Raw genomic sequence first — 61,811 nt, 5'->3', positions numbered from 1 at the left:
GTGGAGCTTCAGAAGTGAAAATAAATGTTGGATATACTTAACAGGTCAGGCAACATCTGTGCACAGAGAGAAAGAGTTAACATTTCAGGGTGATGACCTTTCATCAGTTCTGAAACGTTAACTGTTTCTTTCTCCATACGTGCTTCATGACTTGCTGAGTATTTCCAGCAATTTGTTTATATTTCAGATTTCCACTGTCCACAGTACTTTACCTTAGAGGTGGAGTTTTTGATTGCTTTAGAGCAAGGATTAAATTGTATATGGTCATACGAAAAAAAACTGATACTGGCATTAATTTAGAGTCTATTGTGTTGAAACATCTGAAATCATTTTTTGAATGCAATAGGTAAACATAGAATGGAGTCTTGGGAGGCTGCATTCTGCTTTTATCTGTCAACAAGCTGTTCTTATATAGCACTTTTAGTGTAACAACACATCCCCAAGGCACTTCACAGAAAGGTTATATAAAGTAACATTTGACACCAAGCCAAATAAGGCAATATTAAGACGTATGATCAAAAGCTTTGCCAAAGAGAGCATGTTAAAATGGGAAGAGAAAGGCAGAGAGGTGGCGATGTTTTAGGGAGGAATTGCAGAGCCTAGGGCACAGCCACCAATGGCTGAAAAGGCCAGAATTAGATTAGCGCAGATATCTCAGAGGGTTGTGGAGCTAGAAGAAATGACAGAGATAGTGGGGGATCAAGGACATGAAGAGATTTGAAAACAAGGATGAAAATTTTCAAATTGAGGTATTGCTTAACTGGGAGCCATCTAGATCTGCAAGCAGAGGGATGATAGGTGAACAGGACTTGGTGAGAGTAAGGACATGAATAGCAGAGTTTTAAATGATCTCAGGTTTACTGAAGGTAGAATTTGGGAGGCCAGTGAAGAATGTGCTGAAATAGTCAAGTTCAGAGGTAACAGAGATGGATAACAGTTTCTACAGCAGATGAGCTGAGGCAGGGACAGTTCAGGTGATGTTAAGGAGATGGACATAGGCTTTGTGATGGTACAAATATGTGGTCAGTATCTTATCCTGAGTCAAATGTAATGCACTACATTTACTAACTTTGCCAGTCATTTTAATCCTCTCCTGTGGTAAACTGTTGTATCTTTTTCCTCTGAAAACTCATTAAGATCAACAGCTGATTTAAAAAAAACAATTCTCACCACCTGCACACCCTTTGTTGGGATGGGCACGGAAAACAAAGCAACGCAGGAAAGCTGCTCGCTGTTTCTGCTTATCTCTCACTTTTCTGCTAAGTTTTAACATGCGTCTCTGCCATCATCATCATTGAACAATGGAAACCCTCTCCCTAACGGTCTACTATTTGGCAGACTAGCCAATGAGTTACAGTTACAGCTACTCAACAGTTTATAGTCAAATTGTGAATTTTAGAAATGGTTTTCTAAACATGTCACTTATTCAAAATTCCTCACATTTTTATTTCATCAGTTTCCAAGATAATTAAAATGAGCGTATCACGCGTTTGCTGCTGAATTTGTCACACCTTTTATTGCCTGGAATAGAAGCATTATATTTTTTGCAAGCTTGAAATTATCAATAGAAAGTAACTTCAGCATGTAAATAATATTGCAACCTGATACTGATGTCTTGATCATAGCAAGATAAAGTGGCACTGCATAATGTATTACATTGCATGTTATTTTTGTAATAAAGTACATTTAAAACAGTTTTTATTAACGCTGTAAATCATTTTAATCCTTTTTAACTCGGCCCCTGAAGTTTTCCATGATATCGAAAACACCGAAATAGTGTCCAAGAAGAATTCCAAGTTTCGTAGGAAGCAAACTATTAAGAGAAAAAGAAGACTGGTGACTATAATCAGATTTTGTTAGAGCAACAACTAACAAAGAAAAAGTAAAAAGGTTCATGACTAACTTGCTATATATATTTACCAAAACTGTAATTAAAGCAGTACATAAATGATTGGATAGATTAATTTAGCAACAGCTGTCATGAAAACATAGAAATTAGGAGGAGTAGGTCATTTGGCCCTTCGAGCTTGCTCCACTATTTAATATGGCCATGGCTGATCCTCTATTTTCAATGCCATACTCCCACTCTCTCCTCATACCCCTTGATGCCTTTAGAGTCCAGAAATCTGCTTCCTTCTTAAATATATTCAGTGACTTGGCTTCCACAGCTTCTGTGGTAGAGAATTCCACAGGTTCACCACCCTCTGAGTGAAAAAGCTTCTCCTCATCTCAGTCCTAAATGGTCTATCCCTTATCCTGAGACCCCTTGTTCTAGACCACCCAGCCAAAGGAAATATCATTCCTGCATCTAGTCTGTCCATCCTTGTCAGAATTTTATATGTTTCAAAGAGATCCCCTCTCACTCATCCAAACTCCAGTGAATACAGGCCTAGTCGGCCCAATCTCTCCTCATATGACCATCCTGCCATCCCAGGTATCAGTCTGATGAACCTTTGCTGCACTCTCTCTGTGGCAAATATATCTTTTCTTAGGTAAGGAGGCCAAAATTGCACACAATACTCCAGCTGTAGTCTCAACAAGGCCCTGTACAGCTGCAGTATCCATAGCTGCAGGAGCATCCTTGCTCCTGTACTCAAGCCCTCTCGCAATGAAGGCCAACACACCGTTTGTCTACTTAACTGCTTGCTGCACCTGCCATGCTTGCTTTCAGTGATTAGTGTACAAGGGCACCCAGGTCCCTCTGTACATCAACATTTCCCAATCTATCACTATTTAAATACTACTCTGCCATTCTGTTTTTCCTACCAGTGGATAACTTCACACTTTCCAATGTTTTATTGTAGCTGCCATGTATTTGCTGACTCACTCAACCTGTCTAAATCACCTTGAAGCCTCTTACACTCCTCACATTCCCACCAAGTTTCATGTTGTCAGCAAACTTGGGAATATTACGTTTGGTTCCCTCTTCCAAATCATTGATATATGTTGTGAATAGCTGGGGCTCAAGCACTGGTCCCTGCAGTACCCCACTAGTCACCACCTATCACTCTGAAAAATATCCGTTTATTCTTACTCTGTTTCCTATCTGTTAACCAATTCTCAAACCATGCCAATATATTACTCCCAATCCCATGTGCTTTAATTTTACACAATAAACTCTTACACAGAACTTTATCAGAAGTTTTCTGAGAATCCAAATACACCACATTCACCAGTTCTCCCTTACCTACTCTGCTAGTAACATCCTCACAGAACTCCAGTAGGTTTGTGAAACATGATTTTCCTTTCATAAATCCATGCTGACTTTGTCTAATCCCGTTGATGTTTTCTAAGTGTCCTGTTATCACATCCTTGATAATAGATTTGAGCATTTTCCCTACTACTGATGTTTGGCTAACTGGTCTGAAATTCTTTGTTTTCTCCCTCCCTCCTTTTTTAAATAGTAGGGTTACATTTGATACCCTCCAATCTACCGGGACTGTTCCAGAATCCACATATTTTAATAGCAGTCAGTCTTTAATTTAACCTTGACTTTGATTACTAACTATTTTGGAGTTGGGGCCTAACGATATTGGATTCTACTAGCTCTGGCTAGAGAGACACGTTTTTAATGGTTTTGGCGAAATATCAATGTTAGTTTCGTTAGTATGTGGCACTCTTTACAATCAAAAGGTTGCAACCCAATTTTGAATCTCTCCAGATTTCTGACCCTGTCACAGTGCTGGAAAGACACTAATCAAGGTCACAAACGGCATCTTCTGTGACCACAGTACATTATTGTTCCCTGTCCGCTCTGTAGCCTTTGACATGGACAACCACATTATTATACTTCAACATCTCTCCTTCCTTGTATAGCTTGGTCGGTTCCACTCTTACCTATTCATTCCGGAGCATCATGAATATCTATCTTTAAACCCCTCCTCCTCTCCCTCTGTGACCTCTCCACCACCATTCTGAATACCTCCATTGCCTCTGTTATCACATTGCTTGCTTCATATCCATTCCTTAATGAGCTGTAATTTCCTCTAGTTGGAAGATCATGCCATCATCTTTAGACATTGCTGCAAACTCCATACACTTGCTAACAATTTTATTGCCCTCCCTAGTGAAACAGACCATTCACAATTGTGACGTTGGATTCAAACCAGAGCTGAACTTCTGACTCCACACCCTCTCCATCACAAGGATTTTCTGCTTCCACCATAATAAGATAACCAGATCCTGCTCCAATTTCCACTTAACGGTTTGTGAAACCTCATTCATGCCTTATTCATCTCTAGATTCAACTTTGTGAACACTGTCCATCATGACCTCCTGCCCTCCAGCCTCTGTAGACTTTAGCTGATCCAAAACTCTACTACCCGTATCTTCCCCATACCAAGGGCTGAATTTTATTTGAATGGAGCAAGTTGTGGTTGAGCACTGGAAGCAGGTGGCACTTCCACATATGTGACGTATGATGGGCTGGCCAATTAGCAGCCTGGAGAAACAGGGCCCTTCCACTTGTTGAGTGGGGGTGGGCAACAAGGCACCAATGGCAGCATCACCTGACTAAAAGGCAGGTGCTGGTGGCATTTTTAAAGGGCTGCCAGCCCTGTATACATTGCTGCCTTGTTGCCAAGAATTAACTCAGCAGTGCTAAAGGCCCCTGTAGCTCAACTGTGGAATCTTCCACTCCTATTGCTCAAATGAAGACCAACAAAGCAGACTAGGAGACTGCTGCCACCAAGGCAGAGGGAAGTGACCCCGAGCTTTAGCGATGTCTCCCTGCAGTTTCTCCTCCAGGCTGCAATGGCAAGGCAGGAGGCCCTCTTACCAAGAGATAGCTAGAAGAGAACCTCCCACCTGAACAAGCAACCCTGGATGGGGATTGCAGAGGAGGTCAGCAGCTGTGGGGTCACTCCCTGAACCTGGGTGCAGTGTCACAAACAGGCATAAACTATCTCTGCTAATTTTCATGGGAAAACTAACAATGTTCCTCCTTTTGCTTGCAAGAGAAATAGTCCCACAATAATAAAAAAATAGTGGGTGAGGGTGGAGGCAACCAGACATTTGTGCTTTGACCCCAACAGAGGTGTTAGCCCTGGAGCTGGCTCACAGTCAGGGGCGTGGCAGCGCAATTGCCAATAGCAAAACAGGAGTGTCATCACAGAAAAATGATTTGCTTGAGAGCAAGACAAAAGAGTGAAACTGGACAACATGTGATGGATACTAAAATAGGTGGGAGGGCATGTTGCGATGAGAACCTAAGGAATCTGCAAGGGGATATAGATAGGTTGAGTGAGTGGGCAAAAACTTGACAGATGGAGTTTAATGTAGGAAAGGTCATGCACTTTAGTAGGAAAAATCAAAAGGTACACTATTATTTACATGGACAGAGGCTCCAAAAAAGTGCAGCAAGTAATTAAGAAAGCAAATGGAATTTTGGCCCATGTTGCCAGGGGGTTGGGAGTTTAAAAATAGGGAAGCCTTGTTACAACTGTACAGGGTGTTGGTGAGGCTGTACCTGGAGTACTGCGTACAGTTTTAGTCCCCGTATTTAAGAAATGATATACTGGCATTGGAGGCAGTTCAAAAGAGATTCACTAGGGTGATTGCTGGGATGAAGGGGTTGACTTATCAAGAACGGCTAAACGGGTTAGGCCTTTACTCATTAAAGTTTAGAAGAATGAGGGTGATCTTATCGAAACATACAAGATTCTGAGGGGGCTTGACAGGGTAGACACTGAGAAGATGTTTCCACTAGTGGGGGATTCTTGAACTAGAGGACATTGTTACAGAATAAGGGGACACTCATTTAAAACTGAGATGCGAAGGTATTTCTTCTCAGATGGTCTGAAATTCTCTACTCCAGAGAGAGTTGTGAAGGCTAGATCACTAAAAGTATTTAAAGAGGAGGTAGATAGATTTTTAAAATATCAGGGAATTGAGGGTTATAAGGAGCTGGCACGAAAGAGGAGTTGTGGACTGCGGCAGATCAGCCATGACCTTATTGAATGACAGGGCAGGTTCGAGGGGCCGAATGGCCTACCCCTGTTTCTATTTCTTATGTTCTTATGACACATGAACATTGCATCTATATTATTGGATACGTGGAGTTCTAAATCAAGCGTGGTTGGGATGAGGAGATGTGAAGCCCTTAACTCCTAAATGTTTGTATTCTCTCATGGTCTTAGTATTCCCGAAGGACACTCAACTGCAGAGAACAAGGGCCTGCAGCCCACCTCTGAGGTGGAGGAGGGATCCTCGGAGAGTGCAGTGTCATTGCCCCATACCCTCTCAGTGTCTTGCATCAATGGGTATTGCTTGTGATTAGATTCAGGGTCACGACCTGGTGAGCACAGTAGACACGCCCGAGCAGCTGATGAACAGTGTGACAGTCAAGGTCACAGACAGTTGGAGAACTATAAGAGGTCAAGCCTAAACTGAGCCTCAGGATGATGAACTGCCTCTGTACTCAGGAACACAGCACTTGCTGGACATGAAGTGAGGTGAGGGAACACCTGGCAAGCTTCCAGAGGCTACTCACACCAATGCACTAACAAAGTCGTCCATCCAGGCCATGTGTATGGCCATGTCTCAGGTGTGAGAGTGCATGGCTTCCTCCATTGTGGGGTTGGCAACCTTTACGAGAACCCGATCCAACAGACCAGTCAGTGGATGCTGGAAATGTGTACAAAACTGCAAGCTATTGTCTCGTCCATGAGTTCTCTGCAGCCATGGCATGGCGAGAGGTGGATGATCCACCTGGAGTTTACACCAACCTTTCGTCTTTCTCAAGTCAGCAAGGAGGTACAAAGAGGTCTTTCAAGGGTGGAGGGGCAGCTGCTCCCTCTCAGGGCACTACAAATATGTGCAGCAGTTTCTCAGCCACTTCAGTCAGTGACCCCAGCTCCAGTAGCCATGACAACAGAGGAGGGTCCTGAACCTGCACAGGAGACCCTCAGCATGCTAGAGCACTCCAGGCATCAAGCAGCCAGAAGGCGGCTAAAGTCATCCCAGGACATGGGCAACAGGATCCGCCTGCCTCCCCCTCAGCTGTAAGTTCAGGGGTTGTACCTCGTAGAAGCACATGTAAGTACTTAGACACACATGGGGCTCAGAGGTGTTTAAATTTTGCATATGTTAAGCCTTCTTACACTAGTGCCATTCAATAAATGTCACACTTACTATAGTTAGCTATTCATGTATTTCTTGTTGCCTTGTTAGATGTTAAAACAACCTTTCACCCTCAATAGGCTGCTTGTATTAAGGTAGGTTGTTTTGGGTCAGCTCCTCAGCTTTATTAGTGCGCTGTGAACCCGAGCACTGGGCAATGGGGTGCAGGATGAATGAGGTGACAGCATTAAAGTAGGGCTATATTGCACTGATAGTAAAAGGTTGAAAGGCTCACAAGAAATTGGGTATATGAGATTGTCCGAGCCTCCCATGCGCACCTCTCAATTCCCTTCCCCTCTGATGCAAGGGCTTCCTCTTCATCCTTTACTGCATGTTCAGCAGCCTCCTCCTTATGGATGAGGAGAGGCAATCAATGATGTCCTAATTATTCAAGGCCTCCCCATTTGTGGTGGTCCACTGTTCTCTGTACAAGCTGAGACCCCCTGTCTAGGGCATAGTGAAGGGCTCCACCAGGTCAGTTGAAGCATTCGATTCGCAACTTTAGCATCCTAATGGCCTGCTCGTTGATCATTCCCCTGGCAGGTATTGTACCTCTTCCGTGCGAGTGTTCTTCACAGGCCTGAGTAACCATGTCTTCAATAGATAGACCTAGTCCCAGAGGATCTCTCTGTGAAAACATGTTGGGGGAGGAGCAGGAAAGCTGTTGCACCTGGGACTGCCTTACTATGTAGGCTTTGTAGCTGCTTCCTGCGAATACAGCACACCCCTGAAGCATCTACTTTCAGTGGTTGCGGATCAGTTTGACATCGATGGAGAGGCAGCCCTTCCTGCTGAAGGCCACTGGCTGGTCCATGGAAGTTTTGATGGCCACAGGAGCAGTTGATGACACCCTGCACCTGAGGGAATCCAGTGATGGCCCTGAAGCCAATGGACCGTTCCAACTGGCTACCTGAATCGGTGCTATAGCAAACATAGGGTCAAATTTTTCGCTTGGAGGGCGGGTGCATGCCCGACCCGACCAAACGTTAAATGACGCGCGATGACGTCAGACAATCGTCTTGACATTATGGCGTACTCGCACAATATTTCAGTCGGTGGTGAGCCCGCCGACAATTAAAAGGCCTATTAAGGCCATTACAAAGTTAATTAAAACAAAATTTCTACTGCCCGTCCAACCTTACAGTTGGCAGGCAGGTGAAAATGCCAAGTAGCCTTTGCGCTTTTTTGGAAACCTCACCTATGGGCGAGATGAGGTTTCAAAAAGCAAATAAAAATTAAATAAAAACTTTAATTTTTTTTTAATAACATGCCCCTGTTCATGTGACAGAGTCACATGAGGGGACATGTTTCATTACTATTTTTTCATATATCTTAATCTCCCTGAGGCAGTTCTCTTCCTCGGGGAGATTACGTAACGTGTGCTCGCCCAGCTCGCCCGCCTCCTGCCCCCCCCCAACACAGGCTGCACTGAGTGCTGCCGCTTGTGTTTCATGCTGGGGGTGCAGGCCTTAATTGGCTTGCCAGCGTGAAACTGCTTTCTAGCTTCCCAACTGCCCCCAGCACAGCACTGACGAGCCCGCAAGCCAAGGGAAAAATTCTGCCCATATTCTCCAGCCGTCTTTAACACGGCATTGGTCACCTCCTTGATGGGCCACAGCCTTGGAGGTGTCACATACATTGCCAGTGGATCTCTGAAAAAATTTGGATGGGTAGAATTTGAGAGCCATGGTGATTTTCAGGGTCACCGGCACTGGGGGTCCCCCGAACACCATGGGTCTCAATTTGTCCTGAAGCATGTTGCATAGATCAATGACCGCCTCCCTGTAGAGCCTCAGTCTGCACTGACCCTGCAGCTCTGACATTTGCAGTTAGCTGAGCAGTGAACAATAGAATCTCTCCTGCTGCCAGGCCCTTTTGTACCTGGCCAGCTGCTGTCACTCCCCTGCCATGCGCAACCAGAGGCTGACCTTCAGTTGCTGCTGTGGAGCCACCAGTGCCTGGCCCTCTCTCCATCTTCACTGCTCCTTCTTCTTACAAGGTGGTCTCGAAGACTGAGTGGATCGGTTCCATGTCAGGTGGTCTCTTCCTTCCCTTACACTATCTTTGCAGCCCATCTCCACCCAGAACCTTCCCCTTGCTACTCCTTTGGGAATAAGTGTCATCGACCCTTTGTGCCCATTGTAGAACAACACCCACCTGGTCCTGCTGGCATGACCCTGATCCATTGGTAATGGCACTCTTAGAGGCCCTTCACTGTTGTCTGGCAAAAGCCTCCGGAGTTTAGGACTAAGCAGCTGATGGCATAGTCATCAGCAATGGATGGTGTACAAGTGGCCAGAAGTGGAGGAGCACTGATATCTCGGAGGCTAGGACTGTAGAGCTAGAAGTTACAGAAATAGGGAGGGGTAAGGCCACATAGGGATTTGAAAATAAGGATATGAATTTTAAATATCGCAGTCGGACCCCAGGATGTAGGTTAGCAAACATAGGATTGATAGGTGAACAGTTTTGATGCGAGTTAGGTCAAAAAGAATAAATCAGTTAACTTCTGATCATTCAGCCTAATATTGATAATGGGTAAGCTTCACAAAATTATAATAACATAAATACATAATAACATTAAAATCAGTTGTTTGGTAGTACAAAACTTGAGTATTGTTGAAAAGAGAGACATGTCTAAGCTTTTCATCTTGCACTCATCAGGGCACTTGTAAGAATACCAATATAAGGGGAAGACAACAATTTATACTGTATGTGAGGAGAATGCTGGATTGGCTGGCAAATGTTGTTGTGATGGAGAATGCACCACTGATGGTGACAGACAGTTAACTGCCAAACATTGTTTGAAATTTAAACCAGGTAGCTTAACCCCAGTTGGCCAAGGCATCGCCCTGAGGCATTGTTGAACATTAGAAACCATTTCTGACTGTGTCGAGCCAAGCTCCACAGTGATTCTTCTGCGCCTGGCATAGATACTAGCACATTAGAACATATAATGACAGTTTAAGAGAAGTACACAACTAGAAGTTGTAGCAGGGGCTGAATAAAGAGGGTGGAAGGCTGGGAGCAACAAGGTATGTCTAGTCTTTATACAAAACACTGATGTCCTACTAAACTGGCTTCAGACAGGAATTAATGTAAAAGCAAAATATACTTTTCACATTTTTAAAATCTACTGCAAACAACCTGCAGCAGCTGGCAGAGAATGCACAATGATGCCCCTCCTACCTGCGCAATTCATGGGAATTCAAAGAAGCAGAGTGAATGCAAACATCAGTCAACTGAAGAGTGCAACAAAATGAAATAGGTGTTGAACAACTTGCTCAAGAAGTAAAAACAAAAACAGAATTACCTGGAAACACTCAGCAGGTCTGGCAGCATCGGCGGAGTAGAAAAGAGTTGACGTTTCGAGTCCTCGTGACCCTTCAACAGAACTGATTTTCAGTTCACTGAGACTATGGGTTCTCACTTACATAAACGTCACTGGAGTATTTGACAGGCTGGATATCAGTTGGAAAGTGCGTTAATGAGAAAAGCTATACTGACAGCTCCTTTACAGATCATTAGTCAGCCAGCTGGGGTGAGTAGTGCCAGCAGGCGTCTCAAAGGAGTTGCTGGAGATGGCTCCAGCTGCTGCAGAAACATCTCATATGCCTTCCAGCCAGATGTCCAAGGCGACCATTATCCCAATAGCATCACACCACCCAGCACTACTTGCCCCTCATCACAGTTGTTCCTCCCACTCAAGGGCACTTTGACACAGCGTTAGATTACAGAGTAAAACAAGCATTCTTCACCAGAGGAAACACTGGTTTAGAGCTGAGCGCACAAAACAAATATTGTTAACATTTCCAGTCCGTGCAACCTTTCTTCAGAACTGAAGAGAAGTGGAAATGTGATGAAATTTATGCTGTATAAGGGGAGTGGGGTAGGTGGAGCTGGATAGAAGGCCAGCAATAGGTGGTGACAAATGAGGGATTGATGAAGATACCATGAAGCAAAGGACAAAGGGAGTGTTAATGGTAGTGGTTAGTGCTAAAAAAGATGCTGATAGCGGCATATAGGTAAGAAAGCAGTTTGTGATAATAGCAGAACAAGAGTAGCCTTGTGTGAGAGAACAACATGGAACAAGTAACAGATGGCCCTGTACGGGATGGGGTGAGGGGAGGGGGTGGTGGTGGGGGGAAAAAAAGGATAGAAAATGGGATAGAAGTGGGGATAAAAAAGGGATGAAACCACTGGCCAAATGAATAAAGATAAAAATAAGTGGATAAAAAATAAAATGAATGTAGAAAAAAGGAGATTAAACAAAGGGGGTGAGGATGGAGGAGAGTATTCATCGTCTGAAGTTGTTGAATTCAATGTTAAGTCCAGAAGGCTGTAAAGTGCCTAATTGGAAGATGAGGTGCTGTTCCTCCAGTTTGCGTTGAGCTTCACTGGAACAATGCAGCAGGCCAAGGACGGACATGTGGGCATGAGAGCAGGGTGGGGTGTTGAAATGGCAAGTGACAGGAAGGTCTGGGTCATGCTTGCAGATAGACTGGAGGTGTTCAGCAAAGCGGTCACCCAGTCTGCATTCAGTCTCCCTGGTTAGAGGGGACCACATTGATAGCAGCGGATGCAGTAGGCTAAATTGAAGGAGGTGCAAGTGAAGTGCTGCTTCATCTGAAAGGAGTGTTTGGGCCCTTGGATGGTGAGGATAGCAGGTGTTGCATCTTCTGTGATTACATGGGAAGGTGCTGTGGGAAGGAGATGAGTTGTTGGGGGTGATGGAGGAGTGGGTGTCCTGGAGGGAACAGCCCCTGTGGAACGCTGACAGTTGAGGGGGGGAGGGGGGGTGTGTGTGCAAGGGAAGATGTGGTTGGTGATGGCATCATGCTGGAGTTGGTGGAAATGGTGGAGGGTGATCCTTTGAATGCAAAGGCTGGTGGGGTGAAAGGCAAGGACAAGGGGGACGCTAACATGGTCTGGGAGGAAGGGGAAGGGGTAGACAGAAGTAGAGGTGGTGACAGGTCAGAAGGGGGGAGGCTTTTGTAGAGTTGGACAGTGTTCTGTTCCATTCACAACTTCTCAGATAATGAAGCCGTCCATGCCCGCATACAGCAGGATCTGGGCAACGTTCAGGCTTGGGCTGACAAATGAAAGTAACATGCGTCATGCCACAGAAATACCAGACAGCGTCTTTCTACAACAAGAGTGTAACCACCTCCTCTCAATAGCATTAACATCACTGAATTTCCCCCACCATCAACATCCATTCCACTTCATTCCATCTTCATGTTAGCAACTACAACATTGAGCTGTATCATATAATTGGTCATGTTTTGATTGTATTCAGTAGTGCACAAAGACAATATTCAATCATTAGTTCTTTACCATACAGGAATTTTCATGGAGAAAAATAATGTCATAAAAGAAAGCTGTTGTAAGAGACATTTCTCATATTGAAAAAGCAAGACTGCTTAAAAGACAATATAAAATGAATTGTAGAACATCGTAGACCGAGATAAATTGTACTCACTTTTTCAGAGCAAACAGAAAATACAGGCTTCGTGGCATTATAAGAAGAATTTGTTCCCGTAAAATGGCATCCATAATCTTTTTGGCAACATAATTTGGATCTAAAATGGGAAGAAGATGTGGCCACCTGTATAGAAATTGAGTATAAATTATAGGGTAAAAGCCTTAGTTTGATTGTTCACAATTTGTCAACAAAAAATTATGCAGGTTTTCACGAGTAAAATAAAGGTGGTTAACTACCCAAAAAATATATTTGAGAAATCCTGCTTAAAAAAACACACATTTTTCATTAGGATCTCCCTGCAGTTAGAAGATTTTTTTGCCATCAGCTAAGCTACAGAATAGCAATAAATCTGTGACACTTGCTGATCGAAGAGTCTTATTCAATGTAATAAAGGCATCTGAGTATTTGATGGGGCTCGGTGCTGGACATGGCTCAGTTGGTAGCACACACCTCTGAATCACAAGGTTTGGGTTCATGTCACATTCCAGGACTTGAGCACCAAAACAAAACAAGGTTGACATTACACTGCAGCACTGCACTCTCGTGGAAGGTGCCATCTTTTGATGAGTACTTTAAACCAAGGCCCTATCTGCCTGCTTGGGTGATGTGAAAGATCACATGTTACTATTTTCAAGAAGGACAGGGGAGTTATCCCCAGTGTTCTGGCCATCCCTCAATCAACATTTTTATGAAAAATAATTATCTGGTTATTATCATGTTGTGGGAGGTTGCTCAGAGGAGATTAGTTGCCACGTTTCCTACATTACAACAGGGACTTCTAAACAGAAGTGAGAAATTTGGCAAAACTAGCATGCCACCAGCAGAGGAAAGGAAGGCTCTTTCTGCAAGTCTTCAAGGGGAAGCTGGACTGGTTCTTGACTGATGCATAGATTGAAACACGATAAAGGTAAGTGGATTTACAGGAAACAAATACATTGTTGGTGAGATCTCCTGGACCACCTTGATCACTTGAGGGAGTAGAGGGGGAATTTTACAGATTTTCTTTCCCTTATTGCTCCTGAGTTTTTCTGCCTTTTTTGCCTCTTCAGGGGTTAAGTGGGATCTAGTCATGCTGCCTCAGGCATTATACGTGAGAAACAGTCTTGATGGATCAGCTGATCTTTTCCTGTCTGTAATTTTCATATGTTAACCTTGCATTCACATTTTAAAGTTTTGAATGCATTTAATGCTGAAAAGTTTTAGAATATAATTTATCTGCTGCCTTTAGAGTCTTAAATAACTTAAGCTCACCTCAATGCCACACCTCGCCTACCACCACCCGCCCCAACTTAACCAAGCATCCTACTGACCTGAAGCCCATTCACTAACACAGCTGATTTTCTTTGTGTCCCCTCAAAAGGTCAAAATGTCTTTTTGTGACACAGCATGCACAACTGTACACTCATGCTGGCAGAGGGTCAATACTTTGTACAGAGCATCATTGTGTACTATATTCCTCAAGTTAGACATTTGAAGATGCTACTTTCACCACAAAACATGGGGCCACTTTGCGATGGTGGGTTAGGTGTGCTTACCAAAAAAAACTTCCATATCTTTTCCTGTATTCCCACTGTTTCTTTTTATTCCCCAGCCTCATGATTTTTTATTTTTGTACATGAAAAGATATCTTCCACTTTTTGGCTGAAAGGATCCAGGGGATTTTAAAAAATTCTTTCACAGGGTGTGGGCATTGCTGGCTAGGGAGGCATTTATTGCCCATTTTCAACTCCCCTTCAGGGGGCCTCATGTGGGATACCCCAGGGTTCTAAAAGAGATAGCTGCAGAGATAGTGGATATGCTAGCTATGATTTTCCAAAATGCCTTAGATTTGGGAATGGTCCCATTAGATTGGAAGTTGGCAAATGTTACACTGCCTTTTAAAAAAGGAAGGAGAGAGAAAACTGTGTATCACAGGCCAGCTAACCTAATGTAGTTATTGGGAAAATACTGGAATCTATTAAGGAAGTCTTAAGGAAAATCCTGTTTGACAAATTTATTTGAGTTTTTTGAGGATGTAACTAGTGGGCTAGATAAAGGAGAAACCATTGGATGTAGTATATCTGGATTTCCAAAAGGCATTCAATAAGGTGCCACATTAAAAGTTGATAGGCAAGATAAAGGCTCATGGAGTTGGGGGTGATATATTGGCATGGATAGAGGATTGGTTAGTGGATAGATTAACAGATAGACAGCAGAGAATGGGTATAAATGGGGCTTTTTCAAGTTGGCAAGCAGTGAACAGTGGAGTGCTGCATGGAACAGTGCTGCAGTTCAGCTATTGACAATCTATATTAATGACTTAGATGAAGAGGCAGGGAATAATGTATCTAAGTTTGCTGATGATACCAAGCTAGGTGGTAAAGTAAGCTGTGGGGAGGATACAGAGAAGCTACAAAGAAATAGAGACAGGTTAAGTGAATGGGCAACAAGATGGCAGATGAAGCATAATGTAGAGAAGTGTGAAGTTATTCACTTTGGTTGTAAGAATTGAAAAACAGAATTTAAAAAAAAACTAAGTATTGATGTTCAAAAGAGACTAGCTTGTGCTCATACAGAGAACAAAGTTAACATACAGGTGCAGCAAGCAATTAGGAAGGCAAATGGCATGTTGGCCTTTATTGCAAGGGGATTAAAGTACAAGTATAAAGAAATTTCACTGCAATTCAGTACAATTGACCTGCACATTTAAGAAAGTATACACTTACATTGGAAACAGTACAGCGAAGGTTCACTAAATGGGTCCCTGGGATGAGGGAGTTGTCCTGTGATGAGAGGGTGAGTAAATTGAGCTTGTATTCTCTGAGTTTAGAAAAATGACAGGCAAGCTTATTGAAAAAATTCTGAATGGGCTCAATGGAGTAGATTCTGAGAGATTGTTTCCAGTGGTCAGGGAATCTAAATCACAAGGGCACAGTCTCAGGATAAGGATCTGAGATGAGGAGACATCGCTTCACTCAAAGGGTTGTGAATTTTTGGAATTTTTCACCGCAGACGTTTGTGGATACTCTATTGTTGAATACATTTAAGGCTGGGTAGGCATATTTTTGCCTCTCAAGGAATTAAGAGATATGGGGAGCGGGTGGGAAAATGGAGTTGAAGCCCAAGATCAGCCATAGTCGTATTGAATGGTGGAACAGGCTCAATGGGCTGTGTGGTCTACTCCTGCTCCTATTTCTTATGTTCACCTGAAAAGAAGATCCATCATAAGTCTAACAGCTACCAGTATAGCCCTTTATTCATGGGTATATTTGTAGAACCCTCATTTAAAAAAAACAATTACTGCCAATCTTATCTCATGATCTTCTCCCTCAATCTATTTATTTTCTTCATTTTTTGCTGTACTCATTTAAGTGTTTTAATCATATGTGTAATTTTAAACAATGCAACCTTTTTTTATCATCCCTTATCACCTGTTTACTCCTTTTATTGCTGGCATTGGTTTTCCTACCTCTGCCACACTTTCCACTTAATGGAATGTTGTTATTTTGCCAACCCCTGGTTATGCCTGTTGCCTTGAGCATTTAGAATTACCCCATACATTGCCTGCCAGTATACTTTCACTTAACACAATTCAGATTCATTAGTTGGACTCATAAATATTCTTTTTTCTTTATTCGTTCATAAAAGGTGGGCATCGCTGGCTAGGCCAGCATTTATTGCCCATCCCTAACTGCTCTTGTTCAGAGGGCATTTAAGAATCAACCACATTGCTGTGGGTCTGGAGTCACATGCAGGCCAGATGAGGTAAGGATGGCAGATTTCCTTCCCTAAAGGACATTAGTGAACCAGATGGGTTTTTACGACAATCGACAATGGTTTCATGGTCATCAGGCTTTTAATTCCAGATTTTTATTGAATTCAATTTTCAGCATCTGCGTGTTGGCATTTGAACTTGTGTCCTCAGAGCATTACCCTGGGTCTCTGGAATACTAGTCCAGTGACGACACCACTAAGCCACCGCCTCCCCCTAATTGTGTAATTCATTCCAAAATTGCTAGAAATTAATCAGAATGCCACAATACTACCATTTCAAGATTGTAAGTTTTAAGTAACACATTCTAGCAATACATTTTAAGCTTGAGTCAATAAAGTTGAAAGTAAAGATGACAAACTTAATGAATCAACATGTCTACCTACTTGGTTTTACAGCCATCAAACATGCCGGTGCATATAAAGAATGGGCAAACGATGGTAGTCTTGACACCATTTTTCCCTGCAACAAGCAATTCTAGTGCAACAGACTCAGCAAAGCCAACTGCTGCAAACTTGCTTGAACAATAATCTGTAAAAGATGAAAGACACCCGTTGCTCACCAAAAACATGTGGGAATCAGATCCACTAGGACAGAAGTCAGTTGTATGAGAATAAAAAGACAGTTTAAAAAAATTATCATGGTTCTAATTATTGATAACACATATAGCGGTGATATTCAATATTAGAACTATTAGATGCCAGATTATAGGAAATCTCCACTGACAAGCCTAAAGATCAATGGGCAGCTATCAATGAGGTTTTTTTTTTATTCATTTAGGGGCTGTGGGTGTCACTGGCTAGGCCAGCATTTGTTGCCCATCTCCAATTGCCCTCGAGAAGGTGGTGATGAGCTGCCTTCTTGAACTGCTGCAGTTACTGTGGTGTAATATACCCACAATACTCTTAGGAAGGGAATTTCAGGATTTTGACACAGTGACAGTGAAGGAACTGCGATATATTTCCAAGTCATGATGGCAAGTGACTTGGAGGGGAACTTCCAGGTTGTGGTGTTCCCATGTTTCCCCTGCCGTTGTTCTTCCAGATGGTAGTGGCAGTGGGTTTGGAAGGTGTTGTCTAAGGAGCCTTGGTGAGTTTCTGCAGTGCATCTTGTAGATGGTACACACTGCTGCCTCTGTTCATTGGTGGTGGAGGAAGTGAATGTTTGTGGAAGGGGTGCTAGTCAAGCGAGCTGCTTTGTCCTGGATGGTGTGAAGCTTCTTGAGTGTTGTTGGAGCTGTATTCAACCAGGCTCGTGGAGGGTATTCCATCACACTCCCAACTTGCGCCTTGTAGATGGTGGGCAGGTTTTGGGGAGTCAGGAGGCGAGTTACTCGCCACAGGATTTCTAGCCTCTGATCTGTTCTTGTAGCCATGGTATTTATATGGCTAGTCCAGTTCAGTTTCTGGACAATGGTAATCTCCAGAATGTTGATAGTGGGGGATTCACCGATGGTGATGCCATTGAATGTCAAGGGGCGATGGTTAGATTCCCTCTTGTCGGAGATGGTCATTACCTGGTACTTGTGTGGCACGAATGCTACTTCCCACTTGTTGGCCCAAGCCTGGATATTGTACAGGTCTTGCTGCATTTGGACATGGATTCCTACAGTATCTGAGTCATCATGAATGGTGCTGTACATTGTGCAATCATCAGCGAACATCCCCATTTCTGACATTACGATGAAAGGAAGGTCATTAATGAAGCAGCTGGAGATGGTCACACCTAAGACACTGCCCTGAGGATCTCCTGCAGTGATGTCTTGGAACTGAGATGATTGACCTCCAACAACCGCAACCATCTTTCTTTATGCTAGGTATGACATTAACTAATGGGGAGTTTTTCCTGATTCCCATTGACTCCAGTTTTGCTATGGATCCTTGATGCTATACTTGGTCAAATGCTGCCTTGATGTCAAGGGCAGTCACTTTCACCTCACCTCTGGAGTTCAGCTCTTTTGTCCATGTTTGAACCAAGACTGTAATGAGGTCAGGAGCTGAGTGGCCTTGAATGTCAGTGAGCAGGTTATTGCTAAGCAAGTGCTGCTTGATAGCACTGTTGATGACCACTTCCACCAATCTGATGAATACTGAATGTCGATCTTTCCCTGTTGAGAGCAAAATCTGTGCCTTGTAAATTATATTGTATAATGCTTCTATAATGATAAAAGTGTAATACCCACACATCTTTTAAGAAAAGTAATAGTTTAACTCTGATATTAAACACTTGAAATATATGCACAAACTGAAATGTAGAAAACAACAGCAATTTAAAGCTGCATATATTCTGCCATCTTGTACAACATTCTCAGTCTAAATATTATGACCATAAAATCTCCAGAAGCCATAGAACCTATTCTTACCTGCCAATCCATTGACTGGAAAAAGTCCTGCTGAACTGGCAATACTAACCAGATGGCCATGGTTGCTGGCAATCATTGCAGGCAGGAACGCTTTATAGGTCTAAAAACAGTTAACCATCAGAATTACTAAGTGGACTGTAACCGATAGCTTATTGTTTTTACTTAAAACTATAAGGATTACTAAATGAGGAAGAGAACACAAAGACATATTTAAAAACTGCATTGACAATTCATTTTTCCCCTAGTAAAGCAAACTTAGCCAGATTATTTACATTAATCACCGTTAAATGAAATAAACCAAAATCAGTAAATAAGACAGGAGAAAAAACAGTGAGAAGCAGAAAGTAGATCAGTATATTACAGAAAGCCACTAAAAACATGTACAAAACTGAAAATCAGCAATTATAACACAAGGATATCTTGTCTGAGTTTTTAATTGAACAAAACAAGTATCCAAAATGTACATGCTTTTATCCTTTAATGTACTGCGGGCAAAACAATTTAATATAAAATTATTCATGTGCTAGTTTTATTGCCATTTTTGCACTGTCGCAAAGCAATTTAAGATGCATGATATTGTAGAATTAATAGCATTACTCAGAATTCAGTCAATAATCTGAATGTTCAGAAGGCATTCGATAAAGTGGTACAAAAGATGTTGTTGAACATGGTTAGGGCTCACAGGATTGCAGGTAATATATTAGCATGGATTGAAGATTGGTTAACAAACAGAAAACAGAGAATTGGAGTAAATGCATCATTTTCGGGTTGCACGTTGTAACCTAATGGGGTGTTGCAAGGACAAGTGCTTGGGGCTCAGCTGTTTAAACCTATGACCTAGATACGGGGATTGGGTAATTATTTCCAATCTAGTTTTGTCTAAACTTTGATATAAACTGTGAGGTAGACGTTAAGAGGCTGCAAAGGAATAGAGACAGGTTAAGTGATTGGGAAGATGGTAGCAGATGGAGTATAATATTGAGAAATGTAAAATTATCCACTTTGGTAAGAACAGAAAAGCAGAACATTTTTAAAAAGGCGAGACTCAAAAATTTATTGGTATTCAGAGAGAATTGGGTGTTCTTGTACACGTATCACAGAAAGTTATTGTACAGACATAGCAAGTAATTAGGCAGACAAATGGCTCGTTGGCTTTCATTGCAAGGGGTTTAGAATGTAGGAGCAATGAAGCCCCAACAATTATATAGGGCTTTGGAGAAACCACATTTGGAGTACTGTGTATGGTTTTGGTTTCCTTTCCTAAGGAAGGAATTACTTGCTTTGCAGTGAGTGCAACAATGGTTCGCTAGGCTGTTTCTTGGGAAGAAAAGGCTGTCTTATGAGGATATATTGAATGGAATGGGCCTATATCATCTGGAGTTCAGAAGAATGAGAGGTGATCTCATTGCAACATGTAAAATTCTTAGAGGGATTGACAGAACAGATGTTGAGAGACTGTTTCTCCTGGCTGGAGTGATTAGAACTGGGGATCATAATCTCGGCATGAAGTATTAGCCTTTTAAGACTGAGGTGACAAGAAATTTCTTCATTCAGAGGGCTGGAAACCTTTGGAATTCTCTACCCTAGAAGACTGCAGATTCTTTGTTTATAATATTTAAGGCGAAAATCAATGAATCTTTGGGAATTAACTGAATCAACGGATGTGAGGACAAAATGGGAAAGTGGAATTAATGGATCAACTGTGATTTTATTGAATGGCAGAGCAGGCTGAAGGGGCCATATTACCTTCTCTTGCTCCTATTATCTTCTTACTTGGAAGAACTTATGTTCTTACTTTGCTAAAAGCAAAGCCACCTCCACAATGCTTTGAGCATTGCATCTTCTGCACAAGTCTACACGGAACCATTTTCAGAAACAAGGATGGATTTTCCTCTTTATTGTGTCTGGGGAATATTCTGGAGGTGCAATCAGAAAATCTACCAACAGCTGAAATTTGTGTGTCAGAAGGTCAGAGGTTTAAGGACCATTTTAGTACCTCTGCACATAATCTAGAGCGGGGCCAAAATATAAGCATTGTTGTTGCTTGAGTCTGCCACTTCTATTAACAGAAACCTACTAATGCATGATGGGGACTCCTACACAAATTCAGACTGCATCTAAAGCTGTCAGCAATCGTTCTGAGCCAAAATATGAACCTCAAGCCCAGGCTACGGAGAGGCTGAAAACTTCAAGAAAAATATTAATGAAGTTACATGGGTGCAAACAAAAAAATTAAAGGCAATCATTTTATTGTGAAATACTTAATTCTATATTGCTAAACTTATTTTGCATATTAGAAATTGAGAAAATAGGAGCTGAAAGGGTTTTGAAAAAGTAGCCTTTAAAAAAAAGAGCCACTGAGTTTGTGCCTCAAGCAGGCAGCAAGCCATCCTAGATTCCCACCCACCAAAGCCTCTCATCGCTGGTACTTTCTCCACTGGTTTCCCATATTCTTATGCACATTTTATCATCATCATTGTGGTGGGGGAGAAATAAGCAAGGTTGAGGTGACTATAAATATAAATAATTGTAACCTGGTGATACATCCTCCATGCTCAGAAGCTTCTAAGAATTAATACAAAGAAGCCAGCAGTCTGTGGCTTGAAACATGAAAGGCTTACACAGGCTGCAGAAGTCACTGAGCTGTAAATGGCAGACTTTGATTTAATCCATCAGGGTGTTGTGGGGGAGGGGTGGGTTACTTTCTACAATTACTGCACATTTAAAAAAATTTAAAACAATTGCCAAAAAAGTTAGCATGTTAATTGAAGAATTTAACTCTGATCAATTCATTGCCATTAAAGTTATGAAAAGTTTAGACAAATTGGAACCAAGTATGCCTTTCTGCTGTGTATAGTATTTAAGCATGTGGAACAGATTACTGGTTGTGGAACAAAAAACCTTAATGGATTTTAAAGCGGCACTTGACAGGATTGTCAAAAAACAGAAGTTGGAAATGTAGCAAGGAAATAAGTCATTTGCTGTTCTAATTGTGCTATGACACTTCCTTACATATTACTAATTCTTTATTTGCTATTTAAAAATACAAACAGGAACTGATTTAGATATATTTGTGGACATATTTATTCTGCTGAGTTTCTGCACTCAACCATTCTGTGCAAAGAGAACAGAATGAAAACCAGACACCTCTCATAAAAAGAGGAAGGAGGAAGAAAACTAAACAGAGCTTTTCCATGGAGTTATTTTAGGATAATACATTCTAAGAAAATACATTTAAACTAAAGGAACACAGAAACACAGAATTTCATTATCATTAAAAGTTATTTCATATTAAAGAAGTGATCCAAGTTAATCACATTTCTGAATTTTAAACTTACTATCAATCACATTCTAAGGTTAAATATATTTTTTATAATATGCTGTCTCTCCCCAGGCTGTACTTTTATACTTTTCACACGTTGAAGGTGGAATCAGCAACCAGCACAACCCATCTGGAAGATTGAACAAGGTTCAACAGACGCCGGTGTTGTTTTTAAATTCGGTTCCAGGACACAACCTATAAAACATGCTAGTAATACGAAAGAAGAATACTGAGGATGCTGGAAATTGGAGATAAAAACAGAAAATGCTGGAAATACTCAACAGGTCTGGAAGCATCAGTGAAGAGAGAAACAGTTACCATCTCACAGATGCTGCCAAATATGAGAATAAGGTGACTACATATGTTACAACATCCACGTTTCTCAAGTAATGTTTTTGATGTATTATCCTGCATATGGCAATTTTGTCATGTCAAATTCTAAGGAAATCATAGGTCACTCGTGTTAAATGTTAAAAATTATAGAAATTACAGTAAGGACCATGAACACCCATGGGTCATATTTTATGATAACTGAAGTGCCTTTTGCCACATTTCTGTACAAATATAAAGAAGCATTTGTATTGTGGATTATATTGGTTCCCACAATTGGGCTGTTTTCGTAGAATCAAAAGGCTATGGAATTTACTAACAGCTACAGCCTACAGACGTTAATACATTGATGAGGGTGTTTGCATTCTGTTGTGCAGTGGCTATTACACTGGGATCTTGAGAAGTGGGCGAAGAATCTTTACATTGTTGCTTTCAATCTTTGTATGGGGTTTGAAGGCAACTTTGGGACACTCAGGCTCAGCAGTCCAACCTGAGTTTAAAAGCAGTTTGAAATGAGGTCAAAATCAGCAGCATGCAGGAGCCCAGAGGTACATACTCTTTAGAGATTGGGCAGACTGCTGAGGGAAAAGGCTTTTGTAGGAAGTGTTGCTAATATCTGGTTCAGAATTCATAAATTTTAAAATACAATTTATAGTTTTAGGAGGTTAAAGTGTTAAACGTAAGATAAATGGAAAAAAACAAAAAAACTGCGGATGCTGGAAATCCAAAACAAAAACAGAATTACCTGGAAAAACTCAGCAGGTCTGGCAGCATCGGCGGAGAAGAAAAGAGTTGACGTTTCGAGTCCTCATGACCCTTCGACAGAACTTGAGTTCGAGTCCAGGAAAGAGCTGAAATATAAGCTGGTTCCAACCAGCTTATATTTCAGCTCTTTCCTGGACTCGAACTCAAGTTCTGTCGAAGGGTCATGAGGACTCGAAACGTCAACTCTTTTCTTCTCCGCCGATGCTGCCAGACCTGCTGAGTTTTTCCAGGTAATTCTGATAAATGGAAAATCCTGACTGAGAAGTGAATGCAATTCAAACAAGCTGGCAATTAATTAGTTAAAAGCTGCCAATGTTTATTTTTCAAGGTCAGAGGGAGAGCTATATACTTGAACAATGAATGATACATTTCCTGAATTCTTGGCCAGGTTGCCTATTGTTATCTCTGTAAAAAAAGCTAAAAGCTGGCAATTTTGGGAGAGAGGTCATAAAACTCTATTAGAGATATAAACTATTCATATGGTTTCCTAGAATCAATGAAAACTTTGGAATTTAAAGATAGTTAATTTACATTTCTACCTGGGAACAGGCCGGTCAAATTGTCATGCAGATAGTGGTTTCTGGAGCCATGGTTATAAGGACCTTTGTTTGTGTGCATTTGCTAACAGAAGCAGGCAGCTTAGCTTGGGAACACACAGAAGCAGTTGCAGCTGTGTTTTGGTGAAGACTGCATCTTATCAGGTGAGTACAATAGGATGTGATAATCTGTTAGGCCTGCATTTCATGCAGAGAAAATACTAGCTTCATCATTCGCTGCATGGAAGGTGGGTAGGGCTCTAACTCCGTTTGGATTTTGTGAGGGAAAAGCTGCTGGAAGATTTACTAGCTTTAAGCTAGAGGAAGAAATCTATAGTGGCCCTCACAGAGCCTTGTGGCAGAAAGCAGCCAGCAGAGTTAGCTTGGAAAGCTGTGGGAAGGCACTGGATATCTGCTGGCAACCAGAACAAGGAGCTGAGGCATCCATCATGTAAAGGGTCGTGATAGCTAAAAGGTTAAGGGAAGGACTCTCATCAAATTTAAACCCAGAAGTAGCTGGAATATGAAGGAGAATTAAAGTAAATTCTGGAGGCTGTGGCATAAAATCTGGTGATCCCAGGAAAAGTGAATGCACCTTCAAGGTTTCATAAGATAAGGGAATTCTTGGGGGGGGGGGAAGTCCAGGGAGTAAGAAGTAAAACTGAGTTCATAATAACACTAGTTTGCAACCATGTATAAGGTAATAGTGGTTACTTTGTTTAATTATTTTTAATATATAATGTTTGTTTTTTTGTTGAAAACCATGAAATCTTGTGGTATAATCCAGTCAGTTAATTGATGCATTTTCAGATTTCTTTAAAACTTTAACAGTCCCTAACAGGATCATAACAGAAATGGGAAATACATGCCCACAATGTCCAATTCTACAGAGAGTCAGAGCTACATGTATTGTTTAATTATTTTCCAGCAGATAAACTGTTTTGGTTCGTAGTTTTTTTTTGAGGAATTGAATTTAGACAGCCTTCAGCTCAGTCATCTGTGGTTCTGTGCTGGTACTGAAAGGGAAGGCTACTGTAGGATTTGGCAGTTCCAGATCTGAAAGCAGAGTGCAGGGGGAAGGTGAAATAAAAGGACCTCAAACTACTATAAAAAAGATAATGTCTTGGCTGTGCCCCATTTAAGGGAGACATAAGAGATACAAAAATTAACCTTTCTTTCAAACAAACCTGCATATACTTTGGTGCAGCTACTGCTGTCTATTACTGTAACAGTACCAGGGTGGTCTTGTTAATACTAACAGGGGTAAAGGCAAAGCTGTGTGTTATGGTCCTTTTGTCTGACAAAATGATAGGAAGTTCAGAGATGATATTACCAGTATTGTATTTCTTCCTGAAAATTTATACACTGGTAGATAAGGAGAATAAAATTAATTGGAAATGAGTGTTTAGTAAGAAAAATATAAAATTGCCAGTAATAGTTACTAAGACATTTTTGTTTAACTGACATCTTTTGAAGTTGATCAATGTTACTAAATATATCACTATGATTGGTCAGGTCTGATGAAATGGGATTTTCTCATATTGCAAGATATTTAATGTCAGAGATTGATGACATAAATTCAGAAGCTTCTCAAAGGAGGCTAGAGAGCTGAATATGTAAAGAATGTAAAGAGAAAGTTCTGGAAGTTAGAATGAAGTTTTCAGAAAGATTAAAGTTGGTTTAGATCCAAGTAGAGATCCAATTGTTCCAACATGGTATCAACTCAGATTTTAGTGCTTAGGGAGTATGGTGGCAGTGGAAACATGGATTTTCATACATAAACAACTAGCAACATAACTCAGATTTGAAGTGCAACATAACCAGAGCCTCAGCTGACATAGTCAGATGTGAAAAGGGCTGGTGCAAACTCAGAGTTCTTTGTGGCTTTCAATGATGTTCCCCTCCGATTCAACATCAATAAACTGAAAATCATGTGCAGGTGGTGGACATATCCTTCCTCTTTAAAACTTAAGTTAGGTCATGTTAGGAAAATTAAAAAACATTTTAAAAATCTTTATTATCAAGCCAAAGGTAAAATAAAATGCAAAGAATGCTTGTTTTGTAGCTTACATTTTATTGAAACTCATTAATAACAAGCTATACAAGATTGTCAACTTCCGATTCAAATCATCAATTAATTAACAGTACTGAATTGCTTACCCAAAAATGTGCAAGACTGTTCACTTCCATGGTTTTCTCCAGCATGGTATCTGGTGAATCAATGAAGTTCTTTCCTGTGACAATACCTGCGTTGTTTATCAGAATGCTGACATCTCCAACCTCTCTTTTCACCTGTCAAAAAAATTTGTATAAACAGCAACACATACACCACTAAATAGCAACACATAATCCAAACCCTTTGCCTTAAGTCCATTTTCCTATATTTACTAGAGTTATTCCATTGTTTCTTTAACTCATTTGTACTCTAGTTAATGAAGTGTTAAGTGTATTAATCATATTTCTAATTACTTTATGTTATATACTAGAAATCAGAAACATAACATAAAATCAAAACAAAGAACCCTTCCTCAACAGCTTATCTTGGATCCAGGGTATTGAACATATCATTAGAAGTCAGCAATGAGCTAAGCATTTGAATTAGGCAAAATGAAACCTTTGGTTGCTAAAGTATGATTTATAAACAAAGTAACGTAGGAATAGGAGAAGGTCATTCAACTCAAGACTGTTCTGCCGTTCAATGAAATCATGGCTTATCAGAGACCTAATTCCATATTACTCCTTAATACTTTTGGGTAATAAATATATAAATATCTTTCATAGATTTAAAGCTTCCAATTGACCTAGTATCAATTGCCATTTGCGGAAGAGAATTCTGAAGTTATATTACTACATGTGTATGTGTTTCCTAATTTGATTCCTGTAAATTCTGGCTCTAATTTTTAGATTTTTAAAAATATTAGTTCATGGGGTATGCTGCTTCTGGAACACCCTCCTGGACTCTTCATTGAACCAGGGTTGATCCCCTGGCTTGATGGTAAGGGTAGAGCGGGGGATATGCCAGGCCATGAGGTTACAGATTGTGATCGAGTACAATACTGCTGCTGCTGATGGCCCACAGTGTCTCATGGGTGCCCAGTCTTCAATTGCTAGATCTGTTTGAAACCTATCCCACTTAGCATGGTGGTAGTGCCACACAGCACAATGGAGGGTATCCTCAATGTGAAGATGGGGCTTCATCTCCACAAAGACTGTGCAGTGATCACTCCTACTGATGCTGTCAAGGACAGATGTTTCTGGTGCTGAGTGGTCTGTCTGCTTTTATTCTTTACAGAGTTCGTAGTGGTTTGATATAACTGAAATTGCCTAGTAAGCCACTCATAGGGCATTCAAGATTGAACCACATTACTGTGGATCTGGAGTCACATGTAGGCCTGACCAGATAAGGACAGCAGACTTCCCTCCCTAAAGGATATTAGTGGCAAGTTATATTCACACCATCTAAGTGCTGGACAATGACCATATCCAACAAGAGAAAATCATTCTACGGCATTACCATCACTGAATCCCCCACTATCAACATCCTGGGGGGTTACCATTGACTAGAAACTGAACTGGACCAGCCATTTAAATGCTGTGGCTACAAGAGCAGGTGAGAGGCTGCGAATTTTGCGGCAAGTAACTCACCTGCTGACTCCCCAAAGCCTGTCCACCATCTACAAGGTAGAAGTCTGGAATGTGATGGAATTCTCCCCACTTGCCTGGATGAGTGCAGCTTTGACAATACAGGAACTTCAACACCATCCAGGACAAAGCAGCCCACTGACTGGCACCCCATCCACAAATGTTCACTCCCTCCATCACTAATGCACAGTGGCAGCAGTGAGTGCCATCTACAAGATGAACTGAAGCAACTCGCCAAGGCTCCTTTGACAGCACCTTCCAAACCCAAAATCTTTACCATCAAAAAGGTTAAGGGCAACAGATTCGCGGAAACACCACCACCTGCAAATTCTCCTCCAAGCCACACACCATACTGATTTGGAACTATATTGATCTTCCTTCACTGACCCTGGGTCAAATTCCTGGAACAGTGGTTCAAGATGGTTCAACATCACCTTCTCAAGGGAAATTAGGGATGGGCAATAAACACTTGCCTAGCCAGTGACACCTGCATCCTGTGAAAAAACAAAAAATAAAACAAAAATTCCAGGAACTTCAATTTTAGTTAACAATCTCTTATGAGGGACTTCATCAAAGTTGATATAAATAACATTCATAGCTGTTCCCCTGTCCACTACTTTAATCACCTCTTCAAAAAGTTCAATCAGGTTCATCAGGCATGACCCACCCTTTACAAATGCCTGCTGGTTTCCTTTCAATGAACACCTTGAAAGTTTTTAGCTGACCACTCACCTTATCCTTAATTATGGACTCTAGCAATTTCCCAGCAACAAATGTTAGGTTCACTGGTCAATAATTTCCTAGTTTCCTCTGTCACTCTTTTTTAACTCCGCAATGACATGAGCAATTTTCCAATCTAAAAGAATGACTCCCAAGTCAAGAGAACTTTGGAGTCTAATAGCTAGGGCATGTCCCATCCATGCTGATCAAAACGGTGATAGGAGAGAGGTTACAGCAAAGAGGCTCACAATATTTAAAGTTGCCATTAATTTACCAATCTTTGAGACAATGTTTCTCTCCAATTGAATGAAGTGCTCAGAATCAGAGGCTCTGACAGGAGTGAGAGGTCAGAAAAATGTACAGCAACATCTGATAAACCACCAATGGTTCAATTTGAAACTAAAAGCAGGATTTGGAATGTTAGAACAGTGTGGCAGAAGTTCACTATTCACACATAAAGATCCACTTAACATACAGAACATAATTACATATACCAGGATCTGATAACAAAAACATAAATTAATATGAATGCAGGTATAATTTGTGATTTGATGAAGGTTGCCAGATTTTAAGTATTCTTACTGTTGTGGATAGAGTGAAACGTTCCTTCCTCAAAAGACAAACCTGGACTGCATCAAAAGTAATACAATCAACACATTTTGCACCATCAACAACAGATACCAACAACATAGACTGTGGTTGACTAACATTTTTTTACTCCACTACAACATGAGTGCTCACCTATTATAAAAAGGACAGGAAAGGGAATTATACTAACTTGCTTTCGCACAGAATTTACTGAAGCTCTGCCTATGGAGAAGCAGCTAGGTTAGGTACAAGTGCTATAGCGTCATTTACAGCACAGGAGACAGCCATTTGGACCGAGTCCATGCCAGATCCCTGCAGAGCAATCCAGTAAATCCCACTCCCCTGCTCAATCCCCATAACCCTGCAAATTTGTTTTCTACAAGTGGTCATCCAGTTTCCTTTGAACTCATTGATTGTTTCCGCTTCCACCAGTCTCATAGACAAAGAGTTCCTAGTCATTACCACTCTCCGCATAAAAAAGTTCTTCTTCACAGTTCCCCCGTAACTCTTGCTCAAAATCTTAAATCAATGGCCCCTAGTCCATATACCATTAGCTAATGGGAACAGTTTTTCCTTTTCTACCTTATCTAAGCTCGTCATAATCTTGTACACCTCCAATAAAATCTCTCCTCAATCTCCTTTGCTCCAAGGAGAGCAACCCCTGCCTTTTCAACCTAACCTCGTAACTAATGCCCTCCGATTCCCCAGAACCATTCTGATAAATCTCCTCTGTATCCTCTCAAAGACCGTCACATCTTTCCTAAAGTGTGGTGATCAGAGCTGGATGGAATACTCTCGTTGGGGCCTAATCAGAGCTTTATAAAGATTTAGCATTATAAAGGTCATGGAGAACCACTTAGCTACAACCAGGAGCATAGTAAAGGTCTTAGTTCAGCCACAGATTGTATCAACTTTATGAACTTTGATTTTGTAGGAATCTGAGCTAATGAGGACTTTTTTTTTGGTTGATTATATCCCTAATTTGTTAATTCCTTTGCAATTTTTTTGTATGTAACATAGAATTACTCAAAAATAGTATTCATTATTTATCTAACACAGGGCAAACTAGAAAATTAGCAAAAGCTGACCAACAGCTTTAAATGAAACTGGCACAGCTCCAAAAACTGACAATTTAAGTTTGGGCCTGGCATGTGAAAACAATAGTTAAATGTGATCTGGTGCACTATTCCTTCACTTGGAGAAATAAAAAGCTTAAAAGAAACCAGAATCAAATATAGAAGGCAGAAAATTGCTGGTGCATTTTTGGAAAGGGTGGGGATGAGGGGGTGGGTGGCAGTGGTAAACATCTGGGAGTGTGCTCCTAGTAGGATTTGAATTGTTACAATGATAATTACGATTAATTTAAGCACATTTATACATTTTTCTTAAAAAATAAAATTTAAAATATAAAGTGAAATTTAGATTTACCTCAACTGTCCTTCCATCTCCCACCACTACACCTATTGCTCCAGGCCCATTCACCAAAGCAGTGCAACCCATCCAAATCATTACCCTTCCATCGAGCCTAGTTTTTCTTCAAGCTGCCCAGATACTGGAACTTTTCTCCCTCTCTAACCCAATTAAACCGGTACCTGCTCTGCTTGAGAGTTCAGACATCAATTTTCTGATATTCGATCCTTACCATCATGCTGGTATCAAAGGTAGGCACTGTGGCAAATTTAAAATACCACCTCAATATAATAATTCAAAACTTTATTGTACAAATAACTGATTTTGTTTAGAAAACTTACCATTTTAAACTTTTAAGAACAATTTACTATGCCCAGATTCTGCACCTGCATGCACTGCTCACCTGCTTTCCACAAAAGCTGCTATTTTACACCTTGTTGTCTCACTTGACTCATTATAGCCTGAGGAGACAGCTAGCTGTCACATGGCAACTAGCTAAACTGGGGGGGCTTTTCATTTAAAGCACCCAGGGCTAAAAGTCCATAGTTCTGTGTTAAGTTCACTCAAGTGAGGTAGGATTCAGCATCTGGAAACATAGTGTCCCAAATTTTCCCACCAGCTTCTGTCCACTACAAACATAGTTCGCTGCATCAGAAGGGGCGTGGCCAAACAGGGTACAGCCAGTGCAGGAGTTTCCTTGTCCTCAGTCTGAGAATAGAATTGTGGGCCAGAATGATGAATGAGAGCAAGTGACCAGCTGGCTGCAAAGCATTTTAGTGTCATGGCCTGGACCTTTGAAAGCCTTAAGTATTTGAGCCCAATTTTTCTTTAGAACATGGGAAATAGGAGGTGCAGGCCATTTAACTCCTTGAGCCTGCTCCTCCATTCAAGTAGAACATGGCTGATCTTCTACCTCAATGTCATTTCCCTACACTACCTCATATCGCTTGATATCTTTCAATAGCTAAAAATCTGATCTCTAACTTGAACATAGTGAATGAGACCCCAAAGATTTACCACCATCTGGGTGAAGAAATTCCTCATCTCAGTCCTAGACAGCCTACTCCTTTATCCTTAGACTGTATCCCTGGTTCTAGTACTGCTCCTTGCAGTGCCCCACTAGCACACCCTGCGGACCTGAGAAGGACCCGTTTATTCCTACTCCCTGTTTTTTGTCAGTTAACTAATTCTCAATCCACGTTAGTATGTTAGCCCCTATCCCATGTGCTCCAATTTTGCTTACTAACCGCTTGTGTGGGGCTTTACTGAAAGCATTCTGAAAATCCAAAGACAACACATCCACTGGTTCCCTCTTATCTATTCTACTAGTTACATCCTCAAAAAACTCCAACTGGTTTGTCAAACATGATTTCCTTTTCAGAAATCCCGGCTGACTCTGCCTAATCCTACCAGTATTTTCTAAGTGTTCAGCTATCACATCATTTAGAATACTTTCTAGCATTTTCCCTACTACAGATGCAAAGCTAACAGGTCTATGGGTCCCAGTTTTCTCTCCTTTTTAAAATAGTGGGGTTATATTTGCTATCTTCTAATCTGCAGGAACCATTCCAGAATCTATAAAATTTTGATGACCACTAATTCATCCACTGTCTCTATAGCTGCCACTATCAACACTCTGGGATACAGATCATCAGTTCCAGGGAATTTATTAACTTTCAGTCCTAATAATTTCTCCAGTACAACTTATTTACTAACCTCTTTCAAACAGTTGTTTAATAGTACAGAACTTGAGTACTGCTGATTAAATGAGGCATGCTAGCTAACCATTACGTTTTGCACTCATCAGGATAGCTTGCAAGAAATTACCAAGAGTAACAGGAATTTTTTTTGCAAGCTATCCTGATTGGTGCAATACGAAAAGCTTAGTTAGCATGTCTCTTTTTTCAGCAATAATCTCTTAGTTCCTCATGCTCACTAGTCCCTTGGCTCTAGTATTTTTGGGACAACTTCTATATGTTCCTCTAAAAAGACAGTCAACATTTTTGTTTAGATTCTCTGCCACGTCCTTATTCCCCTTTATATATTCTCCTGTTTCTGTCTGTGTGAGCCCACATTTTCTTTTGCTAATCTATTCCTTTTTACACAGCTATAGAAGGTTTTACAGTCATTTTTTATGTTTCTCACTAGTTTACTCTCATTCTATTTTCTATTTCTTTATTAGTTTCTTGATCCTTTGTTTAATTCTTAAAAAGCTCCTAATTCTCAGGCTCACTACATTTTTTGACAACTTTATAAGCCTTTGATATGCAATCATTAACTTCTCATTAGCCACTTCACTTTTCCTGTGGATTTTTATTCCTTATTAAATGAATGTATATCTGTTATAAATCCTGTATTAATTCTTTAAATTCTAGCCATTGCCGTCAAACATTTTATGGCGGTCAAAAACAGAATTAACTGGAAAAACTCAGGTCTGGCAGCATTGGCGGAGAAGAAAAGAGTTGACGTTTCGAGTCCTCATGACCCTTCCACAGAACTGACATTAGTTGTCTCAATTTCTCTGCTCCTCTCACCCATTCTAATCTGTCTCTCTCTGAACTTACTGCACTCCGTTCTCTCAGGTCCAACCCCAACATTATCATCAAGCCTGCTGACAAGGGTGGTGCTGTTGTTGTCTGGCGCACTGAATTCTACCTTGCGGAGGCTGAGCGTCAACTCGCAGACACTTCCTCCTACCTCTCCCTGGACCATGAACCCACCAATGAACATCAAGCCATTGGTTCCAGGACTGTCACTGACCTCATCTCCTCTGGAGATCTTCCTCCCACAGCTTCCAACCTGATAGACGCCCAACCTCGGACGGCCCGCTTCTACCTCCTACCCAAAATCCACAAACAGAACTGTCCTGGTAGACCGATCATGTCAGCCTGCTCCTGTCCCACGGAACTCATTTCTCGTTATCTTGACTGCCTTCTCTCTTCCCTTGTCCAGTCCCTTCCCACCTACATCCGTGATTCTTCTGACACCTTATGTCACATCAACAATTTCCAGTTCCCTGGCCCCAACCGCTTCCTCTTCACCATGGACGTCCAATCCCTCTACACCTCCATCCCCCACCAGGATGGTCTGAGGGCCCTTAGCTTCTTCCTCGAACAGAGACCCGAACAATTCCCATCCGCCACTACTCTCCTCCGTCTGGCTGAACTTATTCTCACGCTGATCAATTTCTCCTTTAACTCCTCTCACTTTCTCCAAATAAAAGGTGTGGCTATGGGTACCCGCATGGGCCCCAGCTATGCCTGTCTCTTTACGGGGTATGCGGAACATTCCTTGTTCCAGTCCTACTCTGGCCCCCTTCCACAACTCTTTCTCCGGCACATCGATGATTACTTTGGTGCTGCTTCATGCTCTCGTCGGGACTTGGAAAAATTTATTAATTTTGCTTCCAATCTCCAACCCTCCATCATTTTCACATGGTCCATCTCTGACACTTCCCTTCCCTTCCTTGACCTCTCTGTCTCAATCTCTGGTGATAGACAGTCCACCAATATCCATTACAAGCCTACCGGCTCCCACAGCTACCTCGACTGCAGCTCCTCATACCCCGCTTCCTGTAAGGACTCCATCCCATTCTCTCAGTTCCTTCGCCTCTGTCGCATCTGTTCTGATGATGCTACCTTCAAAAACAGTTCCTCTGACATGTCCTCCTTCTTCCTTAACCGAGGTTTACCACCCACGGTCGTTGACAGGGCCCTCAACCGTGTCCGACCCACCTCTCGCGCATCCGCCCTCACGCCTTCTCCTCCCTCTCAGAAACATGATAGGGTCCCCCTTGTCCTCACTTACCACCCCATCAACCTCCGCATTCAAAGGATCATCCTCCGCCATTTTCGCCAACTCCAGCATGATGCCACCGCCAAACACATCTTCCCTTCACCCCCCGACAGCATTCCGTAGGGATCGTTCCCTCTGGGACACCCTGGTCCACTCCTCCATCACCCCCTACTCCTCAACCCCCACCTTTGGCACCTCCCCATGCCCACGCAAAAGATGCAAAACCTGCCCCTTCACTTCCTCTCTCCTCACCGTCCAAGGGCCCAAACACTCCTTTCAAGTAAAGCAGCGTTTTACTTGCATTTCCCCGAACTTAGTCTATTGCATTGGTTGCTCCCAATGCGGTCTCCTCTACATTGGAAAGACCAAACGTAAACTGGGCGACCGCTTTGCAGAACACCTGCGATCTGTCCGCAAGAATGATCCAAACCTCCCTGTCGCTTGCCATTTTAACACTCCACCCTGCTCTCTTGCCCACATGTCTGTCCTTGGCTTGCTGAATTGTTCCAGTGAAGCCCAAAGCAAACTGGAGGAACAGCACCTCACCTTCCGACTAGGCACTTTACAGCCTTCCGGACTGAATATTGAATTCAACAACTTTAGATCTTGAACTCCCTCCTCCATCCCCACCCCCTTTCTGTTTCTTCCCCCTTCCTTTTGTTCTTTCCAATAATTTATATAGATTTTTCTTTTCCCACCTATTTCCATTATTTTTAAATCTTTTATGCCCCGCTAGTCTTTCCACCCCACTCCCCACTAGAGCTGTACCTTGAGTGCCCTACCATCCATTCTTAATTAGCACATTCGTTTAGATAATATCACTACCTTCAACACCTCTGTGTTCTTTTGTCTGTGACATCTTTTGATTACCTGCTCCTATCACTGCTTGCTTGTCCCTACAACCACCCCCCCAATTTCTACCCCCCTACCCCCCCACCTTAAACCAGCTTATGTTTCACCCCTCTCCTTATATTTAAAAAAAGCAGTTCTGTGGAAGGGTTATGAGGACTTGAAACGTCAACTCTTTTCTTCTCCGCCAATGCTCCCAGACCGGCTGAGTTTTTCCAGATAATTCTGTTTTTGTTTTGGATTTCCAACATCCGCAGTTTTTTGTTTTTATCTTTTATTGTGGTTTCCCAATCTAGCACAGCCAACATGCCACTCAAACCTTTATCATTTCCTTTGTTTAGATTTAAGATTCCAGTTTCAGATTGAACATCATCTCCTTCAAACTTAATGCCAATTTCCATCATATTGTGGTCAATCTTCCCTAAAGGCTCCTTTACAAAAAGGCTATTGATCAACCCTTTCTCATTGCACAATACTAGATCTAAGATAGCCTGTTCCCTAGTTACAAAAACAGAATTACCTGGAAAAACTCAGCAGGTCTGGCAGCATCGGCGGAGAAGAAAAGAGTTGACGTTTCGAGTCCTCATGACCCTTCGACAGAACTTGCGTTCGAGTCCAAGAAAGAGTTGAAATATAAGCTGGTTTAAGGTGTGTGTGTGGGGTCGGAGAGATAGAGAGACAAAGAGGTGGAGGTGGGGGGGGTGGTGTGGTTGTAGGGACAAACAAGCAGTGATAGAAGCAGATCATCAAAAGATGTCAACGACAATAGTACAATAGAACACATAGGTGTTAAAATTAAAGTTGGTGATATTATCTAAACGAATGTGCTAATTAAGAATGGATGGTAGGGCACTCAAGGTATAGCTGTAGTGGGGTTTTTTTTTATATAATGGAAATAGGTGGGAAAAGGAAAATCTTTATAATTTATTGGAAAAAAAAGGGAAGGGGGAAACAGAAAGGGGGTGGGGATGGGGGAGGGAGCTTACGACCTAAAGTTGTTGAATTCAACATTCAGTCCGGAAGGCTGTAAAGTCCCTAGTCGGAAGATGAGGTGGTGTTCCTCCAGTTTGCGTTGGGCTTCACTGGAACAATGCAGCAAGCCAAGGACAGACATGTGGGCAAGAGAGCAGGGTGGAGTGTTGAAATGGCAAGCGACAGGGAGGTTTGGGTCATTCTTGCGGACAGACCGCAGGTGTTCTGCAAAGCGGTTGTCCAGTTTATGTTTGGTCTCTCCAATGTAGAGGAGACCATATTGGGAGCAACGAATGCAGTAGACTAAGTTGGGGGAAATGCAAGTGAAATGCTGCTTCACTTGAAAGGAGTGTTTGGGTCCTTGGACGGTGAGGAGAGAGGAAGTGAAGGGGCAGGTGTTGCATCTTTTGCGTGGGCATGGGGTGGTGCCATAGGAGGGGGTTGAGGAGTAGGGGGTGATGGAGGAGTGGACCAGGGTGTCCCGGAGGGAGCGATCCCAACGGAATGCCGATAAGGGGGGTGAAGGGAAGAAGTGTTTGGTGGTGGCATCATGCTGGAGTTGGTGGAAATGGCGGAGGATGATCCTTTGAATGCGGAGGCTGGTGGGGTGATAAGTGAGGACAAGGGGGACCCTACCATGTTTCTGGGAGGGAGGAGAAGGCGTGAGGGCGGATGCGCGGGAGATGGGCCGGACACGGTTGAGGGCCCTGTCAACGACCGTGGGTGGAAAACCTCGGTTAAGGAAGAAGGAGGACATGTCAGAGGAACTGTTTTTGAATGTAGCATCATCGGAACAGATGCGACGGAGGCGAAGGAACTGAGAGAATGGGATGGAGTCCTTACAGGAAGCGGGGTGTGAGGAGCTGTAGTCGAGATAGCTGTGGGAGTCGAGGGGTTTGTAATGGATATTGGTGGACAGTCTATCACCAGAGATTGAGACAGAGAGGTCAAGGAAGGGAAGGGAAGTGTCAGAGATGGACCACGTGAAAATGATGGAGGGGTGGAGATTGGAAGCAAAATTAATAAATTTTTCCAAGTCCTGACGAGAGCATGAAGCGGCACCGAAGTAATCATCGATGTGCCGGAGAAAGAGTTGTGGAAGGGGGCCGGAGTAGGAGTGCAACAAGGAATGTTCCACATACCCCATAAAGAGACAGGCATAGCTGGGGCCCATGCGGGTACCCATAGCCACACCTTTTATTTGGAGGAAGTGAGAGGAGTTGAAGGAGAAATTATTCAGTGTGAGAACAAGTTCAGCCAGACGGAGGAGAGTAGTGGTGGATGGGGATTGTTCGGGCCTCTGTTCGAGGAAGAAGCTAAGGGCCCTCAGACCATCCTGGTGGGGGATGGAGGTGTAGAGGGATTGGACGTCCATGGTGAAGAGGAAGCGGTTGGGGCCAGGGAACTGGAAATTGTTGATGTGACATAAGGTGTCAGAGGAATCATGGATGTAGGTGGGAAGGGACTGGACAAGGGGAGAGAGAAGGGAGTCAAGATAACGAGAAATGAGTTCTGTGGGGCAGGAGCAAGCTGAGACCATCGGTCTACCGGGGCAGTTCTGTTTGTGGATTTTGGGTAGGAGATAGAAGCGGGCCGTCCGAGGTTGGGCGACTATCAGGTTGGAAGCTGTGGGAGGGAGATCCCCAGAGGAGATGAGGTCACTGACAGTCCTGGAAACAATGGCTTGATGTTCAGTGGTGGGGTCATGGTCCAGGGAGAGGTAGGAGGAAGTGTCTGCGAGTTGACGCTCAGCCTCCGCGAGGTAGAGGTCAGTGCGCCAGGCAACAACAGCACCACCCTTGTCAGCGGGTTTGATGACAATGTCAGGGTTGGACCTGAGAGAATGGAGTGCAGTAAGTTCATATAGAGACAGATTAGAATGGGTGAAAGGAGCAGAGAAATTGAGACGACTAATGTCGCGCCGACAGTTCTTAATGAAAAGATCGAGAGAAGGTAAGAATCCAGAGGGAGGGGTCCAGGTGGAGGGAGAATATTGGAGATGGGTAAAAGGATCCATTGAACTGGGAGAGGACTCCTGCCCAAAGAAGTGAGCCCGGAGACGAAGACGGCGGAAGAAGAGTTCAGTATCATGCCGAGCCCGAAATTCATTGAGGTGAGGGCGTAAGGGTATGAAACTAAGTCCTTTGCTGAGCACTGAACGTTCAGCATCGGAGAGGGGAAGGTCAGGGGGTATAGTGAATACACGGCTGGGGTTGGGATTGGAAGAAAGGGTGGGGACGGAGGAACAGGCAGGGGTAGAGGGTCCTAGATGGGTGTTGGTGTCAATGAGTTGTTGCAGCTTGCGTTCCTTAGCACTTGAGAGAAAGAGAAAAAGTTTCTTGTTGAGGCGTCGGATGAGCCGAAGGATAAAATGAAACTGGGGGCACGCGCAGCTTTGAAAAAGGGTACGGCGGTGCTGCTGGAGGGAGAGGTCGAGTGTGTTCATATGGCAGCGCATGGCACTGAGTGTGGATTTCAGAATGTGACGGGAACAGCAGTCCGAGAAACGTTTTATGTCCCGGAGATACCTGTAATCCTGGGTGGGTTCGAAACATGAGGGGTGGAATTTCAGTTGAAATCCACGTGGGGTAAGTCGAAGACGGAGACAGTCACTGTTTTAGTAAACACCTTGTCAAACACTAGGAGGGAAATGGAAAGCAAGGAAGGTGAGCAAGACAACAGAGAGATACGGAAATCTTGTCGCAGAGAGGAACAGAACTTCTTCAAGGAGGTAGGCATTTGTTGAAGAGCAGTGGCAGTCAATTATGTTCCCTAGTTAGTTCCTCAACATATTGTTCTAGAAAACCATCTTGTATACATACTAGGAATTCATTCTCCACAGCATTAGTGGACTCATCCCACTTGTGTGTGCCCATTGCCAGCATTTACAGGTTCTTTTTCTCTGGCTATTGGGGCAGGAACCCTTGTAGGTCTTGGAATTTCATAAATTAGCTTTGGTATCCTGGATTAAGGATTGGAAAATTGACGAGGGTTCCTGCCACACGAGTCAAACAGGCCATGTTTGTGTACAGGGGCAGGGGTGGGTTGGTGGATTCTAAACACCAATTTACCAAACAGTTCACTTGCACTCAAGTGCAATGTCTCACATGACCAGGTATTTGGGCGTTGACCAAAATAATTGGTGAGGATGGTTCAGATTTACCATTGCCTTTAAGAATATTTTTTTCCTGGGGCGAGGGGGTGTGATAGTGGGAAGATTTCCAAACTAAAATCATAGAATGACACAAAAAAACCTGTGCTAGTGGGATTTATTTACTTGACAAAAAGAAAGTGATGATACAGCCTCTGCGTGTATTGTATTTAACCCCTCCTGCCCCTCCGGGAAGTAATGCAAATCTTCGCTCGCAGTTTTTAGAATGTATTTTCTTTACCTTGTCGGCTACTTCGTAGACAGAAGTCCTCTTGCTGCAATCACACGTGTAGGTGTAGACCCGGGAAGCTCCGCGCTCTCGGGCCTGCCGGGCAGTCTCCTTGTTGCCTTCCTCATTGATGTCCCAGAGCACGAGCGTGGCGTGTCGGCGGGCGAACTCGAGCGCCACGAGCCGCCCGACGCCGCTGCCAGCCCCGGTCACCAGCACTATCTCCCCGCTCACATTCTTCCTCCGTACCGGCACGACCAGCAGCACCAGAGCTTCCAGAATGTAATACAGCGACAGGAACAGTGTGAGAAGCGACTCCAGAAGGAAATTCATTTCTTCTTCCTTGTTTGCTGCCAACCTGTTGCGTTTGCGCGCAACCGCAGCAGAAAACCGACGACCTTTGCTCCAAACCGCTCCAGTCCAAAGCGGACTTTGCAAATCAGCCTTTTCCGTGTTGCAATTCTCCGATTTTGGGCGTATAAACTAAAGTTCGCATTTTTGTTTTGCTTGTAATTTCATTGATTATCAGTGTCCCAATATTGCCATCTACTGGTTTAGGAGCACTGAAATCACACATTGGCTGCTTCGTGCTGCTGTGGTGATAAGCGTAAAAGCTTAACAGCTCCATTGGTTGGTGATATTTGTAACTCTTTCGAGTACAAACCCGTTTCCATCTGTTCCTATTCAGATGAAGTTACATTGTTTCATAGTTTGCCATTGTGAGATTTGAATTCTTGATCTTGGGGTTACAAGCCCAGTACCATAACCATTTGGCTATTTAGGCCAAGCGTGGTATTTGTAATAGAGCAGTCTGTCACATACAGGGTTAATGTGGCTGAGTACAGTACCACCCACGCAATGATGTAAAAGAACACTTGACCTGCGCGCAGAGTCCGTCTAGTGCCGAACAGAGCTGTGCAGACAGCCCTAGTTTATACCCTTTATGTTATATTTGTAAATAGTTATGAGTCAATAAAGATTTTTAGTTCTGATGAAGATTCATTCAGACTCAAAACATTAACCCTGTCTTCCTCTCCACAGATGCTGTCAGACTTGATGAGTTTTTCCAGCAATTTTTGTTTTTATTAAAGATTTATAGTTAACCTACATATGACTATGAAGACTTCTTCAGGCCTACTGAACTGTAACCAACACCCTACAATATGGTGTCAACTTGTGGAAGATCCTCAAACTGCACAGAAAGTGATGCTTTGGTAAAAACTGTTTACTGCTTGCTACAAAGCTCACTTCTCAATTCAAACACAGTCTCACCCAGTGCTGGCCGACTCTTTATATACACATCTGAGTACAATTAACTAACTAATATCCAACACCGGTTCCCCTTATTACCTTAAACTACTGGGTATTTAACATCCATCAACAGATACCAATACTTACGTCAGTACTAGGCTTGGCCTAAATAGCCAAGTGGTTATGGTACTGGGCTTGTAACCCCAAGATCAAGAGTTCAAATCTCACAATGGCAAACTATGAAACAATGTAACTTCATCTGAAACAGATGGAAACAGGTTTACTCAAAAGAGTATCAAGAGTTCAAATCTCACAATGGCAAACTATGAAACAATGTAATTCATCTGAAACAGATGGAAACGTGTTTGTACTCAAAAGAGTTACATCTTAGAAATCCGTGGCTACGTTTGCTGCCGGATGTCCCTGGAGAGGGAGCACGCGGTGTCTGCTGGCACTCTCGAGGCCTTCCATGCTCGGTGGGCACCGCGGGGGCTGGGGTGTTTTGTTGACCCCTTTAATCACATTTTGATTTAAAGTTTGTAAGTTTCCTTTCAACTTTGTTCTTGGTTTTACAGCTGACCTGAATTAGGGGCTGTGCCTGATTTATCCCAATTTTGTTGATTTGGTTTTCATTTAAAAGATTATCAAGAGTTCAGATCTCACAATGGCAAACTATGAAACAATGTAACTTCATCTGAAACAGATGGAAATGGGTTTGTACTCAAAAGAGTTACCTCAGTACTAAATGGTTTGTCCCTTATTCTGAGACTTCACCCCCTGGTTCTAGACCCCCTAGCCAAGGGAAACATCATTCCTGTATCTACCCTGTCAAACCCTATAAAAATTTTCTATGTTTGAATGACATCACCTCTCATTCTACTAAAGTCCAGATAATAAAGGCCCAGCCTATTTCATCTTTTCTCATAGGACAATTCCTCCACCCCAGGAATGAATTTAGTGAACTTTTGTTGCACTCCCTCTATGGCAAGTGTATTTTTCCTTAAGTAAGGAGACCAAAACAGCACACAGGTCTCACCAAGGCTCTACATAATTGCAGTAAGATATCTTTACTCCTATACTCAAATCCTCTTGTAATAAAGGTCAACATGCCATTTGCCTTCTCACTTGCTTGCTGCACCTGCATGTTAGTGACTCATGAACAAAGATAACCAAGTCCCTTCCTATCTGATGAAGTCTAAAATAAACAAACCCTGCAAAAAGAAAATGAAAGAACATTGGAAAATGTTTGCATCAAATCTGAAGTGGAAGATTTGAACCACAAAATTTAAGCAGAGTATATAGCTTTGAAAATGCAGGAAAAAATGACATCATCAATGAACCAAACTGTTTGAGATTTGAACAAACAAGTTTCTGAGGTGTCACAAAGGTACCAGGAGAAAATAACAAGTATGAATTCCATTGTTGGCAAATTGAAGTGGGAGTTGGGAAAACTCATCCAGCTGTACAGCCAGGTAAAACAGCAGGCATAAACTGCACTCAAAGAAATTGTGGCCTTGAAAGACTCCTTGAGGAACCAATATATGTCCCTGAGAATACATGAGGAGTTAAAAAAGATGTTGAACACTACTTCAGAAAAAGCTTAATTGGAAGCATCAGTGGTAACAAAGCAATGCACTGAAGAACAGAGTGAGAAGGCAGGGTTGAATGGGAAAGTAAACAATTGAAAGAACAGCTAACACTCCTTCAAGATCAGATTCAAAAATCGTACATAACACTTCAGCAGCATGAAGGAATAAAGACCACCTTGAACAGCAGAATGGAGGGCCAGTAGAACAAACTTGATGGAACTCTGTTAAATTACAAGACAACTGAAGACCAAGTAATTGCACTTTGCAAAGAAAAGGAAAACCTGCTAAAGGACCTTCACATGCTACAAGGATCCATCAGGTCAAAGTTTGTTCCTCTGGAAAATTATGAAGTGAAGCAAGGGACTTGGTGAGTGCAGCTCCCACAACACTCAAGAAGCTTGACACTGTCCAGGACAAAGCAGCCTGCTTGATTGGCACCACACCCACAAACGATCACTCCCTCCACCACCGATGCACAGTAGCAGCAGTGTGTACGATTTGCAAGGTGCACTGCAGGAATTCACCAAGGCTCCTTAGACAGCACCTTCCAAACCCATGACCACTACCATCCAGAAGGACAAGGGGAGCAGATAGATAGGAACATCACCACCTGGAAGTTTCCCTCCAAGTCACTCACCATCCTGACTTGGAAATATAACGTCGTTTCTTCACGGTAACTGGGTCAAAATCCTGGAACTTCCTCCTTAACAGCACTATGGATGTGCCTACACCACATGGACTGCAGTAGTTCAAGAAGGCAGCTCACCACCACCTTATCAAGGGCAACTAGGGATGGCCAATTAATGCTGGCCCTGCTAGCAGAGCTCACATTCTGTGAGTGAATAAAAAAAAATGTTCTATATTCCAGAAGGAAGTGAAGAGATACAAGAAAGAGACTACAGAGCTGAAGAAAATGTTTGAACATTTGGAGAAAACTTGGGAAAAAGTTACATTTCCAAAGATGTATATGCAGAGATGAAAATTAAGAACTAGAATGGCAAGAGCAAGCAGAAATTCTCACAAAAGAGCATGAAGAGTCTCAGATACAATTGGCAGAAGTGCAATTACAGAACATAAACTTGAGGAGTAGCACAGAGGAATTATGCTCTGCTTAAAAAAACTGATCAGCATAGAGAACCAACTTTCACATACGAAAGATGAGCTTGTAATGGAAAAACGAGAATTGATGACAACACTGGAATGTCCCTCAAAGGATATAGAACACTTGAAAGATAACTTGAAATGCTTAAATGACAAACTTGTAGAAGCACATTCAACAAAGACAGATCTTCAGTTAAAACTTGATGAACTTCAAGCATCCGAAGTCTCCAGTAAGTATTGTGCCGAATGCCTGGAAAAGCAGAAAACATGCAAAACCATGGGTAAAATTGTGAAACAAGTGGAAACTAGGGTTCCATTTTTGAAATGTAAATTTCCACATATGCTGTGATGGCCCATATGATGACAGAAGAAGCGGAAAAAGTGACAAGGAAATGAGCACAACGTTCATCCACCCGCAAGAAATGAGTTAGGGGAGCAACCACCAACCAGCACAACAGCTGAATCAACCAAGTGCGGTTCAACATAAAAGAATCGTAGAAAAAGGATGAAAAAATAAACACATGCCAGAACAGCCTCTGAACCTACAGAAAGAACCAGCAGTGATAGAGACTACCACTCCTCTGACAGTAGTGCGAATGAGATATGGAAGGGTTATAAGACCTCCAGACTGCCTGATCCTTTGAATTCAAGGGCCAGAATTCTCTCATTGGCGTGCGGGGGCAGGCCCTGCATGTCAACGCATGAAATGATGCTCGGTGACATCGGGCGAGCATCCCCGTCACTGCGCACCATTGCAATATTTAGGTGGATAGTTGCATGATGTTCTCGGACTTGAGGCAGCAATTGTCTGTAATTTTCCAGGGCCCATGCGATCTTCAGGATGTTGCACAGGCGCAATGGGCAGGCGGGTAGGAGACATTTGTATAAACCTCATCCATGGGTGGGAGAAGAGGGGTGAGTGGGGTTGCAAGTGATTTCTGTTAGATATTTAATTGTGAAAGTTACTGCTACTTGCCTGTGTGAGCAGGAATACTTCAAAGCTCATAATGGCTGCTTGGACAGGAGTAACAGCCTTCAGGTCAGGACTCTACAGTAAATATCATTTTTGGGGCCTGCAGTTTTCAGGAAGCTTTCCCTTAGCCTGGGAATGGGAGTTATGCTATCCACTGGAGGCACCTCCTCTGAGGAGGAAGGGAGGGCCAAAAGGGGGAGGAGGCCAGGAATCCACATTCAGCCTCCAGGGGAGCCATCTTTGGGAGGAGAGGCACAGGCACAAGGAGCAGTGCCAACAGGAAGTCCAAGGCAGAAGGGTCTGCAGAAGATGCCACTATCCTGCTGCCAGGGTGTACAGGAGGCCAAGCTGCTACCTCAATATGTCTGAGGTGCAGTGCTGAAGGAGGCTCCGTCTCTCAAGGGAGACAGTCACCTCCACCTGTCAGATGATAGGCTCTGAGATCTGCACCAACTGTATGGGTGAGCACGTGATGCCATTGGTGTTGAAGTTCATGGCTGCCCTCAACTTCTATGCCTTTGTTTCTTTCCAGGGGTCAGTGGGTGATCTTTGCAGAGTCTCACAGTCAGCTGTTCACACTTGTGCCAAGCAGGTGACAGATGCTCTGTTCAGGCTGCATTGACTTTCATCCACTACTGCTGGTACGAGGCCAGCCAGACAGAGCGAGCCAGAGGCTTTGCGGCCATTGCTGGCTTCCCCCGCATCCAGGGTGCATTAGACTGTACACATGTGGCCATCAAGGCACCAGCAGGTGAGCCCGGTGCCTTCGTCAACAGGAAGGGCTTTCACTCGATGAACGTGCAGATAGTGTGTGATCACAGGATGCTGATTCTGCAAGTCTATGCAAGGTAGCCAGGCAGATCCCATGACACCTACATACTCAGACACTCCCAGGTGCCGAGGCTCTTCAGTGCTCCAGCTCAGCTGGATGGATGGCTGCTGGGAGACAAGGGCTATCCCCTCAGAAGGTGGCTCATGACGCCTCTCCGCCATTCTAAGAACAGAGATTGAGCAGCGGTACAATAGGAGCCACACCTCCAAAATGGCTGTGGTGGAGAGAGCCATCAGTCTTCTCAAGATGCACTTCAGGTGCCTGGACCGCTCGGGGGCGCACTCCAGTACCCCCCAGATCATGTGTCACTGATAGTGGTTGCATGCTGCGCTCTCCACAATCTTGTGCTGGAAAGGGGAGACGCGGTGGGTGAAGAAGATGTAGATGCAGTGCTCTGGCTGGACATGATGAGTCCAGCAGTGAGTCCGAGGATGAGCACGCAGAGGAGAATGCTGAGGGGTTTGACACTGACCTGGGCTTACTCCATGGAGGTACGGATACCTGGGAGGCTTTAATCCAAAGAATCTTCAGCTAGCCCACCACAGATGGACCTCCATCACACGCCAGGGCTGCAGGCTCCATGCTCGATACCTGAGTGCAAAATCAGCCTGGTTAAAAACATTAACTAAGGCCCTTGTCAATAAAGCTCAATGTCAAACAACTCACTCATAATGTCAGGGCTTCCTGTACACATGCAGAAGTAAGGAATCACCCTGAGGCATGGGAACATATCAAAATTTACTGATATAACAAAATGAAATTCAGAAACCAAAAAAAAAAGGTATTGCACATCACACCAAGTTATTGAACTAATAGTGGGGCAACACAAAAGCACCAGTGAGAAACCCATGGTGTGCCTAAAGTGCCTTAAATTTACGCTTACGGATGTTTCGTCTAGATGCTGTCCCCTCGCTGGCACTGGCATCTGAGACAGCTGCTCACTGTGCTGTCCTGTTGGCCTCGATGACCTTGGCTGCTGTCTTCTGGCCCATGGAGCCTTTGATGGCCCAGCCTAGGAGGGAACGGCCAGTTCCACAGCTGGCATCCCCCCAGTCGCCGCAGCCTCATCGGATGCTGTGGTCACTGGCAGACGAGCAGAGGAGCTGTTGCTCTTATCCAGAGTGCCTGAGAGGAGCTCGCAGAGATGACAGGCAGCTGCTGCGCCGATGTGAAGTTGCTTCGGACCTCCCTGCTCACCATAGATGGATGGGCGTTGCGCTGGGATACTTGGTGCCCAAACCATCTCCCACACTGACACTGACCAGCTGAGGTCAATGCCACTGTGAGGGCTTGCAGGTCTGAGTACATCCCCAGGACGCCCTGATTGGTCCCCTGGAGAAGCATCTCCACTAGGGTCGCCAGTCTCTCCATGGAGGAAGCATGGTGCTCGGCCATGAGGCTCATTGCATTCGTGATGCTCCACATGGACTCCTCCAGCACGGACACCATGCCATGCGTTGCCTCATGTATCGCTGCCAGATCCTCCCGCATATCCTGCTGCACTTCCATTGTTTGCTTCCTCGTGGACGACTCCAGAGGCACATCATCTGTCACCAACCGAGCAGGTGCCTGGTCCCCAGCAACCCTCCGACTGCCGGCGCCCTGTGCACTCTCTGTCTTCACCCGCACCTCGACCAAGTGTGAAGTGCCCTCACCGCTGTGCCTTGGGACACTTGCCAAAGATCTAATTCCTACCGAGGTCTAGTATCTGCGCTGGTGCCTGCCTGACAGAGATGGTTTGATGCTGGTGAATCAATACGCTCAAGGCACTCAGGTGTGAGAGGTGACCCCTTTGCCTCCTCCTCCTGGCCCTGCTTCAGTGATCCTGAAAGGAAAAACAAGGACATTTGATTCGTTAGCATGGAGACAATGTCAATGTGCATGCTTGTTCCCCCAGATCATTATGCGCTCATCCTTTCATAATCAATGGTCAACCTGTGTTGCAATCTTCGATCACTGAGTATTCAGCAGTGCCAGGGCTTTTGGGACACACATGGTGACCTCGTGCTTGGCAAACGTACCTCCCCATGGCACCCCAGCCTCACTGCCACCAGTGGACCTGGGCACATGGCGCCTCTCCATGTTCTGCTGCGCAAAAGGTGTCAGGATGGTCAACTGAGCCTGCCCTCCGCCAGTCCATTCAGTGGAATTGTGCGCAGTCTTTTCTTGAAAAGGAGAGAAGAGCATTGATTAGACCAGCCTGTACTTGGATTCCCATCGCATCCCTGCCAACCCAGTCAGAGTGGGACATTGCAGGGCTCTTGTTCTTTGTCATCCTGCAGCTGCCGCACACTTACAGGGTAGACCCCCCACTTGCCCAAATGCTCCATCACATTTGGCAGCACACGGTCTAACCTTGCAAAGCAAGGAGGCACAAACACATGGAATGCAAAGACAGCAGATGGATTGGTGCCCCGCCACCTGGAAGCTCCCCTCCCAGCATGTTAGCACCCTGACTTTGACATGCTTCCCAGTTCCAGTACTCTGCCTAGGTGTAGACCCTTGAGTTTGCCCCTGAATCTATACTCTGGGTGTCAGTGTCACACATGCTGTGGGTGCAGAACCCATCTCAGCACTACCCTCTCAGGGCCAACTAGGCATGGGCAATATCTCTGGCCCACCTAGTGAGGGAAAGATGCCGTGAAGGATTCAATGCTGTAACTGCACTCAGAGTTGTTGGGGGTGGGAGGAGGGGGGGCGCATTGGGGGGAAAGGCTGACGGCTGCATTAAGTGACCTCAGCCAACATTTTACTCACCCTTCCTGAGCACAGGAGGTCATTGGATCTCTTGTAGCACTGAGCTCATGTGCTTCGCACCACATCATGGGAGATCACATTCTCGGCCATCCAGGCACGTTTGGTCAGATGGGGGCGGGGGGCTCTGCCTCCTGTCCCTCAGAAGCAGGACCTCCCACCAAGCTGCCACCTCCTCCAGGAGGGCAGCTAGGCACTCATCCAAAAAACGAGGGACAAGCTGCCCTACCCTCCAGCCTGTCCTGTCCCGCTGCCCTACTCTCCGGCCAGGCCTGCTCTGCTGGTCTATGCTCCGGACTTGCCACCTCACCAGAAACCCGCTGGTGAGCCCTTCTACTTACCATTGTGAGCAGCCTTGCAAAGGCTGCCAACCCTTCATTTAAACAGGCCACCAGGTCGTCATTGGACCCGGCGGTCAGTGCACTCGCGCTGCTGCCTGCCCACTGCCGCTATCCTCGGGAGCCTAGAAATACGCTGAGCAGGCCTTAATTGGCGCGCCCGCATAAAATGACGACACTGACCCGATCATGGGCGGTGATCAGGTCCCCGCCCACTCCCGCTTGGCCCGCCCGACATGGGGAAACCTCTCCCCAAGGACTTGAAGGGGGAGATGTGATAATGACAATGTAAAACTTTTTATTCTTTCATGGGCTTTGGGTGTCACTGGAAAAGCCAGCATTTGTTTGCTCATCCCTAATTGTCTTTGCTAGATAATTTCAGAGGGCAGTTAAGAGTCAACCACATTGCTGTGGGTCTTGAGTGACATGTAGGCCACACCATGTAAGGATGGCAGATTTCCTTCCCTAAATGTCATTATTGAACCAGATGGATTTTTGTGACTATCAAAGATAGTTTCATGGTTACTATCCCTGAGACTAGCTTTATATTCCAGATTTATTAACTGAATTCAAATTCCACCAGCTGCCATGATGGGATTTAAATCCATGCCCCCAAGGCATTAACCTGGGTCTCTGGATTACTAGTCCAGTGACATTATCACTATGTCACCGTCTCCCCTATGTATGATAGTAATAACAGTGTAAGACATAAGGTAACCTATAGTTACTTAAATAATTGGAGCAAAACATGTAGGGGGTGTAGTATAAGGGTCTGGCACAAATAGGTTGAATGTAGGATTGAGTACAGTACTGTCCATACAGTGATGTAAAGAGCACATGACCCTGCACCAAGAATCAGTTGAGGGTTGGACAGAGCCATTAGTACCAACAAGCATGGCGACAGCTCTTAGCTTCTACCCTGTAGTGTATATTTGTAAATAGTCCTAAGAGTAAATAAAGACTTACAGTTAACCTATGTAAGACTATGAAGTCTTCTTCAGACCTACCGAACTGTAACCAACACTCCACAACAATGTAAAAACAGAATTGCCTGGAAAAACTCAGCAGGTCTGGCAGCATCGGCGGAGAAGAAAAGAGTTGATGTTTCGAGTCCTCATGACCCTTCGACAGAACTTGAGTGAATCCAAGAAAGGGGTGAAATATAAGCTGGTTTAAGGTGTGTTGGGGGGGTGGTTTGGGTGGGGGGAGAGAAGTGGAGGGGGTTGGTGTGGTTGTAGGGACAAACAAGCAGTGATAGAAGCAGATCATCAAAAGATGTCACAGACAACAGAACAAAAGAACACATAGGTGTTAAAGTTGGTGATATTATCTAAACGAATGTGCTAATTAAGAATGGATGGTAGGGCACTCAAGGTATAGCTCTAGTGGGGGTGGAGGGAGTATAAAAGATTGAAAAATATTTAAAAATAATGGAAATAGATGGGAAAAGAAAAATCTATATAATTTATTGGAAAAAACAAAAGGAAGGGGAAAGAAACAGAATGGGGGTGGGGTTGGAGGAGGGAGCTCAAGACCTAAAGTTGCTGAATTCAATATTCAGTCCGGAAGGCTGTAAAGTGCCTAGTCGGAAGATAAGGTGTTGTTCCTCGAGTTTGCGTTGGGCTTCACTGGAACAATGCAGCAAGCCAAGGACAGACATGGGGGCAAGAGAGCAGGGTGGAGTGTTAAAATGGCAAGCGACAGGGAGGTTTGGGTCATTCTTGCGGACAGACCGCAGGTGTTGTGCAAAGCGGTTGCCTAGTTTACGTTTGGTCTCTCCAATGTAGAGGAGACCACATTGGGAGCAAAGAATGCACTAGACTAAGTTGGGGGAAATGCAAGTGAAATGCTGCTTCACTTGAAAGGAATGTGTGGGCCCTTGGACAGTGAGGAGAGAGGAAGTGAAGGGGCAGGTGTTGCATCTATTGCGTGGGCATGGGGTGGTGCCATAGGAGGGGGTTGAGGAGGAGGGAGTGATGGAGGAGTGGACCAGGGTGTCCCGGAGGGAACGATCCCTATGGAATGCCGATAGTGGGGGTGAAGGGAAGATGTGTACAGTCCTGCACATCCAGTCGTAAATGGTGGTGGACAATTAAACAACACACTGGAGGTGGAGGCTCCACAAATATCCCCATCCTCAATTATCGAGGAGCCCAGCACATTAGTGCAAAAGATAAGGCATCATGCTGGAGTTGGCGGAAATGGCGGAGGATGATCCTTTGAATGCGGAGGCTGGTGGGGTGATAAGTGAGGACAAGGGGGACCCTATCATGTTTCTGGGAGGGAGGAGAAGGCGTGAGGGCGGATGCGCGGGAGATGGGCCAGACGCGGTTGAGGGCCCTGTCAACGACCGTGGGTGGAAAACCTCAGTTAAGGAAGAAGGAGGACATGTCAGAGGAATTGTTTTTGAAGGTAGCATCATCGGAATAGATGCGATGGAGGCGAAGGAACTGAGAGAATGGGATGGAGTCCTTACAGGAAGCGGGGTGTAGTCGAGGTAGCTGTGGGAGTCGGTGGGTTTGTAATGGATATTGGTGGACTGTCTATCACCAGAGATTGAGACAGAGAGGTCAAGGAAGGGAAGGGAAGTGTCAGAGATGGACCATGTGAAAATGATGGAGGGGTGGAGATTGGAAGCAAAATTAATAAATTTTTCCAAGTCCCGACGAGTGCATGAAGCAGCACCAAAGTAAACATCGATGTACCAGAGAAAGAATTGTGGAAGGGGGCCGGAGTAGGACTGGAACAAGGAATGTTCCACATACCCCATAAAGAGACAGGCATAGCTGGGGCCCATGCGGGTACCCATAGCCACACCTTTTATTTGGAGAAAGTGAGAGGAGTTGAAGGAGAAATTGTTCAGTGTGAGAATAGTGGTGGATGGGGATTGTTCGGGCCTCTGTTCGAGGAAGAAGCTAAGGGCCCTCAGACCATCCTGGTAGGGGATGGAGGTGTAGAGGGATTGGACGTCCATGGTGAAGAGGAAGCGGTTGGGGCCGGGGAACTGGAAATTGTTGATGTGACGTAAGGTGTCAGAGGAATCACGTCACATTCTGTGATCCACACTCAGTGCCATGCACTGCCATATGAACACACTTGACCTCTCCCTCCAGCAGTACCGCCGTACCCTTTTTCAAAGCTGCGCTAGCCCCCAGTTTCATTTTATTCTTCGTCTCATCTGACACCTCAACAAGAAACTTTTTCATTTTCTCTCAAGTGATAAGGAACGCAAGCTCCAACAACTCATTGACACCAACACCCATCTAGCACCGTCCACTCGGTGCTGCTTCATGCTCTCGTTGGGACTTGGAAAAATTTATTAATTTTGCTTCCAATCTCCACCCCTCCATCATTTTCACGTGGTCCATCTCTGACACTTCCCTTCCCTTCCTTGACCTCTCTGGTCTCAATCTCTGGTGATAGACTGTCCACCAATATCCATTACAAACCCACCGACTCCCACAGCTACCTCGACTACAGCTCCTCACACCCCGCTTCCTGTAAGGACTCCATCCCATTCTCTCAGTTCCTTTGCCTCCATCACATCTGTTCCAATGATGCTACCTTCAAAAACAGTTCCTCTGACATGTCCTCCTTCTTCCTTAACCGAGGTTTTCCACCCACGTTCGTTGACAGGGCCCTCAACCATGTCCGGCCCATCTTCCGCGCATCCGCCCTCACGCCTTCTCCTCCCTCCCAGAAACATGATAGGGTCCCCCTTGTCCTCACTTATCACCCCACCAGCCTCCGCATTCAAAGGATCATCCTCCGCCATTTCCGCCAACTCCAGCATGATGCCACCACCAAACACAAACTCCCTTCACCCCCCCCCCCATCGGCATTCCAAAGAGATCGTTCCCTCCGGGACACCCTGGTCCACTCCTCCATCACCCCCTACTCCTCAACCCCCTCCTATGGCACCACCCCATGCCCACGCAAAAGATGTAACCCCTGCCCCTTCACTTCCTCTCTCCTCACCGTCCAAGTGCCCAAACACTCCTTTCAAGTAAAACAGCATTTCACTTGCATTTCCCCCAACTTAGTCTACTACATTCGTTGCGCCCAATGTGGTCTCCTCTACATTGGAGAGACCAAACGTAAACTGGGCGACCGCTTTGCAGAACACCTGCGGTCTGTCCGCAAGAATGACCCAAACCTCCCTGTCGCTTGCCATTTTAACTTTCCACCCTGTTCTCTTGCCCACATGTCTGTCCTTGGCTTGCTGCATTGTTCCAGTGAAGCCCAACGCAAACTCGAGGAACAACACCTCATCTTCCGACTAGGCACTTTACAGCCTTCCGGACTGAATATTGAATTCAACAACTTTAGATCTTGAACTCCCTCCTCCATCCCCACCCCCTTTCTGTTTCTTCCCCCTTCCTTTTGTTTTTTCCAATAAATTATATAGATTTTTCTTTTCCCACCTACTACCATTATTTTAAAATATTTTTAAATCTTTTATGCTCTCCCCACCCCCACTAGAGCTATACCTTGAGTGCCCTACCATCCATTCTTAATTAGCACATTCGTTTAGATAATATCACCAACTTTAACACCTATGTGTTCTTTTGTTCTGTTGTCTGTGACATCTTTTGATGATCTGCTTCTATCATAGCTTGTTTGTCCCTGCAACCATACCAACCCCCTCCACTTCTCTCCCCCCACCCAACCGCACCGCCCCCCCACAACCACCTCCCCCCCCAGCCCCCCACACATAAACCAGCCTATATTTCACCCCTTTCTTGGATTCACTCAAGTTCTGTCGAAGGGTCATGATGACTCGAAACGTCAACTCTTTACTTCTCCGCCGATGCTGCCAGACCTGCTGAGTTTTTCCAGATAATTCTGTTTTTGTTTTTATCTCCACAACAATGTGGTTGCTTGATTTTAGTCTTCAGATCAGTAGATGTGATAGAAAGACTAAAACAATACGTTGACCATTTTTACATGGATAATAGTTGTTCTGGACCCAGTGCCTATTTGTCAGCATTTGCTACAAAAGTTCAACACAGATTTTGGGGATGGAACCAATATGAAGAAGTGGTAGGGATGTACTAGATGGTGATAGATCAGGCTAGATGTTCTTAGAGATGTTGACTGCTCCCAGAGATGTTGGCTGCCTGAATGACCTAATGTTACTAGGGAGGAAAGTGAGCACATCAACAAAAGGTACATAGGGTTGTAGAGATGGACAATCACTACATGGATCCCTTGGGATGGCTGTGTAAATCCGTCATGAGGATCAACAGCTGTACCTGGCTTCCTTTCTCCTTAAAGACCTTGAGAAACCAGCAACGTTTATAAGAGGCTCATCTCAGTTCTCTGGGACTTCATCCCAGTTCTCAGCTGCAGCCTATTTTTTTTCCCATTTTTAAAGGGCTGAGGGTGTAAATAACTTCACATTATGACAGTTATACTGACCTTATCCACCCTTCAGGAGCATTTACATCTACCTTGTAAATTCATGATTCCACACTGCAGGTTAAGGTCCTTGAACTCAGCACTTGAGTTTAAATGGCTTGCTGGGTTCTGGTTTCCCTTGTGTGAATTATATGCTGCCCCCTTTTCCTGACTGGCAAAAATTGGATCTGTTGGAAATGGGGGCAGGCCTTCTGCATCTGGGTCCTGCCCACCAATTTGAAAGCTCCATGGAGTCTCCACTAACCATGACAATTTGGGTGAAAATCTCCCCCAGTGACTAAAATACTAACTGTGTACTTAAGCTTAATTTTCACAGATAAGCTTGATAGTGGTAATGAAAAGACACAGAGAACAAGATGAGACACATAGGAAGGATAACTATAGCTAAAGAAGTAAAATAATTTTTAAAAATGATACAACTCAATGGAAAAGGCATGGCATTCATTTGAAAATGCTAAGTAAAGTCCATACAAACTGTGATAATATTTTTTTCAAATATTCTTGGACATGAAATTTGTACCAGAGGACTCAAGGATTGTAGATATAGTAACAATTTGTATTTGCATATGAACCTTTAATATAGTAAAATGTCCCAAGTTGCTTCATAGTAGTGTTAGCAAACAAAATTTAACACTAGGCTGCATTAGTAGATGTTAGGACAGGTGACCAAAAGATTGATCGAAGAGGTAAGTCTTAAGAAGCATCTTAAAGAAGGGGAGAGCAGTCGAGAGGTGAAGTTTAGTAAGTGAATCTAATGTTTAGGACTTAAGCATTTTGTTATGGATGGGGAGAGACGTGGGGTAATTATCCCCCTTTTGTCACCTCTAAACTGACAGCAACAAGTTGTATTTTTTGAGAAGGATTCTCTTTCCCTTTTTTAGTGCTATGACTTTAAAGAACCGGCACAAAGCAAGCTTTCTTGTAAGTTTAATCAAAAGAAAGAATAAATGCTTATTTCTCACAACACCTGACATTTAATCGCAACAACACTCACTCCTCACACATATTAGATGCACACACAAAAACGGATGTAACATACACTTAATTTACTTAAATGTTTAAAAAAAAAGTCACTTTAAATCAGTCCCCAAGATTGTAGTTGAAATGTTGCAGGGCTAAAGGATTCCCTCTTGATGCAGTGAAGAAAAATGAAGGTCAGAGGTTTCGGGTGATGAATTCACACTGGTTCGCTGTAAATAACAGAAAGCCCTATAATGTAGGGTAACTTGACTTCCAAAAAGTATTGCATGACAAATTAGTGGGGTTGGATAAAAAATTTGTTGAAGAGTAAGAAACAATACTTTCTTTCAGACAAGTTATGTGGTTTGGGAAATGCTTAGTGGGCCACCCAGAGCTCTCTGTTGAGACCCTAATTTGTATTAATCACTTGGATTCACAACTTTGGTCAAATTTGCAACTGACATTAAATTAAGGGAGACAATTGAGTGTGAAACAGCAGATTGAGAACTGCAAAATGATTTCAACAAATTAGCATCATGGGCACAATCATGGAAAATGAAATTTATAGGTGCCATAAGTAATCCAAAATTTATGTTAAAATAGCTAACAATGAAGTGGAAAGAGATCTGGAGGGCAGCTACAAAAACAGGTGATTATGAATCAGCAGCTTATTTTAGTAAAACAGGCTGAGGATGAGCTATCATCCATTTTGCACTACCACCAAAGTCAAGTTTCACCCTCATAGGGTTTAAATACCTGGAAAAACTCAGCAGGTCTGGTAGCATCGGCGGAGAAGAAAAGAGTTGACGTTTCGAGTCCTCATGACCCTTCGACAGAACTTGAGTTAGAGTTCAAGAAAGAGTTGAAATATAAGCTGGTTTAAGGTGTGTGGGGCGGGGTGGAGAGAGAGAGAGAGAGAGAAGTGGAGGGGGTTGGTGTGGTTGTAGGGACAAACAAGCAGTGATAGAAGCAGATCATCAAAAGATGTCACCAACAACAGAACAAAAGAACACATAGGTGTTGAAGTTGATGATATTATCTAAATGAATGTGCTAATTAAGAATGGATGGTAGGGTACTCAAGGTATAGATCTAGTGGGGGTGGGGAGAGCATAAAAGATTTAAAAATATTTAAAAATAATGGAAATAGGTGGGAAAAGAAAAATCTATATAATTTATTGGAAAAAAACAAAAGGAAGGGGGAAACAGAAAGGGGGTGGTATGAAGGAGGGAGCTCAAGATCTAAAGTTGTTGAATTCAATATTCAGTCCGGAAGGCTGTAAAGTGCCTAGTCGGAAAATGAGGTGTTGTTCCTCGAGTTTGCGTTGGGCTTCACTGGAACAATGCAGCAAGCCAAGGACAGACATGTGGGCAAGAGAACAGGGTGGAGTGTTAAAATGGCAAGTGACAGGGAGGCTTGGGTCATTCTTGCGGACAGCCCACAGGTGTTCTGTAAAGCGGTCGCCCAGTTTACGTTTGGTCTCTCCAATGTAGAGGAGACCACATTGGGAGCAACGAATGCAGTAGACTAAGTTGGGGGAAATGTAAGTGAAATGCTGCTTCACTTGAAAGGAGTGTTTGGGCACTTGGACGGTGAGGAGAGAGGAAGTGAAGGGGCAGGTGTTACATCTTTAGCGTGGGCATGGGTTGGTGCCATGGGGGGGGGGTGGTTGAGGAGTAGGGGGTGATGGAGGAGTGGACCAGGGTGTCCCAGAGGGAGCGATCCCTACGGAATGCCGATAGGGGGGGTGAAGGGAAGACGTGTTTGGTGGTGGCATCATGCTGGAGTTGGCGGAAATGGCGGAGGATGATCCTTTGAATGCGGAGGCTGGTGGGGTGATAAGTGAGGACAAGGGGGACCCTATCATGTTTCTGGGAGGGAGGAGAAGGCGTGAGGGCGGATGTGCGGGAGATGGGCCAGACACAGTTGAGGGCCCTGTCAACGACAGTGGGTGGAAAACCTCGCTTAAGGAAGAAGGAGGACATGTCAGAGGAACTGCTTTTGAAGGTAGCAACATCAGAAAAGATGCGACGGAGGCGAAGGAACTGAGAGAATGGGATGGAGTCTTACAGGAAGCAGGGTGTGAGGAGCTGTAGTCGAGGTGGCTGTGAGAGTTGGTAGGTTTGTAATGGATATTGGTGGACAGTCTATCACCAGAGATTGAGACAGAGAGGTCAAGGAAGGGAATGGCAGTGTCAGAGATGGACCACGTGAAATTGATGGAGGGGTGGAGATTGGAAGCAAAATTAATAAATTTTTCCAAGTCCCGACGAGATCATGAAGCAGCACCGAAGTAATCATCGATGTACCGGAGAAAGAGTTGTGGAAGGGGGTCGGAGTAGAACTGGAACAAGGAATGTTCCACATACCCCATAAAGAGACAGGCATAGCTGTGGCCCATGCGGGTACCCATAGCCACACCTTTTATTTGGAGGAAGTGAGAGGAGTTGAAGGAGAAATTGTTCAGTGTGAGAACAAGTTCAGGCAGACGGAGGAGAGTAGTGGTGGATGGGGATTGTTCGGGCCTCTGTTCAAGGAAGAAGCTAACGGCCCTCAGACCATCCTGGTAGGGGATGGAAGTGTAGAGGGATTGGACGTCCATGGTGAAGAGGAAGCGGTTGGGGCCAGGGAACTGGAAATTGTTGATGTGACGTAAGGTGTCAGAGGAATCACAGCACATTCTGAGATCCACACTCAGTGCCATGCGCCGCCATATGAACACACTTGACCTCTCCCTCCAGCAGCTCCGCAGTACCCTTTTACAAAGCTGCGCGTGCCCCCAGTTTCATTTTATTCTTCGTCTCATCCGATGCCTCAACAAGAAACTTTTTCTCTTTCTCTCAAGTGCTAAGGAATGCAAGCTCCAACAACTCATCGACACCAACACCCGTCTAGGACCCTCCACCCCTGCCTGTCCCTCCGTCCCCACCCAATCTTCCAATCCCAGCCCCAGCCGTGTATTCACTATACCCCCTGACCTTCCCCTCTCCCTTGCTGAACGTTCAGTGCTCAGCAAAGGACTTAGTTTCATACCCCTATGCCCTCACCTTAATGAATTTTGGGCTCGGCACGATGCTGAACTCTTCTTCCGCCGTCTTCGTCTCCGGGCTCACTTCTTTGGGCAGGAGTCCTCTCCCCGTTCAACGGATCCTTTCACCACCTCCAATATTCTCCCTCCACCTGGACCCCTCCCTCTGGATTCTTACCTTCTCTTGATCTTTTCATTGAGAACTGTCGGCACGACATTAGTCGTCTCAATTTCTCTGCTCCTTTCACCCATTCTAATCTCTCTCTCTCTGAACTTACTGCACTCCATTCTCTCAGGTCCAACCCTGACATTGTCATCAAACCCGCTGACAAGGGTGGTGCTGTTGTTGTCTGGCGCACTGACCTCTACCTCGCGGAGGCTGAGCGTCAACTCGCAGACACTTCCTCCAACCTCTCCCTGGACCATGAATCCACCAATGAACATCAAGCCATTGTTTCTGGGACTGTCAGTGACCTCATCTCCTCTGGGGATCTTCCTCCTACAGCTTCCAACCTGATAGTCGCCCAACCTCGGACGGCCCGCTTCTACCTCCTACCCAAAATCCACAAACTGAACTGTCCTGGTAGACCAATCGTCTCAGCTTGCTCCTGCCCCACGGAACTCATTTCTCGTTATCTTGACTCCCTTCCCTCTTCCCTTGTCCAGTCCCTTCCCACCTAAATCCGTGATTCCTCTGACACCTTACGTCACATCAACAATTTCCAGTTCCCTGGCCCCAACCGCTTCCTCTTCACCATGGACGTCCAATCCCTCTACACCTCCATCCCCCACCAGGATGGTCTGAGGGCCCTTAGCTTCTTCCTCGAACAGAGGCCCGAACAATCCCTATCCACCACTACTCTCCTCCGTCTGCCTGAACTTGTTCTCACACTGAACAATTTCTCCTTCAACTCCTCTCACTTCCTCCAAATAAAAGGTGTGGCTATGGGTACCCGCATGGGCCACAGCTATGCCTGTCTCTTTATGGGGTATGTGGAACATTCCTTGTTCCAGTCCTACTCCGACTCCCTTCCACAACTCTTTCTCCGGTACATCGATGATTACTTCGGTGCTGCTTCATGCTCTCGTTGGGACTTGGAAAAATTTATTAATTTTGCTTCCAATCTCCACCCCTCCATCATTTTCACGTGGTCCATCTCTGACACTTCACATCTCTTTCTTGACCTCTCTGTCTCAATATCTGGTGATAGACTGTCCACCAATATCCATTACAAACCTACCGACTCCCACAGCTACCTCGACTACAGCTCCTCAAACCCCGATTCCTGTAAGGACTTCATCCCATTCTCTCAGTTCCTTCGCCTCCGTCGTATCTGTTCCGATGATGCTACCTTCAAAAACAGTTCCTCTGACATGTCCTCCTTCTTCCTTAACCGAGGTTTTCCACCCACGGTCGTTGACAGGGCCCTCAACCGTGTCTGGCCCATCTCCCGCGCATCCGCCCTCACGCTTCTCCTCCCTCCCAGAAACATGATAGGTTCCCCCTTGTCCTCACTTATCACCCCACCAGCCTCCGCATTCAAAGGATCATCCTCCGCCATTTCCGCCAACTGCAGCATGATGCCACCACCAAACGCATCTTCCCTTCACCCCCCCTATCAGCATTCCATTGGGATCGCTCCCTCCGGGACTTCCTGGTCCACTCTTCCATCACCCCCTATTCCTCAACCCCCCCCATGGCACCACCCCATGCCCACGCTAAAGATGTAACACCTGCCCCTTCACTTCCTCTCTCCTCACCGTCCAAAGGCCCAAACACTCCTTTCAAGTGAAGCAGCATTTCACTTGCATTTCCCCCAACTTAGTCTACTGCATTCGTTGCTCCCAATGTGGTCTCCTCTACATTGGAGAGACCAAACGTAAACTGGGCGACCGCTTTGCAGAACACCTGCGGTCTGTCCGCAAGAATGACCCAAACCTCCCTGTCGCTTGCCATTTTAACACCCATTTTAACACTCCACCCTGCTCTCTTGCCCACATGTCTGTCCTTGGCTTGCTGCATTGTTCCAGTGAAGCCCAACGCAAACTGGAGGAACAACACCTCATCTTCCGACCGTGCACTTTACAGCCTTCCGGACTGAATATTGAATTCAACAACTTTAGGTCTTGAGCTCTCTCCTCCCTCCCCACCCTCTTTCTGTTTCTTCCCCCTTCCTTTTGTTTTTTCCAATAATTTATATAGATTTTTCTTTTCCGACCTATGTCCATTATTTTTAAATATTTTCAAATCTTTTATGCTCCCCCCACCCCCACTAGAGCTATACCTTGAGTGCCCTACCATCCATTTTTAATTAGCACATTCGTTTAGATAATATCACCAACTTTAACACCTATGTGTTCTTTTGTTCTGTTGTCTGTGACATCTTTTGATGATCTGCTTCTATCACTGCTTGTTTGTCCCTACAACCAGCCCCCCCTTCCACTTCTCTCCCACCACCCAACCGCACCCCCCCCACCCCCCCACCTCACACATCTTAAACCAGCTTATATTTCACCCCTTTCTTGGGCTCACTGAAGTTCTGTCGAAGGGTCATGAGGACTCGAAATGTCAACTGTTTTCTTTTCCGCCGATGCTGCCAAACCAGCTGAGATTTTCCAGCGAATAGGCTTTTTTACACTTGGTAATGTGTAATGAGAGAAGATTATAATAAAGGATTGTCTTGGTAAGATTAACTAATTGGCCAACTCATGGCTAGCCAGTGTGAATCGCGCGCTGCAACACTGGGCGCTGCTGGGGTGGGGGCGGGAGGAGGGCGAGCGTGGAAGTTTGTGCAAGTGCACACTAAAATCTCCCTGAAGGCACAGAGCTGTCTCAGGGAGCTGAAGATTTTTAAAAACATGAATAAATAGTTTTAAAATGCTAAAAACATGTCCCCTCATGTTACTCAGTCACATGAGCAGGGACATATTATACACAAGATTTAAACTTTTTAATTTTATTTTTAATTCCTATGGGAAACCTTATCCCGCTCATGGATGAGGTTTCCTAAAAAAACCCCAAAGACCACCTGGCCGATTCACCTGCCCGCCAACCAGAAGGTTGGATGGGCAGAGAAAAATTGCATTGAATTATTGTGTTAATGGCATTAATAGGCCTGTTTATTGTCTGCGGGCTCACTGCCGATCGAAATATGATGCTGACATTGGGACATTCGCCCAACCATAGTGGGAAGGTGGTGAGTTGGATCCAATATTAACTCAGTGACAGGAAATAAAGGGTAATGATCGATGGATGTTTCTGTGAGTGGAAAGGGGTTTCCAGTGGCATCCCTCAGGGCTCAGTGTTGGGGACGTTGCTGTTTGCCATATATATTAATGATTTGGACTCAAATGTGGGAGGCCTGATTGGGAAATTTGCCAATGGCACAAAAGTTGGCCATGTAGTTGATAGTGAAGAGGATAACTGTCTCTGGAATGATATCAATGATTTGGTTGAGTGCGTGGGAAAGCAGCAAATGGAATTCAATGCAGAGAAGTGAGGTAATGCATTTGGGGAGGGCAAACAAAGCAAGGGAATACTCAATAAATGGGAGGATATTGAGAGGTGTTGAGGAAGTGAGAGACCGTGGAATGCATGGCCACAGGACCCTGAAGGTGGCAGGACAGGTGGATAAGGTGATAAAGAAAGCTTATAGAATGTTTTCCCTTATTGGATGAGGTATTGAATACAAAAGCAGGGATTTAATGATGGAACTGTATAAAACGCTGGTTAAGCCATAGCTGGAATTTTGTGTACAGTTCTCATTACCACATTACAGTAAGGACATAATTGCTCTGGAGAGAGTACAGAGGAGATTTACAAGAATATTGCCAGGGCTTGAAAATTGCAGCTATAAGAAAAAACTGGATAAATTAGGGTTATTTTCCTTAGAACAGAGGAGGCTGAGGGGTGACCTAACTGATTTGTACAAAATTGAGGAGCCTAGATAGGATAGACAGAAAAGACCTATTTCCCCTAGCTGAAGGGTCAATTACCAGGGGGCATAGATTTAAGGTGATTGGTAGGAGGATTACAGGGGACACGAGGAAAACATTTTTCACCCAGATGGTGGTGGATGTCTGGAATTCACTGTCGAAATCGGTGGTTGAGGATGAAACGCTCAACTCATTTAAAAGGTACCTGGATCTGTACCTACAGAGCTGTAACCTGCAAGGCTATGGACCTGGTGCAGGAAAGTGGGATTTATGGGTGTAGTCATGATGGGCTGAACCGTCTCTTTCAACTTTTCTATGGTTCTATCAATCTAGTTTGTAAAATGTCTCTTTTTTTTGCTGAACACTCATCTGTTGAAGTGACAGGTGAATCATGATCTCTTTGTAATATTATTTTTCCATCTACACTGTTTACAATGCCACCTATCTTTGCTACATCAGCAAATTTGAATACATGGCCCTCTATCCGACCACCTAAGTTTTTAATAAATACGATGAACAGTTGAGGCCTCAACACAGATTGTTGTAGAACACTTATGGTGTATTCTGTCAATTGGAGTTCCTGCCCATTATCCCAAATGTCT

At 44.1% G+C, this 61,811-nt stretch overlaps 1 protein-coding gene across 1 annotated transcript; it reads right to left on the bottom strand.

The window, feature by feature from the left end:
- Positions 1–1,489: 1,489 nt before the first annotated feature.
- On the bottom strand, positions 1,490–39,573 carry LOC121278714 (epidermal retinol dehydrogenase 2-like). The gene is made up of 6 exons (XM_041189077.1): positions 39,039–39,573; positions 25,831–25,962; positions 18,718–18,817; positions 16,742–16,886; positions 12,602–12,727; positions 1,490–1,813 (listed from the first exon to the last, which is right to left on the bottom strand). Exons 1-6 carry the CDS (start codon positions 39,357–39,359, stop codon positions 1,720–1,722), a joined length of 918 nt encoding a protein of 305 aa, XP_041045011.1. The 5' UTR covers positions 39,360–39,573; the 3' UTR covers positions 1,490–1,719.
- Between the last annotated feature and the right edge of the window lie 22,238 nt (positions 39,574–61,811).

The sequence above is a fragment of the Carcharodon carcharias genome, chromosome 6 (assembly GCF_017639515.1).
Source record: "Carcharodon carcharias isolate sCarCar2 chromosome 6, sCarCar2.pri, whole genome shotgun sequence".
NCBI classification, from domain to species: domain Eukaryota; kingdom Metazoa; phylum Chordata; class Chondrichthyes; order Lamniformes; family Lamnidae; genus Carcharodon; species Carcharodon carcharias.
Note: the sequence above shows the minus strand (reverse complement) of the source record. Positions and strands in the feature narration are given on the sequence as shown.

What these genes read in the sequence shown, in the direction of transcription:
- LOC121278714 (XM_041189077.1), bottom strand. Translation starts at nt 39,359, where the DNA reads ATGAATTTCCTTCTGGAGTCGCTTCTCACACTGTTCCTGTCGCTGTAT. An exon ending in TCTACGAAGTAGCCGACAAG is followed by an intron (nt 25,963 to 39,038) that starts GTAAAGAAAATA and finishes TTTTTTTGACAG; the next exon opens with GTGAAAAGAGAGGTTGGAGA. An exon ending in TCCAGTCAATGGATTGGCAG is followed by an intron (nt 16,887 to 18,717) that starts GTAAGAATAGGT and finishes CATCTTTTACAG; the next exon opens with ATTATTGTTCAAGCAAGTTT.